We start from the raw sequence: 72089 nt of genomic DNA on the forward strand, positions 1-72089 counted from the left end.
GGACCACCACCCTGGTGTGCCACTTCAGGGGCTCTATTCTTGATAAATACACAACACTAGAAAGGCATGTCAGCCATGACAGTCTAACAATGTTGAGAGCCTTCAGCATTTCTGAGTAGAACTCCTGCGCCCCCAGGGCCTTACCACTGCAGAGTCACTTAACTTACCTCAGTGACCTCCCTCAGGGAATTGGGTATTGATCTCCCATCGGCTTCTGGCTCTGCCCCTCCACAGAAGGCATGTCCATCAGGTTCTGGAGCTCCTCAACAACAACATTTATTTCTATAGCATATTTTCATACAAATGATGTCGCTCAAAGTGCTTTACATAATGAAGAAAAGACAAAAAAAGACAAAGTAAGAATTAAAATAAGAGAACACTAATTAACATAGAATAAGAGTAAGGTCTGATGGCCAGGGAGGACAGAAAAAAACAAAAAAAAAACCTCCAAAAGGCTGTAGAAAAAAATAAAATCTGCAGGGGTTCCAAGGCCACGAGACCACCCAGTCCCCTCTGGGCATTCTACCTAACATAAATGACCTCAATCAGTCCTCATTATATTCAGGGTTCACATGGAAGAACTCGATGATGATGATGGTCATGTGGACATTTGGCCTTTCATCCATCAATGTAGGGACATCACTGTGCTGTGCTCAGGTGATGGTGGGGGCGCAGATCACCGCCACAGAAAACCGGAAAAAGAATGGAAGAGAAAGTAAGGGTGAGTACAGATTACAGAGCCACCAGGAATGATATTAATAATTAAATGCATATACCAAATATCAGGATTAACTAAGATGAAGCTCTGAGTAATGCGTTTTCAGCAGTGTTTTAAAGTGCTCCACTGTATCAGCCTGGCAAATTTCTATTGGCAGGCTATTCCAGATTTTAGGTGCATAACAGCAGAGGGCCGCCTCACCACCAAGTTTAGCTCTTTGAATTCTAAGCAGACACTCATTTGAAGATTAAAGGTTACGATTTCTGTCCACCCTGGCCATCGGACCTTACTCCTTTCTATGTTAATTAATGTTGTCTTATTTTAATTTCTTATTTTGTCTTTTATTTTTCTTCTCTTCATTATGTAAAGCACTTTGAGCTACTTTTTGTATGAAAATGTGCTATATAAATAAATGTTGTTGTTGTTGTTGTTGTTGATTTGGAATGTAAGGTAAAATGACATTCTGAAATATAAGATGGAGCGAGATTATTTAAGGCTTTGTAAACCATAAGCAGTATTTTAAAGTCCATTCTAAATGGCACAGGTAACCAGTGTTAACCAGAAAATTACTACTCAACCATTCAGAAGCAGAAGAAAGACATTGTGTCAGTGAATCAAGAGAGTCGGGGTCATCAGGAGCTATTGATAAGTACAGTTGTGTGTCATCAGCATAGCTGTGGTAGCTCGCATTATGCCCCGAGATAATCTGACCTGACGGAAGCATGTAAATCGAAAAGACCAGCGGACTCATGCTAGAGCCTCAAAGTGTTCCTAATGCCATCAGACTACATTCTCAGTTCAGGTCAGCACTTCTCCACTCTTGCTGAGAACAGCCTCAATGAAGCTCTGCCTTCACCTTCTTTGTCACTTGATTTGTTTGTCAGAAGCTCTTTCAGCCTATTCAATCATAGTTTTCCAAACTCCTCCAGTACCCAGTTTTGTGTTTCGCTGATGGCCAAAGCTGTAAACTTTATGGCTTTTCGGTTCCCTTCTGCTACTTCATGAGACTCCCATGCTAACCATAACCATCAACCTGATAGCATCCCTTACCTCTGGTGTCCACCATTGGGTTCCTTGGGTTGCCATCTCAATAGGCTCCTCTTGACAGCCGTATGGAGGCTTTGAACAAAACCCATTCAGACTTGTCGTCCTAGGCCTGCCCCTGGATGCGGAAAAAGCTCTTTCAGAGGAGGAAGATGAAAGTCTTCTAGACAGGGGCCTCCCCTAGATGTTCCCAGTCCACCCTCACTACTTGTTTGGGCTTTCCAGGTCTGTCCACCTGAGCCAACTTACCACCAGATGGTTATCAGTTGACAGCTCTTTCTCGACACTCGGGTGTCCAGAACATATGGTTGAAAATCTGATGATACGATTATGAAATCAACCTTACAACTTTCCCCTAAGGAGCTCTGGTACCAAGTACACTTATGAACCACCTTATGTTTGAACATGGTGCTCAGAATGAACAAACCTTACCTAGCACGGTAGTCCAATAACAAATCACCACTCAGATTTAGATAAGGTAGTCCATTGCTCCCAGTCACACCTTTCCACGTCTTCCTATCATTAGCCACATGGGCATTGAAGTCACCCAGCAGAACTACGGAGTCCCCATCTAAAGGCCAGGTAGTCCACGTCGCCATTTGGTGCATAAGCACAAACAGCAGTCAGAGTCCTCCCCTCCACAAACTTCATCTGCACAAACACGGCCCTATATTTCTTTAAAACAAACTCCAAGATGATATTAACTGGGCAGGGGGTCAATAAGAAGACCACTCTTACCTGATGCCTTTCACCCTTGCCAGCTCCAGAGTAAAGGAGAGTCCAGCCTCTTTCAAAAGGTTTGGTTTCAGAATCAAATGAGTCGGGTCGGTCTGCGGACATGAGTATATCTTGTTGATAGCTCTTCTCCTCTCCACCAACTTCAGCTTCTTCCCTCCAAGAGTGGTGCCATTCCACTTGCCAGGGTTCCATTCTGACAAGACCTCTACCTTTGACCATTACTCAGATCACATCACACCTGGACTCTATTCCTTATTCAGGTAGTGGACACAAAGGAAGGCAGTCCTATTTTGTGATTTTGGGCTATGCTTCACTCAGCTCCATGGCACGCTTGGCTGCTAGGTGCTCATCTGCGGGCACTCCCCCATGGTGTATCTCCAGGAGGAGGACCCAGTAATCCTATACTAGGTGAGATCCTTGTTGAAAAGCGAGGTCCGAACAGAAGGTTAGTAATGGACTGGCATGGGAAGCTGGATAGGTGGACAAAACAAAGGATCAATGAGGGAAAGCTCCTACTCTGGAATGTATATATCCCCAATAAGCTAGTTGGCAGCATCCCAGGCACCTCGGTAACCAAATTGTCACCTGCAGAGCATGATGGGAATTGTAGTGCTGTCAATCTTTCCTAGTGGGTCCCATGGGTGCCACCAGAGGGAGCAATAGGGATTCATGATCCCAGTTCTTTGACACTTCCACTTGATCTGGAAATTATTCAATTGGGTTATGTCCTGGCAGAAGAAATTCACCCAGGTCCAAAATAAAAGGAAGCCATCCAGCCTCCTCCAGCTGAGTCAGAGTCTGGAGGAAGGAAGGCAACACTTACTGGAGGTGCTGCACCAGGATGTGAAAAGGACAATGAGGATGTGGGCCTGTAGAACAGAAGAACAAAGAAAAAATGAAATGTGATGGAGCAGCAAGAGACTGACTATGTGGAAATGAGGAGGATCGGAAAATGAATGAATGACTTTTAACATACAGTGGTGTGAAAAACTATTTGCCCCCTTCCTGATTTCTTATTCTTTTGCATGTTTGTCACACAAAATGTTTCTGATCATCAAACACATTTAACCATTAGTCAAATATAACACAAGTAAACACAAAATGCAGTTTGTAAATGGTGGTTTTTATTATTTAGGGAGAAAAAAAAATCCAAACCTACATGGCCCTGTGTGAAAAAGTAATTGCCCCCTGAACCTAATAACTGGTTGGGCCACCCTTAGCAGCAATAACTGCAATCAAGCGTTTGCGATAACTTGCAATGAGTCTTTTACAGCGCTCTGGAGGAATTTTGGCCCACTCATCTTTGCAAAATTGTTGTAATTCAGCTTTATTTGAGGGTTTTCTAGCATGAACCGCCTTTTTAAGGTCATGCCATAGCATCTCAATTGGATTCAGGTCAGGACTTTGACTAGGCCACTCCAAAGTCTTCATTTTGTTTTTCTTCAGCCATTCAGAGGTGGATTTGCTGGTGTGTTTTGGGTCATTGTCCTGTTGCAGCACCCAAGATCGCTTCAGCTTGAGTTGACGAACAGATGGCCGGACATTCTCCTTCAGGATTTTTTGGCAGACAGTAGAATTCATGGTTCCATCTATCACAGCAAGCCTTCCAGGTCCTGAAGCAGCAAAACAACCCCAGAGCATCACACTACCACCACCATATTTTACTGTTGGTATGATGTTCTTTTTCTGAAATGCTGTGTTCCTTTTACGCCAGATGTAACAGGACATTTGCCTTCCAAAAAGTTCAACTTTTGTCTCATCAGTCCACAAGGTATTTTCCCAAAAGTCTTGGCAATCATTTAGATGTTTCTTAGCAAAATTGAGACGAGCCCTAATGTTCTTTTTGCTTAACAGTGGTTTGCGTCTTGGAAATCTGCCATGCAGGCCGTTTTTGCCCAGTCTCTTTCTTATGGTGGAGTCGTGAACACTGACCTTAATTGAGGCAAGTGAGGCCTGCAGTTCTTTAGACGTTGTCCTGGGGTCTTTTGTGACCTCTCGGATGAGTCGTCTCTGCGCTCTTGGGGTAATTTTGGTCGGCCGGCCACTCCTGGGAAGGTTCACCACTGTTCCATGTTTTTGCCATTTGTGGATAATGGCTCTCACTGTGGTTCGCTGGAGTCCCAAAGCTTTAGAAATGGCTTTATAACCTTTACCAGACTGATCGATCTCAATTACTTCTGTTCTCATTTGTTCCTGAATTTCTTTGGATCTTGGCATGATGTCTAGCTTGTGAGGTGCTTTTGGTCTACTTCTCTGTGTCAGGCAGCTCCCATTTAAGTGATTTCTTGATTGAAACAGGTGTGGCAGTAATCAGGCCTGGGGGTGGCTACGGAAATTGAACTCAGGTGTGATACACCACAGTTAGGTTATTTTTTAACAAGGGGGCAATTACTTTTTCACACAGGGCCATGTAGGTTTGGATTTTTTTTCTCCCTAAATAATAAAAACCACCATTTACAAACTGCATTTTGTGTTTACTTGTGTTATATTTGACTAATGGTTAAATGTGTTTGATGATCAGAAACATTTTGTGTGACAAACATGCAAAAGAATAAGAAATCAGGAAGGGGGCAAATAGTTTTTCACACCACTGTATCTGAAAGGTCTTTTTTTCACTTTTGAGTCTGTGAGTTTCATCAGAACACTGCAGGGACACAAAGCAAGTCAGTCTGATTCTACGTAGGTCCTTCAGGGCTGAAAGATGCTAAGAGGCAGTGAACACAAGAAGCTCTGAGACTATGCTCGGACCACTGCCCACCTTCTTCTTTTCTCTGTGAACAGTAAATGTGTGAGAGAGTTGAGGTCATCAAAAGAAGCAAACTACATGAAAAATATTAGAGAACACATTCAGCCCATCAAGCTCGTCCATCCTATTCGCCTTGATTGTCCAAAAAAAAATAATCAGGTGGAGGTCTGAAGATCCCTAACGCACTACTGTCCACCACAATTCTTGGTCACTTACTCGGTTCTTTGTGTATAAGAAAACTTTCAAACATTTGTGTGATAGAAGGGGAGGAGTAGGACAAAGCTCACCTGGGAGAAGTGGGGGGAGAAAATTGTGTTATTGTGAAAGAAACCTGTGTGTGAGAAGGTAGCAAAGTGCTACGCGCATAGATCTCCACACACTGCAGCCAGGCACGTCAGTAGAGCCGCCATATTGGAGAGGTCGACTTCTCATGTGAAAGGTGCATCGCTTTGACTGTATGGAGGAATATTTGAGACCAAATAAATAAAAGTGAGGTGAAATGTGACAATAAATAAAGAAAACGAGCCTTAAGCGTAAATAAATAAACGTGTCACTGAATATGTTGTTGTTGCTTATTTATTAAGTTAATTTTGTTCATAATATTCCTGCAAACGCATGCGGCTGGAATTTAAAACTGTCACTTTGACTCGTCAAAGCTGAGAGGGCGGGCTCTAGCGGGTGCTGTGTTTTGATTGGAGAATCATCCTCAGAAATGCTTTGCTTGACTTGGGCGGCCCGTAGCTCGCGCGCGTGCCCAAAGTTTACAGGGCGCATGTCTGCAAAGAGTGGAAGAACATGTTAAGCCAGAATGACTGTGCAAAGCGACGATTGCTGAATTCTATAAACTCCAAATCAATTATTGGGAGCAGGCATCTGAAGCGTCTGCTGTCAATGTGGCGTTTCAATTACCGAAGGTTTAAGTCCGGTGTACTGACGACGCGTGAGGCTGGAAGGGGCGGAGTTATGTTCCTTGCCGAAAAGGAGCCGAAATAAAGACAAGGCTGTTAGTGACAGCGCGCCCCCTCACAACTAATGGCGATCCCGGAAAAATGAAAGAGTCTATTTTTTTTACATTTTTAATACTTTTTTATTCACAATTATACAAGTACAAAATTACAAATTGTGATATTATACGACGCATATTACTAGCCAGATTTGCTGTGCGCTTTTTTTTCTTTTGTCTTTTTATGGCAGTTAGCAGACCCATTTATGGTGCATTACTCCCACTTACCTGGCCTGGAGTGTGGTGCAGAATATGAGGGGGGAAAAAACTTCGTTTAGAGCACAATCTAAATTAGCCATAAAGCTCTATAGATGTTAAGTACTGAAAAATCGCGCTATGACACGAGATACGGTTAACTTTCATAATTGATCAAACCTTTCAGGATAAAACTATTAACCCCCATTTCTTCAATTGCTGCCTGAAGTTGTTTCCTTTCCTTTTTGCATGCTTTCCAGTGAAATATGACTATAAATATGTTTAATTATTAATTGAGGATTAATTATAAGTATGTTCTAAAGTTTCTTGTTGATCACAATACCTTCAAAATCAGGAAGGTGTTCTCCTATTCGATATCATGAAATATTTAGCCTTGTTTCGAGCCTCAGTTCTTTATCTCGACAGAATTATTTCTTCCCTTCTTGTTTTTTCCACTTTCTCCCACAAATCTAAGATTTTTATGTATTTTCTACAAATGCCTCCCCTTACTCTCATTGTTCCATAGGCTTTGCCATAATCCTATAATTCTTGATCTTATCGATCCTGTAGCTTCGGCTTTACTGAGTTATGTAAATCGTGGTCCGCACTCCGGCCCGCCTCCCTCGATTGCAGCCTCTCCTTTCATGCCCTGCCCAGTGACAGGCGGCAGCGTGGATTCACAATCCGTCAAGTAGATATTGCTGCAGACCGGAGTATAATGGGCTTGAATATTACTTTCGACTTCAGCCAGTCATATATTAAATTTACCAGTGTCAGGCACTGATCAGCCAATCGCAAATTTAAACGTCGCGGTCAATCACCTTTTTATTTAACAAATCGCCAATCGGTGTTATTTTTCATTTATGTTCCACTTTAGCCAATTGCCTTATGGATACGTAGAAAGAAAGCTGGGAGTAATTTCTAAAGGTGGACGGTCAAGATAAAGTGACAGTAAGAGACGGAGTGTATATTCGTAAAATACATCAGCGACGATAGTCGAGAAGGGTATTGCTGGAGTTTTTTTGTTTTTTCTGTCCTCCCTGGATATCGGACCTTACTCTTATTCTATGTTAATTAGTGTTGTCTTATTTTAATTCTTACTTTGTCGTTTTTTTTCTTTTCTTCATCATGTAAAGCACTTTGAGCTACATTATTTGTATGAAAATGTGCTATATAAATACATTTTGCTGTTGTTGCTGCTACTATAGACATATTTAGATAGACGCCACATTCACTGTGTTGCCCAGTCGACACGATACGTCAGCGCGTACGCCATATTGCGAGTGGCAAAAGTGCCACTGTTTAGATTATATATGATTTCAATACTGTTTCTCTTATTTTCTGTCAGTCTGCTTTTATCTGACTATGGAGGGACCCTTTGATTTCACTGTCAGTCTTTTAAAGATACTGATAATATATATTTATTTTTTCTTCACGTGTGGCATACCTTTAATTGTGGCATTCATTTAACGTGCCCTCCACTATTAATGACACCCCTTATAAAAATCCATCCATCCATCCATCCATTGTCCAACCCGCTGAATCCGAACACAGGGTCACGGGGGTCTGCTGGAGCCAATCCCAGCCAACACAGGGCACAAGGCAGGAACCAATCCTGGGCAGGGTGCCAACCCACCGCAGGACACACACAAACACACCCACACACCAAGCACACACTAGGGCCAATTTAGAATCGCCAATCCACCTAACCTGCATGTCTTTGGACTGTGGGAGGAAACCCACGCAGACACGGGGAGAACATGCAAACTCCACACAGGGAGGACCCGGGAAACGAACCCAGGTCCCCAGATCTCCCAACTGCGAGGCAGCAGCGCTACCCACTGCGCCACTGTGCCGCCCCCTTATAAAAATGTTAATTTTAAATATATTTATTTCTTGATGAGGGCTTTGTTTTTCTTTGAATGAAATTGTTTCAATTAAAAGTCAGATGTTTCTAATTTTTTCAGTGCAAGATGACATTTCTTCAGCAAACAGGGCTTTTATTTCTAACCCTTTTTACTAATTTTTACAAGGGGTGCCAGTAATAATGGAGAGCACTGTATTTATTCTTTTTATCTTAGGATGACACGCCTGTGACTTGCATATCATTTAGGTAGTGTCCAGATTGGGGTATTCATAATACTCTGAAATAATGGATGTATTCTAAAAAAACTTTTGAGATGACCACAAACAAGAGTTTTTGTAGTGAACCACAGAGGAATTCTCACAGTTTGAACTTTATTCCAAAGTGTCCACTTTTATGACAAAACAGGAGTTTTCAGACCAAAACCAGAGAGCCAGCACAAGACAAACACTTGATGTGACAGTTTGATGTTTTATTTGTGTGTCCACGCTGGCTGTGTGGCTGCAGTGGGGCAGCGGACTTGAGAACAAGGGGCTGCAGAGATCAGCAGGGCCTCCAGGAGGACTCAACATGAAAAACTGTTGGAGTTCATCATAAAGGGCCATGGAGCAGATGATCACTTGCTGGTAACTTAGTTCAGATAATAACATCTAGTAGCAGAGAGCTATGATGACTTTATAGCTCCAAACTCTTGTATTTTCTTGTCCAACAGGCTGTTGTATCTCAAAGGTGTCATCCAAATGGTTTAAAAATGATGAAGATCCTAAAGGTCACCGTGTAATGACCTCGATACAGTAGAAGATGAGGAGCTGACAGATGGCCTCTACAACTACCTGATGAAGTGCTGTGAAGAGCTGTTGGCACTTTTGTGAAGATCCACAGAGTTCACGTCATTCTGGATGTGCTGATGGCGGAGGCTCATTTGGCTTCAGTGAGTCTCTGAGTACAGAAAGTGTCTCTGTGAGTGAGAAGCAGAAGGTCTGCTCATTGATGGACCAGCAGACAGTGAGTGGGATGTCATGTGGTGTTGGGGGGAGAGAGACGGTCCTTTCTTTTTATTTTCAGCACCATTCTTCTGTTAATCAGAATACCATTTTACTTGTAGTGAATTTAGACATAAATATAAACTAAATATATATAAATGTAAATATATGTTTAAAGTGAAATTAAAAATACACATTAATACAGTTTTAATATTGGCAAAAGTCCTTTTTTTTATTTTTAAAGTGAGCGAAGAGTTGGACAAACTTGTGTTTCAACTGTTGGAGTACCAAAGACAGTCAGCATCACTGAGGCTTTTCAACTTGGGATTCCATCTCAGCGCCTCCTCTGAGAAACGTGTCACTGGCTTTACTGGTCTTTGGCCTTTTGGATTTCTGAGTGCTAAACTGACTGTGAGTAATAGAATTGTTTATATTTGATTTAATTATTGATATAAATAATAAAGGACACTTAAGTTCTGTATATTTGAAATCGTCTGTGTATCTGTTTTAGCCAATTCATGCCATCTGCATTTTTTCTTTAATTTTTGTAACTGCATTGTACAGTTTTATTCCTTTTTTGTACATTACAAGTAAACATGTCTATCCCCATTACATTGTTCTTTTATTTATATATAATCTATAGAAGTGGGTGTCCTGCAGTTTTAACACTTCAGCATATTCCCAGTCTGTTTATTAAATTTAATCTTCTTTGTTTGTTCTTTCTTTCAGTTCAACTGACCCATCATTATTGTTAATTGTAAATATTTCTTGAAATGGTTGTAAAATTTATACTGAATAATTATTAATAAAATTTTGTTTTTGGTAATGACAATGCTGAGTGTTTTAATTTGTGCAGAGCCAGTCAACTCGCTTATTAATACAACTAGAACTGATAGATTTGAGCAGAGCCTCCTTTCGTATCAACACCGTCTACAAATGGCACTTTGCTGGACTCGCCGGTAATCCTACAACTTGGAAACTGAGCATCCTGATCAAGACTTTACTGTTCACTTACAAACATAATCTACAACAATAAGGGTCTTACTTATCTTTATTTAGGAGTCACATTTTCAATAAAACTTGCATTGTCTTTAACTGAAAATGCAGCTTGTATATATAGGAACAAAATTAAAGGAAAAGGATTGAATACTCCTGATAAATGGAGAGTCAAAACCTTTGAAGCTCAGTATTCTAAAACCAAAACTCACAGCTAGAACCTCGTAATTGTAAGGTCTTGACATTAAGTGTTTGTCTGTGTTTTTATATATATATTTATATATATATATATATTGTAACAAAGGCACTATATAGGCGCCTACCCGACACAGACTGACACTGGAGGCACGTATAAAAACCAATAGACTTTCATTTTCTTCACCCGTGAGGCATGTCTTCCCTGTGTCCTACAGGCACAACAGTCTCACAAGCACCAAAAACAAAGCACTAAACACCCTTCTCTTTACCGCCACTCCTCCTCCCGACTCAGGCTCCTGGAGTGGTGGCTGCCGGCTCCTTTTATAGCTCACCCGGAAGTGCTTCAGGTTTTTGACCACCTGCCTTCCGATTGCACCTCCGGGTGTGGCTGAACTATGGCCCAGAAGGGCCCAGAAACCCTTACAGCGCCCTCTGGTGGCCATCCTGGATCCCAACAGGTCTGTTGAGAGCTCCATCTCCCATGGAGCCCTGCGGATATCTGAGGCACCACAGTCACCCAGGGGGGCTTCCACCAAGTGGTCCAGGAGAGGTACTGTGCAGCTCATGCCTGCTCCCTGGAACATATACAGAAGGGGCGTCCCTGCTGGGCATGGGCCCCGTCTGTCCACCACAATATATATATATATATATATATACTGCTCAAAAAATGAAAGGAACACTTTGAAAATACATCAGATCTCAATGGAAAAAAAAATCCTGCTGGCTATTTCTACTGCCATGGACTGATATGGTGATGTGTTAGGAACAAAATGATGGAAATGAAAATATCAACCTACAGAGAAAGGGCTGAATTCAAAGACACCCCAGAAATCAAAGGGAAAAAATGATGTGGTGGGCAGGCGAGTCCATTTGGCTGAAATTTCATTGCAGCAACTCCAAATCGTACTCAGTAGTTTCTATGGCCCCCCCATGCCTGACAACATCCTAATTAGACAAGGGATGGTGTCCTGGGAGATCTCCTCCCAGATCTGGACCAGGGCATCACTGAGCTCCTGGACAGGCTGAGGCGTTGGATGGACCAAAACATAATGTCCCACCCATAGGTGGTCTATTGGATTAAGTTTAAGCGAGTGAGTGTGTGGGCCAGTCAATTCCTTCATTGTCTCGCCACATGAGCACCAGGAGGAACCAGCATAGGGTCTGACAATGGGTCCAAGGATTTCATCCCAATACCTAATGGCAGTCAAGGTGCTGTTGTCTAGCCTGCAGAGGTTTGTGTGTCCCTCCATGGATATGCCTCTCTTGGTCAGAGACATTCACACCAGTGGCCGGCCTGCCTGCTGGAGGTCATTTTGTAGGCTTTGCCAGAGCTCATCCTGTTCCTCTTTGCCCAAAGGAGCAGATACAGGTGAGTCCTGCTGATGGGTTAAGGATGTTCTATGAGGGGCCCTGTCCTGCTCTCCTAGAGGAACTGCCTGTCTGTCGCCTGGAATCTCCTCCATGCCCTTGAGACTGTGCTGGGAGACACAGCAAACCTTCTGGCAATGCCAGAATATATATATCCTATAGAAAACTACATTGATGTAAACCAGTTTTTCAGTATAAACCTATGACAAATGAGAATAAAAAATGCTTTACCAGTAATATCATTGCCAAAATAAATTCCCAGCTGTTCAGATTGAATGATTTAATGGTTCAGACTTGACAGCCTTGGTGTAGTGTGTGCTAAAATGACCAGTAAAGTGGAGTCATTTACAGGTTGTTATGTCAGGGCCATACTGGAGTATACAGACTCTGTGTGCTCTTAATATGCTGTTTGCTTGGGTAGTCATATAGGATGATGTCCAGCTGAACTATCTGCCATCTCCATCTTGTTACCAGTTGTGATGCTGATGCCCATCAGTGTCTGCTGTACAGTTGGACTCCTGACCTCCTCCAGTTTCAGAGACCCTAAAGACAGGCTGACATGTTCAGCACACCACTAGGACCTGATGGAGTCAAATGGAGGCTCAATGAAATATGAACTACAAACAAACATCTGTCATGTTTTAATCTCTAAATGTAACTTTTGCATAAGTAATATGTATTATAACAAACACATATTTGATGATCTTAAAGAGGTATTTAAAATCCCAAAAGTAATAAAGGTCCAATTAAGTCAAATAATTGAATACCCTGATTAACAGGTGCACAGTCACAAAAACTGCAATATTATTACTCTTTTTAAGGCATAATATTTGCTCTTCACAGATCGTTTAACATAGTAAACTTCATTATAAAAATAATAACTAAAAGGTGACTATTAGCACTATGATAACTGTGTTTCTTACATTTAACATTGATAACATGTAGAGACAGCCAATAGATTCTTTAAAGTCACAATTTTATTGTCAGCTTTCTTAACGTTTCTATTCCCTGATACCTGAACGTGAGAGTGTCAAGTTTGTGATTTGTAATATTCTGTAATCATAATACAGCTAAAAAACAAACTTGAATACGAGATCCACAGGCAAGAAACTCACTGGAGCTGCTGATGTGATGAGAACAGAAATGAAGACCGCAGAATATTTAACAGACATCAGCAAACAAAGAACAGAGGCTGACCTGCAGGACAAAGGAGGAACAATGGAATATTAGGAATACTTAAATAAATAAACGTTGATAATAGTAATGAAGGAAATAAAACACATTTTAGGGTTGTGTATTATAGAAGTAAAGATTTAACTCTGACGGCTTATTCAACATTTAAAATTGTAATACGTTTATAGACCGTCTTTAAGGTGACTTGTTAAATGTAGGCGACTATTTCATTTGGACATTTGAGTAAACAACAACAGTCAAACATTTGTTTTAATCTGACTGACTCAATCAAGTAGAGCCCACACTTAAGTCCTCGTCAGTGTTTCCCAACCTCAGTCCTTGGGGACCCCCTGTGGCTGCAGGTTTTTGTTCCAACCAGTATTCCTAATCAGTGACAACACCTGATCACACTCATCTCATTTAATTAGCTGGTATTATTTTTTTCTTATTCTACAGTCAGAAAAGCACAGCAGCGTGATATTAGACATTTAGAAATATTTCTGCTTTTGCTAGAGATTGAAATGCTTAATTCTCTTTTGTTGACTTCATTATATTTTGCCCTTTCTCTGTGCAGTTTTTCCCCTTCGTTGTATCTTATTAATAATTAAAAATTAGCAGAGCAGACACACAAGCAAACAACACGGAATAATTAAAGGCTGCAACTATACTTTAGTGTTAGACCCACCAATTAGTAAATAATGGAATAATTAAACAATTAGAACACCTGGAAAAGTGGAATGAAAATCAAGATGAAAATATTGTTAAAAAGAAAAAAATACATTATTCCCATATAACTGTTTGGTACATTTTTATATGTATATATTTCTAATTTCTATATTGTTCTCAAAACACAGAACTTGGATAATAACACATCACTTAATTAGCCCAAGAGTCCAATTAAAAACAGAAGCTGGTTGGAACAAAAACCTGCAGCCACAGAGGGGCCACAAGACTGAGGTTGGGAAACACTGGTCCGCGTCAATCCAGTACAATTAGGCAGACACAAATTTGTATTCATATGTTCATTGAAATTTTCTTCAGATGTTTTAGTAATAATAAATATCTCATATCCAAACGTTTATGATCATTATTTTTCAAAACTGCTAATCGTAAATGATAGTGGTAAAAATACACTGCAGTCTTAGTAAAGCATTCAATAGAGTGCTATAGTGTAAGATATTGGCCTAGTAAACTGCCGTCACTTTATCTTGACCGTTCACCTTTAGAAATTATCTGCCACATTCCTCTTTACATATCCATAAGGCAATTGGCTAAAGTGGAACGTGAATGACAAATAACACAGATTGATGATTTGCTGAATAAAAAGGTGATTGACCGCGACGTTTTAAATTTGCGATTGTCTGATCAGTGCTGCGTTGCGCCTGGCGAACTGCAGAATGGCGTTGGAAAAAAGATGGACTGATTGTTTCTAAACAGATTTTTAGGACTTCTCTATTCAACTTCCAGGTTGCACTTACGAAATTTAATTATGACTTCTTTGCTGATTTAGTATCCCGTCATTCTAAGAATCCTAGGGTCTTATTTAATTCAATTAATGCAACCATTCACCCTCATTCTGTGACGGGATTAAATAGCACTGTTCATTCATGTGAGCAGTTTCTTTCAGTCTTTGTCAGTAAAACTGACACAATCCACTGTGGCATTGTTCAAACTGGCTATGAACTTCCTACTGTTAATCATGGTATTGTCTTGGAATCTTTTGATCTAGTCTCACTTTCACAGCTAAAAAGAACTATTGACACCCTTAAACCAGCCCCCAGCCCCCTCAATATTGTACCACCACGTCTCTTAGTGGAAGCCTTTGATGTGCTGGGCCCACCCTTATTAGCCATTATCAATGATTCTATTAGTGAGGGGGTTGTGCCCTCATTTTTTAAACATGCTGTGGTGCGTCCCTGACTAAAAAAGGCAGAATTAGATCCTGGAGTTTTAGCCAATTTTCATCCAATTTCCCAAATGCTATTTCCGGCTAAAATATTAGAAAGAATTATTTATAATCAATTGGTCGATCACCTTAACTCCAATAATTTATTTGAGATCTACCAATCTGGCTTTAGGCGTTATCATAGTGTTGAAACGGCACTCCTGAAAGTATTCAATGACATCTCTCTTATTACTGGCTCAGGTGATGCGGCAGTCCTTCTCCTCCTTGACTTGTCCGCTGCCTTTGACACCATTGACCATGAAATATTGCTGATGCGGCTTGAACATCTTGTTGGGCTTAAAGGGGCTGCTCTTAACTGGTTCAGGTCATATTTAACTGGTAGACACTTTTCAGTGACTTTTAATTCCTCTTTTTCATCTCCTGCTCCTCTCATTTGAGAAACAGATTCATTATGTAGTTAAGAGTTGCTTTTTTCAGCTTCGTCTATTAGGTAAGATCAAGCCTTTTCTATATTCTAGGGATCTTGAGAAAGCTACTCATGTGTTTATCTTTTCTTACCTCAATTACTGCAACTCGCTGTATTCTGGGATTAGCAAATCCCTGATACACAGGTTACAGTTGGTCCAGAATGCTGCCATTCGCTTCCTGGTTGGGGCAAGAAAGTCTGAATCTGTTTTTCCTATTTTAGCTTCTTTACACTGGCTGCCTGTCAGTTTTCGAATTGATTTTAAAATCTTATTGCTAGTTTCTAAATCTTTACATGGGCTTGCTCCTGCCTATTTATCTGAATTGTGTGCTTTACACCAGCCATCTGGAGTGCTTAGATCTTCTGGTCAGTTGTCTCTTGTTGTCCCTCGTACCAAGTGTAAAACTAAGGGGTTCAGACGGCTTTGGTAGCCTCGCCTGTGGAACTCTTTATCTCATCACATAATGGGCTCGTCTACAATTGAACTGTTTAAAACAAGATTAAAGACTCATTTCTATTCACTTGCATTCCGTGACCTTCAGTAATACTGATGGTTTCCTCTTTGTGATTATGTAATCTTACTTCTATTTATTATTTATTTTGTTTATGTTCATTTATTTTATTTGTATTTATGTTATTTATCCTGCGGTGGGTTGGCACCCTGCCCAGGATTGGTTCCTGCCTTGTGCCCTGTGTTGGCTGGGATTGGCTCCAGCAGACCCCCGTGACCCTGTGTTCGGATTCAGCGGGTTGGAAAATGGATGGATGGATGGATGTTATTTATGTAGTACTAGGGTGTTGTACCGTGTTAGCCATTATGAATGTAGAGAAAAGTCAAGCAAAATGACACCTTTTATTGGCTAACTAAAAAGATTACAATATGCAAGCTTTCGAGGCAACTCAGGCCCCTTCTTCGCCTCGAAAGCTTGCATATTGTAATCTTTTTAGTTAGCCAATAAAAGGTGTCATTTATGTTAATGGTATTTTTTTTTCTTCTTTTATTGTAAAGTACTTTGGCCACAGCCTTCCTATGTTGTTTTAAATGTGCTATATAAATAAATTGACATTGACATAAGTGCCTGACGTACACAAATTTAATATATGATTGGCTGAAGTCGAAACTGATTTGTAATACGCCCCTTTTTACTCCTTGTATGCAGCAATATCTGCTTGCAACTCGGGGATTCTAACTCATTCCGTCACAGCTTCCAGCGGTTCTTAAAAACAAAAATGTTACTAATAACGCACCACGTGAATTACAGAAGTGGCTGTACATATGGTGATCTGTCTAACAATTATAAGACAAATTTTGTGAAAATCGGTTAATAAAGTTACAACTGATTTTAACAGCAGAGCTCCGCACGACTCCATATCTGTTCTGTGAGTTTATAAGCTGATCTGACCGCTCCATTATGGCTGCCGCGCAGACGCATCACTTCAAATAGGTTCAGCGGCATATGTGAGTAGCTATCGGTAGTCACGTGTTTCTGGTCGCGTGCGTGCCGCGTGACGTCACGAAGAGAGGTGAACAACATTGAAAGCACGCTGTCTGCCGCCCATGGCCAGTGCAGGAGAGGAGAGGCTGTGGATGAGTTTACAAGGAGTCACCAAGAGGTAGAGAGAGGGTAAGTGCTCGGCGATTACAGACAATATATTACGTTGGTGTGAATTTTCATTCAATTTTTGCGCACGACTTGAATGAGAGGCGAGCAGCGTGTTCGTGTCCATGTGCACACCGACCGACTTTGCTCGGCTGAATCCCCTGTGTGGCCCCCGTCGTGTCTTTGCTGTTCATTTGTGTTCTCCTGTCTCATTTCTACTTTACATCGAGTAGACACACTGACGTCTTTATTCCTTCTCGTTTATTCCTTCAATCGTGCCCCAAATCAACGAACTCGAAGAGTCGCCTTTTTCCGCACACACACACACACACACACACACACACACACACACACACACACACACTGCTTTGATTTCTGCCTTCTTTCCCAATTCAACCTGCAGTTTCCAGTTTAAAGACCAGAGCGGAGTTGGTGACTGGCTAGCCGTAAAAAGCAGTGAGGAGTCAAGGTTTCAATTGCAGTTATGCGCTAAATAGAAGCGACGCTAAGTATGTGTGTTTTGTCGACTTTTCAGAGGTGTTTGTTTCCTTTGAGTGACTATATGTGCATAAGGTTTGTTGTATCCCCTGAAATAAAAATGGTGACCGATATAATGGCCAAGGGGTCGCTCACGTAACACCTGGCTGCGGCAGTTAGAGGGACATTTCCGGAGGGTGGGACCGCGTGTCTGCCGGGTTTGCCAACCGGGATCCCGAGTTGTTTTGTCGTGTAGTGGGTGCGGCACCGCACTGTAACACTGCATTCTCCAAGTTGACTTGACTTTATATTAAATGGGTGTTGGTTCTATTATTTCAATTACGTCTACAATCGCCGTATGTGTTTTTAATGAGAAGCGACAAGAGCGAGTATTCGGCCGCGTATTGGGGATTTCTTTGAAAGTGATTTTACTGGGGTGCTGTGGGTACAAAATGTTTGGATGAGACCTTCATCGCGCACGAAATTATGCAGCGCAATAGGCCCCCTTGTGTCCTCTGCCGTAGCATAGAAGAGGGAGCCAGTCCCGACTGAGAAGCGCATTGCCATCGCGCTTTATAAACTGGCTGCCTGTGTGGAGTACGGGGTTGCTGCCAAGACTTTTCGTGTGAGCAAATCCTCCGTTCACAGGAGTGAATATGGGGTGTTTCAGGGCATATGCTCTAAACTAATTAGGCAATACATTATCTGATGTGGATGAGGCACGGCAGATTTCTCAACGTAATGACAAGTCAAACAAAATACTTGGTGTATGGGTGCAATTTTCGGCTCAGATACCCTTCACTGGTGCACTAATGGGGGATATCGGGGTTATGTTAACAAAAAAGGCTGGACATCTATTGATCATGTCATGTGATCTAAGTACTGCCACTGCAGTTACTGCTTTATCGAATCACCTGAAAATCCACGAGCTACACGAATATAAATAAATAGGAGAAGTTGCAGGAAGGTGGGATTTAGTAGGAGTTTAGCACTGTGTTAGATATGAAATCATGTATGACTTTGTTTGCGATTTTTACTTCTTCAAGATGAACCAGTTAAATGTAAAACTTTTTAGAATACAGTGCTGATGTTCTAAAGTATTTTACATTCTAATGTCTCCTAAAGTTTATGAAGACCTGTACCATGTAGTTACTGTCATCCATCACTGAGCACTTTTATACATATCTTTATTTCTAAACCCCCTGCTGTCATCTAATGTCTGTTATTAGATTAAATTGTTTTAATCCCAAGGAGAAATTCATATAGCAAATATGCATATAACAGCAGCAGCAGAAACATAAAACAAGGGCAAATACTAGCCAATCCAAATGATATGTGAGTAGAAACGAATACATAATTAAATATTATAACAAAAAATAGATACGTTAAAAGAGCATGTCAAAATAAGCTTAATGACAGGCAGTGGCACAGTGGTTAAGGCTAAGGACTTCAGACCCTGAGGTTGTGGATTTAAATCCCACCACTGACACTGTGTGACCCTGAGCAAGTCATTTCACCTGCCTGGGCTGCAATTGGTGGGAAGAAAAAAAACCTCAAAGAGAAATGTAACCAATTGTATCTCAAACGCTGTAAGTGGCTTTTGATAAAAGCGTCGGCCAAATAAGTAAATGTTAACAAATTCACAGAGAGGAAGCATTGAAATGCCTGATAGTAGTTGGCAGAAAAAGGCCCCCAGAGGCCCTTCTTGGCACACCGTGGTGGAATGAGTCTGTGGCTAAAAGTGCTTGAAGAGAGAGCACCTTCTGGAGGGGATGGAGGGCGTTTGTTTCATGATGGCATCCAATTTTGGTATCATCCTTTCTACAACAGCTTCCAGTGTGTCTGGTGTTTCCCCTGTGATGGAGTAGGCTTTCCTGATACGTTTTGTCCAGGTATTGTGCATCCTTTGAGCTCAAGTTGCTTTTCCAGGGGCCCCATGTATAAACAGTGCATCTGCACAAAAATGTTGCGTACGAACATTTCCATGCTCAAATTGTGATGTATAAAACCTAAACTTGGTGTAAAGCTACGCACATTTTCACGGTAGCTCAAACCCTGGCGTATGCAGGTTCTGCGCTCAGTTTTGCAAACTGGCAGCACCCAGCGTCAAAGCAGTGCTACTGTTCCAGTGTGGTTTCCCTCTTTTTTAGATACACATCCCTGATGTGGCTTTATAAATACACTGAAATTAACCGCATATTGTTTGTTGTATCTGATTGGCCATTCTGTGGACGATTATATTGTTACAGGTTAATTACAAACTATCCTAAATACCATAGCTGCTTTAGCGTTGTTACTCTCACTGCACCTTCTTCTTGTTCTTTCAGCTGCTCCCGTTAAGGGTTGCCATATCAGATCATCTTTTTCCATATTACTCTCACTGCACCACTCAGAGTATTTATATCACTGTATCTGAGTGTGAATCACAGATCTACAGCAACTGATCAGAAAAAGAATTATCGGTATACAGCATCAACACTCTGCCTCAGCCATGCTGTCTATTTGAACTGCTCTCGTACGGCAAACACTTTAGAGCCTTTCCTGTACGGACCTCACGGTTCAGAAACAGTTTCATCCCAAGAACTCTAAACGCACTCAATCAGTCCATCAAGTGCTCCTTTTAGAACTGTTTGTACTTATAAGGACAATCACCTCACTGTAAACTTGCGATGCAGTTATAATATTGCACAACCTGAGCCACTTTATAAAGTGCATATTTACATATGACGATATCGTTTTGAAGATGAAATGCAGCAAAATGTTTGTTATTTATACAGAAAAAACTTTATTTAAATGAAGTTAACCTATATTGTTAATTATTAAATATGCGAGGACACGGTGTCGCTGCGGTAGCAAGAAGCTGGTGCTCCGTTCATGGATTGGTGCTGACGTGACACTGGAAGGATAGATGGATGGAATAATTAAACATGTACTATGAAGATAATTCAATGTTCCTTAAAAGTTTTGAAGAATCGGCGTTCTAAGCTTACAGATGGCTAAACGTCTATTACAGTGCTGACTGTGTGGTGATTGGTTATTTGGCGAAAGAAAAGTAAGGACAGGAATCGGGGGTTAGTACGTTTGAAAGAGACAGTACTGCTGCAATAAATTATTTCATCGAAGGTCATGCAACAAGCATCTTGTGTGAGACGTGAACAATCACTGCGCCACTGTGTTCCCATGTTTAATAACATGCTTTAACTCCTATCATCATGAAAACGATATCAAGTATACATCTCAGTATTTTAGTTATTCAGAGAGCTGTAATATCACGAATGTAATGGATTCTGTGTCCTGTCGGAGGAAGAGAAAACCCGGAAGCACGTAGTGATTCACACACATGGAGCACATAGAAGATCAAATACAAAACGATGCATTTAATGTGCTACTTTAGTTACGATGGGATTTGAGAAATTAGTAAATTAAGCGATTTTAAGATGTTTATGATATTCTACTTTAATCATGTAGTTTATTTTGTCATTAAAGTTGACATTTCGAGCTTTTTTCCCCACTGTGTGCCTATTTTTTTTTTCTTTCTCTGTACTCTAATAAGCTTTCATATGACACTCAGACCTTGGGCTACAACTCGCCTTTTCACAGCGACTTTGATATCTGACAACTTTTCTTTTATTTCGTGCACTGTGTGACTTTGTGAACTTGAGCTTTGGAGTTTCTCCGACATGCTGTGTCACTCGATCAACTTCCTTTTGTTGTTTATACCACTGTTTAAACCAAACAAATAGTATGTTTTTCTTTGCCTTCACTTGGTATTCGCTGAAATTCTTCTATTTCCTCCCGTGCTTTTGCCATTGCCTTTTCACAGAATACTGAGTTTGAGGGCTATTTATACTGATTTGCATATTCAAAGAGGCGTAATTCTGGGAAGATTTTGGGGAATGGCAGCAGGCATATGCACGTGCATTACTTTTCACGCTGACTGGGATTTATGTAGTGGAAGAATGTGGAAATTGAAGCACGCACAGGTTTATACATCTGGATTTTTTTGTTTTTGCATACGCACATTTCCGCTTTTGTCCGTACACCAAGTTTTAGTGTGAATTCTACGCACGTCGTTATGCATGAGACCCCAGGAGTCTATGGAGTAGAACGCCACACTGGCTACTATGGGCTGGTAGAATATTTCCAGCAGTTTACTGCACACCTCCGGAGACCCGAGTCTCCTTAACAAGACCATTCTGCTCTGGCCCTTCTTGTCCAGTGCCACTGTGTGGTCAGACCAGACATGTGTTGTTTATGTAGACCGCCAGGTACTTGTAGCTCTGCACCACTTCCACGTCCTCCCCCTGGAGGCTCCGTGGCACACCTAAAGTCCACCACCAGCACTTGTGTCTTGTTGATGTTGAGTTGCAAGTTGTTGAACCTTAGACATGGCCAGGCATGAGTCTTCAAACTGTGAGGTCCAAATGGCTGTTATTGCTGTGGAGAGAAGCCGTTCATATGAGAAAAGAATTGGATTAAGGAGGTCAGAGAAAATTAAGACAATTTAAAGAACACATTAGCACTAGTCTACTGGGTATTTTGCTAAATGTGTTCACTGAAGTTGCATATTTTAGTTCTTCTTCATATGAAATAAGAAGTTGTTTGTATTATCATGAAGTCCTTTCCTTGCATGTTTTCTGTTCAGTGCCCCCCACCCCCATGCCTTGATGTTTGTGTTGAACAGCTCAGGTCACCAGAGTGCATGTCTGACTATTCATGGGAGACATCAGGCTCAATTACAGTGGCAGCAAACCCCCACGTTCATTGCACATCTGATATGAAAAGTATGGAGTTAGTCAGTGTGCAGAAAACTGGGTGACTTGATGTAAACCATCACTGATTTGTGAATTTCCCATTGGGATTAATAAAGTATCTATCTATCTGATAGAGGGTTGTAAAACGAAATTCAAAGGTCTTTGTGTAATAATAATAATAAATACATTTTATTTATATTGCACTTTATATTTTAGCAATCCCAAAGTGCTACAGAGTAAAAATATTGATGGTATCATCCTGTTCTTTCCACAGAGAGAAAAGCTGCAATTTACTGTAACATCAAGATGGACATGAAAGTGGAGGTATGCAAGGAGCAAAGGGCTGCAAATGTTAAAGAGGAGGACAGTGAATGGCAGGAGAATCTCTGCATTAAAGATGAGGACTGTGAACTGGGGTCAGTGGGCCTTAAAGAAGAGGCTAAAGAGAAATGTTTCAGCATTGAGACACACACACACAAACGTGTGGAGAGCGTTAAAGAAGAAGACCTTCAGTATGGGTGTTCTGATGAAGTTGTGACCGGGTTAATCTTTTCTCAAAGCAGACACTGTTTGTCTCTGGAGCATCCAATCAATGTAAAGTCAGAGTCTGACACAAAGAGGAGTGAGGGAATTTCACCTGTTAGAAATCTGATAGATCAGCCTGGAGAAAGTAAGTATAAAGTTAAAATGCATGTAAGTTTTGGGGTTTGGGGTTATGGGCCTGAAATGGGCTATCTTGTGTTTTATTGTGTGCTTAGTGCAGTTTGCACATTCATTTATATTGCTGTTGTAAGATGCGGCAGTTTGGTGTTGTGGTCTGATCTTCAACGAAGTCCCAATGACAGACAAACGCTATTGTCTTAAACTAACGCACAAACAATTGGGCGAGTTCTCGTTATTCCTTTGGAGGAGTTGCCTGAAACACAAGGCAACCCAAACAAACAAATTCCCGATACAGAATCTAGAAACAAGGTCAAAAATTGAACATGGAGTCAATCAATCCAATAATCACAAAGCACAATAAGGCACAAGAGACTTGCCACTCCCTAGTGCATTCAGGTGAACTGCCAAAAACTGTGGGAGATTTCTAGGGTGGATAGCTGTTCCTGATGCTGATTGGATTGTTGCCCCACCTCTTGAGGGACCATCCACAAAAGACATGGAATGGAACCGAAGGAAATAGCGCACATAGCACAAGTAATATTCACAAAAATAAGAGCCAAGAATGAACAATACAGGCATAAAACTGGCTGAAATATAACACGGGCATAGTGGACCTTGATGCTCAAAATGGGTCTCAGGGAATGACTGTTACCTAGTGGGGTAGAAGCAGGAGGCTTGCTAATAATAATAATAATAATAGCGGCTAGGTATAGTGTGACTTGTCTGGACACAGCTCATGGGCCAGCGTATTGTGTTCAGCGAGACTTTCAGTTGCATTACTTGTAAGAGTATTTTGTAGTTTAGAGACTTTGGATTCCGTGATTTAAAGAGTAACATCTACTGACTGTGTAGACTTACTGGGCCACTTTAACAGGTGTGGCAGTGACCTTCCCCAACCATGATGCCCCTGTGACAGAAGGATCGGGGGGAAAGGACATATTTACAATAATACCTCTCCTGGGACATGAGAGGGGGCGATTTCCCCCTTGGTTATGTTGAGGCCATGGGTTTGCAGTTTGGAAGCTCAATTCTACAGGGACCCGTGGTCACCTGGACACTTGCGGAGCCCTGGACTGCAGCACTTCCACTGCACTCGGAAGTGTTGCCAGAAGAATATCCAGGGGCACCTGGAGTACTTCCGGGTGCCCATTCAAAACTTCCACCACTACTGGGAGTACTGCCGGAAGCTAACCCAAGAGCACCTGGAGTATTTCTGGGTGTGGCTTAGAGGCCACCTCACTCCATTTGGGGAGCCAGAGTCGGGAGTAGGAGGACAAAGCTTGCGAGGAGTGGAGGTGGCAGAAGAAAGGAAAGGCCAAAGAAGAGAGAAAAGGAAGGGACTGAGCAATATTTGTGGGTGAGCTGTGTGCTGTAAACGGAAGAAAGAAAAGAAATAAAAGCGTGTGTGCTTGGACTTTGGGTCCCTGTGCCTGTCTGTGTCGGGGTTGAATTCCACACAGGCTTGTTTAAGAAGTCGAAGATGCTTGGAGGTGTGCGATTTGGGAGGTTTGACCTGTCTAATCTGAGAAAGAGTTATGGATTTTTATTTGAATTTCTGTGCTTATCATTGACAGTCTGTAACAAGCACCATATTACACCTCAATGGTTCTGAGTACCAAAGTACTTTGAGCTGGTGGTTAACTGTAATTGTGCCATCTCCTCTGAAGCCACATGTTCTTAACATTTGGGTAAAGTGAGGCACTGAGCTGAGCAAGGCTAATAACCCAAATGGGTGGTAAAGGCTTCTGTGCACAGTTAAGAGGCCACTGCAAAAACCTCTGGTCAGAAGCCTGGTTCTCATGATGATAGCTATAGGACCCTATAGGAAGAGCTATAGGATGTGAGCTGTAGAGTCTCCTGATGTGGCTGAAATGAACCAAAAAGGTTTTAGAGACCTGTCTTCTTGTTGTGTGTGTGTGTGTGTGTGTTTTAATTAGGGACTTCCATTCAACACAGGTTTGGAACAAATAGAACTTTAATGCTATAAGAGAGATCATTAAACAGGCATTATTTGTATACTTTAGATTATAATACAATGGAGCAAATTCAACTTTGACTACCATAAAAAAATCATGACCGTACACATCCAGTACCATTCTGTTGGAATGTAAAAATTTCACCCATGTTTTACAAAGCTAACATATCCTGGAGTTGCCTGCCATTCCCCTTCCGGGCAGATAAAAGTAACTGCACTGATTTTGGGGTTTCCTCATCTGCTTTTTCTGTCCGACCACTGCAGCTCTTATAGGTCTGTATGTTTAATGTGTCACTTTGTCTGTTCCTCTGTTTTGCTTTGGTGATTAAATAAGTAATTTTGATATTTGTATGCAAAATTCCACCAATAATCTTTTCAGTTGGGTCTGTCACATATAATTTGTTTAGTTCTAGGCTCCAATGACTGTGCTCATGTGGTGAGTAGTTGTAATAAGTTGAGTGTCCTTCCATGTGAAACCTTTGTGATTATTTATACTTTTTAAAGTGTTCATTATTTTAACCAGCATTTATTTGATGTTGTGACTTAATGTCAATAGTGTGAGAGCAAATTGAAAATAATCCCTCTTCTTTTTTTCCCCTTGTAAACCTGATACAGGAGACAGACCTCACTGCTGTTCTGAATGTGGGAAACGATTCCTTTACAGGGGTAATCTTCAAAATCACATAAGGTCTCACAGGGAGAAGCTGTATCGTTGTTCTGAATGTGGCAAGCAATTCACGACAAGCTCCAATCTTCATACACATAAAAAAGTTCACACGGGAGAGAAGCCATATTGGTGTTCTGAATGCGGGAGACAGTTTTCACGAAAAGACACTCTTTCCAAGCACCAAAAAATTCATATGAAAGAGAAGCCTTACTGCTGTTTTGAATGTGGCAAACAATTTTGCTCAAAGAGTAGTCTTCAGCGGCACACTAGAATCCACACTGGAGAGAAGCCGTATTGCTGCTTGGAATGTGGGAAACAATTTTTTCACAAGGCCAGTCTTCAGAAACACACTGGAAAGAAGCCCTATTCCTGTTTGGAATGTGGCAAACAATTTTGTAAAAAGAGTACTCTTCGACAACATACTAGAATCCACACTGGAGAGAAGCCATATCGGTGCATAGAATGTGGCAAAGGATTTTCACGAACCAACAGTCTTAAGTGTCACATAAGAATCCACACTGGAGAAAAGCCATATTGTTGTTCAGAATGTGGCAAACATTTCACAAACAGGAGCACCATTTTCAGACATGCAAAAATTCATATAGGAGAGAAGCTGCATTGCTGTTCTGAATGTGGCAAAAAGTTTTTAGGAAAATGCCAGCTTAAGCGGCACAAAGAAATTCATGTGAGAGAGAAGCCGTACTGCTGTTCTTTGTGTGGCAAACATTTTTCACGTACTGATAGTGTTAAGAGACACAGTAGACTTCATACATGAGAAAGGAGAGATGAAATAATGAAGATCATGCCCAGAGGTGTGGCATTGGAAGGTGTGAGATCCCATAAAGTCCTAGCCAAAATACAACAGTTGGAATAGCAGTCTTGTCTATTAACATATGAACTTTATGGTAGTAAAGAATACATTTTTAAGATACAAAGAAAGGGTACGGAACAGCCTACTGTAGGATAATTGAACGAGATCCTTTAGAATGTTAAGTGGGGTTATACCGAGTGTAACTCTTCCACCAGAATGTTATGAGTGCATTCAGGGGGTTCAGAGTCCTTGCGAGAGCATAAGGGACCCTCTGAGAGTTAAAAAACATAACCAGAAATTCAAAAATCTACTGGCCAACGAGTTAAGTGCAGAGCCAAAAAGGGACAATCTTGAAAACAAAATGAAAGCCAAAACCCCCAAACCAAATCCCGTGAAAGAATTTTCAAACAACATTTGGATGACTTTCAGTCTCAACAACTGTGTCGGGGGAAATTATATACTGAAAATATCAACCTTGAGTAGGAGTGTAGCTTTAGAAATTTGCACTCAGAAGAAAGTGTTCAGTACTTTTTGAATTAAGGAAGGTGCAGCCATAAATCATAAGGCACTAAGGCGGACATTCGGCAAAGAGTACACCAGCAGAACAAAAAGGACCCTCAGGAGGTCCTTCACTGCACACGACACAATTCAATCAATTGATTCATCGGTAGGAAAAAAAAAAAAAAACCTTCTAGGTAGGGGTCTCTAGTGAATGAATTGTGTTACAAATGTATAATCCAATAATAAAACAATACACAGTGTACATGATAAAATACAGTATAAAGTTATATTCTAAACATCTTGAAAGTTCATATTGTAAAACTGTCCTCCTTGCAAGCACAAAGCATAGTAAAAATGCATAATTGCAATAAGGTGATACAAAAAGAATTGCATTCTTTGTTCTTGAGTCATGAGTCAGTTTGAAAATCAAGCGAACAAGTATTATAAACCTCGTTCTTGTGTTAAGAAAAATTTATAGTTTGAGAATCAAGTGAATGAGAATTGTTTCCTGTTTGCAGATAATGATTAAGTTTGAAAATGAAATTAATGAGAATTATGCATCTCGTTCTCCGGTAATGAATTAGTTCAATAATCAACTCCTGTCGATCTCCACTGCCTCAAATCATTCCTGCTCATGAATCGATTCATGTGACCCACTAACTACGAATGAATCATTTGTGAATTGCCTGCCACTCATTGTGAGTTCAAAGTGAGAAGGCAACCCTGATTAAAAAAAAAAAAAAATGCCGATGGATAGACCTTGAACTGGAGTTCCATAAATACAGACAGAATTTTAAGGTCTGTGATTAGAAGGAGAGACGGGGTGAAGAGGTTTGTATGAAATTAAAAATGTTTCTTTAATGGACCAGCAGTTGGAACAACGTGGTGTCCTGCACAGCACTTGGGAAAACAAGAAGAGAATGAGACATGGCATGTCATTGTTTGGCTTACTCAACCATACCATCTGCTGCTCTTCTGGAGCTGTGGAATATGAGTCACATTTGTATGCATTTGTAAGGCGGGCTTTCAGTTCTGTAGGTTTAGCAAACGAGCCACAGGTGGCGGTGGACAGATGGGTTGTTTAGTAAGCCTTGCACTTGACAGCTTACTGCTCCTCATTCTTGACTATTTCCTTCTCTTCATCGATGAAGGCTTTCTTCTGACAGGGGGACCATGGAGGATTTCTGTTATTAGAGTTGCTATACTGTAGTTTTTAGCTTATTTTTAGATGAGGTGCTGTAAGTGTTCTTTATATAAACATCTGGACAAAGAAAAAAAATACAAAACCCTTGAGACATCGATTAAGTGAATATTAAGCAGCGATAGCCTGAAAGTAAGTCTACCACCTGTGTCCAGCAGGGGGTGCACGCCCTGGGAAGAAGTTTGTTAGAAACTGCAGCCTTTGCTAAAAGCAGCTATAATTATTAAAACTCTCTCTCTTTAATATATAAATATATATACAGTGCATCACTTTTTCCACATCTTGTTATGTTACATGTTATAGCCTTATTCCAAAATGGATTAAATTCATTTTTTTTCCTCAGAATTCTACACACAACACCCCATAATGACAACGTGAAAAAAGTTTACTTGAGGTTTTTGCAAATTTATTAAAAATAAAAAACTTGAGAAAGCACATGTACATAAGTATTCACAGCCTTTGCCATGAAGCTCAAAATTGAGCTCAGGTGCATCCTGTTTCCCCTGATCATCCATGAGATGTTTCTGCAGCTTCATTGGAGTCCACCTGTGGTAAATTCAGTTGTCTGGACCTGATTTGGAAAGGCACACGCCTGTCTATATAAGGTCCCAGAGTTGACAGTTCATGTCAGAGCACAAACCAAGCATGAAGTCAAAGGAATTGTCTGTAGACCTCCGAGACACGATTGTCTCAAGGCACAAATCTGGGGAAGGTTACAGAAACATTTCTGCTGCTTTGAAGGTCCCAATGAGCACAGTGGCCTCCATCATCCGCAAGTGGAAGAAGTTCGAAACCACCAGGACTCTTCCTAGAGCTGGCCGGCCATCTAAACTGAGCGACTGGGGGAGAAGGGCCTTAGTCAGGGAGGTGACCAAGAACCCGATGGTCACTCTGTCAGGGCTCCAGAGGTCCTCTGTGGAGAGATGAGAACCTGCCAGAAGAACAACCATCTCTGCAGCAATCCACCAATCAGGCCTGTATGGTAGAGTGGCCAGACGGAAGCCACTCCTTAATAAAAGGCACATGGCAGCCCGCCTGGAGTTTGCCAAAAGGCACCTGAAGGACTCTCAGACCATGAGAAAGAAAATTCTCTGGTCTGATGAGACAAAGATTGAACTGTCTGGTGTGAATGCCAGGCGTCACATTTGGAGGAAACCAGGCACTGCTCATCACCAGGCCAATACCATCCCTACAGTGAAGCATGGTGGTGGCAGCATCATGCTGTGGGGATGTTTTTCAGCTGCAGGAACTGGGAGACTAGTCAGGATAAAGGGAAAGATGACTGCAGCAATGTACAGACACATCCTGGATGAAAACCTGCTCCAGAGCGCTCTTGACCTCAGACTGGGGCGACGGTTCATCTTTCAGCAGGACAACAACCCTAAGCACACAGCCAAGATATCAAAGGAGTGGCTTCAGGACAACTCTGTGAATGTCCTTGAGTGGCCCAGCCAGAGCCCAGACTTGAATCCGATTGAACATCTCAGGAGAGATCTTAAAATGGCTGTGCACCGACGCTTCCCATCCAACCTGATGGAGCTTGAGAGGTGCTGCAAAGAGGAATGGGCGAAACTGGCCAAGGATAGGTGTGCCAAGCTTGTGGCATCATATTCAAAAAGACTTGAGGCTGGAATTGCTGCCAAAGGTGCATCGACAAAGTATTGAGAAAAGGCTGTGAATACTTATGTACATGGGATTTCTCATTTTTTTTTATTTTTAATAAATTTGCAAAAACTTCATTATGGTATGTTGTGTGTACAATTCTGAGGAAAAAAATGAATTTAATCCATTTTGGAATAAGGCTGTAACATAACAAAAGGTGGAAAAAGAAACTTAACAGAATGTCAGGTTATACAGCGCCTTGATGTGTGGAGTACAAGTCACAGGAGGTTCTGCTCAAGCTTTATAACACACTGGTGAGGCCTCTTCTGGAGTCCTGTGTGCAGTTTTGGTCTCCAGGCTACATAAAGGACATAGCAGCACTAGAAAAGGTCCAGAGAAGATGACTAGGCTGATTCAGGGCTACAGGGGATGAGTTAAGAGGAAAGATTAAAAGAGCTGAGCCTTTACAGTTTAAGCAAAAGAAGATTAAGAGGTGACATGATTGAAGTGTTTTAAAATTATGAAGGAAATTAGTCCAGTGGATCAAGACTGTTATTTTAAAATGAGTTCATCAAGAATACGGGGACACAGCTGGAAACTTGTTAAGGGGAAATTTCACACAAACAATAGGAAGTTATTCTTTACTCAAAGAACGATAGACACTTGGAATAAGCGACCAAGTAGTGTGGTAGACAGTAAGACGTTGGGAACTTTCAAAACTGTTTTTTTGGAAGAAATAAGTGGATAGGACTGGTGAGATTTGTTGGGCTGAATGGCCTGTTCTCGTCTAGAATGTTCTAATGTTATTTAGTGAGTAGCAGTACGGTTTCATGCCAAGAAAGAGCACCACAGATGCGATGTTTGCTCTGAGGATGTTGATGTAGTTTAGAGAAGGCCAGAAGGAGTTGCATTGTGTCTTTGTGCACCTGGAGAAAGCATATGACAGGGTGCCTCGAGAGGAGCTGTGGTATTGTATGAGGAAGTCGGGAGTGGCAGAGAAGTACGTAAGAGTTGTACAGGATATGTACGAGGGAAGTGTGACAGTGGTGAGGTCAGCGGTAGGAGTGACGGAGGTGGGATTACATCAGGGATCGGCTCTGAGTTCTTTCTTATTTGCAATGGTGATGGACAGGTTGACAGACGAGATTAGACAGGAGTCCCCGTGGACTATGATGTTTGCTGATGACATTGTGATCTATAGCGATAGTAGGGAGCAGATTGAGGAGACCCTGGAGAGGTGGAGATCTGCTCTAGAGAGGAGAGGAATGAAGGTCAGTAGGAACAAGACGGAATACATGTGTGTAATGGGAGGGTGGTCAGTGGAGTGATGAGGATGAGGGGAGTAGAGTTGGTGGAGTTTAAATACTTGGGATCAACAGTACAGAGTAATGGGGATTGTGGAAGAGAGGTGAAAAAGAGAGTGCAGGCAGGGTGGAGTGGGTGGAGAAGAGTGTCAGGAGTGATTTGTGACAGACGGGTATCAGCAAGAGTGAAAGGGAAGGTCTACAGGACAGTAATGAGACCATCTATGTTATATGGGTTGGAGACGGTAGCACTGACCAGAAAGAGGAGACAGAGCTGGAGGTGGCAGAGGTAAAGATGTTAAGATTTGCATTGGGTGTGACGAGGATGGATAGGAATAGAAATGAGGACATTAGAGGGTCAGCTCAATTTGCTCAAGGATGCTAAGGATAGAGCTGCCAAGGAAGAGGAAAAGAGGAAGGCCTAAGAGAAGGTTTATGGGTGTGGTGATAGAGGACATGCGGGTACAGAAAGATAAGGAAGATGATGATCTGCTGTGGCAACCCCTAATGGGAACAGCCAAAAGAAGAAGAAGAATTGGGTGGTCTATAACACATTCCTAACATAAGACCTCCTTATGCTTTCCAGATACTTCTAGTTATCCTCACTAAGATGAGACTCATCATCCAACTGAACTTAAATTCTGTTTGACATAAATAGCAACCCCCATCCTTCCTAGTCAATGTGTATCCCTCTATGTTACACTCATCCCCATCTTTGTTATTTAGCCAGGTTTCCTTATTGCTATAATATCATAATTATGTTCAGCTACATACAACTCCAGCTCACTTGTTTTGTTTTTGATCATTTTAGCATTAACCAAGCTGTTTTTTTAATGTGCTACTTAATCTAGCCAGCCACCAAGACAGCAAACCAGGCCAACTTGGAGGCAGTCTGAAGCCCAGTTAAATAGAGAAGGTTAGTGTCAGGCATGGCAATCAGCTGTAAAGTTTTAGCCAAAACCTTAATGTTGGAATCAATCTAATCAGTTATATAAAATGCTGGGGTGTACCCTGTAGGTGACGCTCAGGGGCCTCATCTGACCTCTGTGGGAAATGAGTGAGAGCTACTGGGCCAAGGGTGGGCCCAGCTAAAGAAGTTCAGTCCAGGAAAAGGGGAAATTGGAAGGTAAGATTGGGGGACACTGACTGTTGGGACTCTGAATGGGAAACGAAGAGAGTCAGCAGATTTGATGGAAAGAAGGAAAGTGGGAATGTTGTGTTTGCAGGAAATGAACTGGAAGGCGAATAGGTCAAGAAAATTGGGAGGCATCTGTGGGTTGTGGTAAACTGGAGTGAATGAGCAATGGAGAAATGGTGTAGGTCTAGTCGTACCCGAAGAAATAAAAGATAGTCTTATCAGTGGGATAAGGAGGAGTGATAGAGTGATGAGTGTCAAGCTGGGCCTTGGTGAGACTGTAGTTAATGACATTTGTGCATATGCTCTTCAAGTGGGCTGTGACAGAGGGGATGGACATTTTCTGGGCACAGGTGGATGAAGAACTTAGGGCAGCACATTCGGGGTGATTCTCAGTGGTGATCTAAATGGACACACGGAAGTAGTGAGATGATAGAGAGGTGACATGGAGGGTGGAGAATAGGAACGAGAAATGCAGAAGGGGGTAGAGGATAGTAGATTTTGCCATGGCATCTGATTTGGTAATGTCATTTGAAAGAGATCAAGAATTGTAAGGTCACAAATGGGGAGAGTGGTGATGATGGACTGGGAGATCAGAATCAACAGGAGAATAAAACCAGGAGACTGGTGGAGATTAAATAATAGATAGAATAATTAAACACGTACTATGAAGATATTTCAATGTTCCTTAAACATTTTGAAGAATCGTCATTCTAAGCTTACAGATGGCTTCACGTCTATTACAGAGCTGATTGTGTGGCGATTGGGTATTTGGAGAAAGAAAAGTAAGGACAGGAATTGGAGGTTAGTACATTTGAAAGAGACAGTACTTCTGTAATAAATTATTTCATCGAAGGTCACACATGGCGCAGCAAGCATCTTACGTGATTTATGAACAATCACTGCGCCACCGTGTTAACATGTTTAGTAACATGCTTTAACTCCTATCATCATGAAAATGATATCACGTATACATCTCAGTATTTTAATTATTCAGAGAGCTGTAATATCACGAATGTAATGGATTCTGTGTCCTGTCGGAGGAAGAGAAAGCCCGGAAGTACGTAGTGTGTGCCCTGCAGTGGGCTGGGATTGGCTCCATCAGACCCCATGACCCTGTGTGTTAGGATAGGTTGGTGACTGACTGACTGACTAAATCATGAAACACACCTATATTCCCTCTCTCTCATACACAGTCATATGAAAAAGTTTGGGAACCCCTCTCAGCCTGCATAATAATTGACTCTCCTTTCAACAATAAAGATAACAGTGGTACAATATGTCTTTCATTTCCTAGGAACATCTGAGTACTGCGGTATTTTCCGAACAAAGATTTTAAGTGACGCAGTATTTAGTTGTATGAAATTAAATCAAATGTGAAAAACTGGCTGTGTACAAATGTGGGTCCCCTTGTCATTGTGCTGATTTGAATGCCTGTCACTGCTCAATGCTGATTACTTACAACACCAAATTGGTTGATGAGCTCGTTACGCCTTGAACTTCATAGACAGGGGTGTCCAGTCATGAGATATAAAGGTATTTAAGGTGGTCAATTGCAAGTTGTGCTTCCTTCCCTTTGACTCTCCTCTGAAGAGTGACAGCATGGGATCCTCAAAGCAACTCTCCAAAGATCTGAAAACAAAGATTGTTGAGTCTCCTGGTTTAGGGGAAGGCTACAAAAAGCCATCTGAGAGGTTTAAACTGTCAGTTTCTGTAACTGTAAGGAATGGAATCAGGAAATGGAAGGCCACAGGCACAGTTGCTGTTAAACCCAGCAGGTCTGGCAGGCCAAGAAAAATACAGGAGCGGCATATGAGCAGGATTGTGAGAATGGTTACAGACAACCCACAGATCACCTCCAAAGACCTGCAAGAACATCTTGCTGCAGATGGTGTAGCTGTACATCGTTCTACAATTCAGCGCAATTTGCACAAAGAACATCTATATGGCAGGGTGATGAGAAAGAAGCCCTTTCTGCACTCACGCCACAAACATAGTCGCTTGTTGTATGCCAATGCTCATTTAGACAAGCCAGATTCATTTTGGAACAAAGTGCTTTGGACTGATGAGACAAAAATTGAGTTATTTGGTCAGAACAAAAAGTGCTTTGCATGGCGGAAGAAGAACACCGCATTCCAAGAAAAACACCTGCTACCTCCTGTCACATTTGGTGGAGGTTCCATCATGCTGTGGGGCTGTGTGGCTAGTTCAGGGACTTGGGACCCTTGTTAAAGTTGAGGGTCGGATGAATTCAACCCAAATTCTTCAGGATAATGTTCAAGCATCAGTCACAAAGTTGAAGTTACGTAAACAAGACAATGACCCAAAACACAGTTCGAAATCTACAAAGGCATTCATACAGAGAGAGAAGTACAATGTTCTGGAATGGCCGTCACAGTCCCCTGACTTGAATATCATCGAAAATCTATGGGATGATTTGAAGCAGGCTGTCCATGCTCGGCAGCCATCAAATTGAACTGAACTGGAGAGATTTTGTATGAAGAATGGTCAACAAGACCTCCATCCAGAATCCAGACACTCATCACAGGCTATAGGAGGACAGCGTCTTGAGGCTGTTAGATTTGAAAAAGGAGGCTCAACTGAATATTGATGTCATATCTCTGTTGGGGTGCCCACATTTATGCACCTGTCTAATTTTGTTATGATGCATATTGCATATTTTCTGTTAATCCAATAAACTTAATGTCACTGCTGAAATACTACTGTTTCCATAAGGTATGTCATATCTTAAAAGGGAGTTCAGCCAATGAGAAACAAAAATCCAAAGAATTAAGAGGGGTTCCCAAACTTTTTCATATGACTGTTTAGATAGTGGGGAGCCATTTCAACCACCACTAATGTGCAGGATCCACCAGCACGATGGGCCCGTGCATTTTAGCCAGCACAACGGGATACAGCTTACCCTTTACGAAAGATGCCCAATGATCTTTTTTGACCTCGGAGAGTCATTTTAGTTTTATGTCTCATATGAAGGACATTTTTACAGCACACTGTCCCTGTCACTGCACTGTGACATTAGGATCCACATTAAGATTGCAGGGTAAGTGTCCCCTGCTGGCTTCACCAACATCTCTTCCAGCAGCAACCCAAACGTTTCCTAGATGGTCTTCTATATTTATATACTGTATATAGTGCCCTGTTTGGGACAAACACATATTTTTTTTTTCTTGAGTTCCCCCCTCTGCGCCACGGTTTCAAATTATGAATCAAATAATTCAGATGTGATTAAAGCGCACATTGCAGACTTTGATTTAAGAGGATTTGCATTTGTGGATGTTGTTCCATCTGCTTCTTTTGTTGTTTAAGACACAGCAGCACAGTGTTTAGTGGATTGTCCAGTACAGAGAAAACCAAAGCACTGAAGGCATTTCATCCGCTCCAGAGCTTTTGTTATGGAGGATTCGGAACTTTCCAAACGTAGCCGCTGCTTTCAAGGCTTACCTGACATTGCCAGTCATACAGGCACATGCACTTGCAGTGCACGTTTTAATCCTCCGTGAAACAGGGAAGACAGAATCATTTGACTCTGATGTCAACTGGGAGTGATATGGTTCAGAAACGAGATTTTAATGATCTCATCAATGCCTTTGTCGCAAAGAAATGCAGAAAAGTCCATTTCTGAGAAACAAGCATGTGTCTGTGTTGATACACAAAATGGCCTCTGCAGCACGTGATGTTCCTACTTTTGTCTGCATTTGTAGGAAGGCTTGGTAGCTGATTTTTCAAGCCTTGGTTTGGGGTGGTTACTTGTCATCTATGCAGGAATTGAAGCTCAGCAGACTTTGTCCCCCATCATTTCAGAGTCCCTATTTTTATTTATTTATTTATTTTGGTCCTTCAGATTTTTGCCATTTATTTTCAAGCTAAGACTCTGTACTTGTCCTTTACTTTACTTTGTGTGTGACTCTGAGACCTTAAAGTAGATGTGTATTCAAAGCATTTTTATGTTGATGGGGCCCCAAACCTTGCTTTAGCCGGGAGATCCCCACCCTCCTTACTCCAGCTCCTTTTATATGTTCCTTCTTAAGCACAGTATTATATGCACATTTATATATCCACACACAAAACATGCAATATACTATGAACCCCCTTCGTACACTCGGAATTACTGATGGGAATCAAAAGCACACTGCACACATGTAGTAGACAAAGACTGCGGATGTGGAAAAGAAATAATGACGTGGAGGTGTAGGTGAGTTCAGCGATGTTGGCCAGAAATATTTCATGTCAAGTTAGTAAATATCAGGCTTAACAGGTGAACAAATCATTTTATTGATGGAGTCTCTGGTATTTAGTCTGTTTTTCATGGTAATAATAATGATAATAATAATAATAATAAGGCATTTTATTTACAGGGGCACTTTACATTAGCAGTAAATCTCAAAGTGCAACATAAAAAGTTTAAACAAAGACACAACAAGATAAAAACAGAGATAAAACAACAATAATTATAGCATTCTTGTTAATAAGCTTTCCTAAATAGAAAAGTCTTTAGCTGTTTTTTAAAATGGCCCACAATCTGCTGTGTTCTCAGGCTCTCTGGTAGAACATTCCAGAGCCGTGGAGCAGCAACTGCAAAGGCTCAGTCACCCATTGTATGAAGTTTGGTGACAGGGGGGCGAAGGCGGTGGGTATTTGTAAAACGGAGGTTTCTTGTAGTGGATTGTAGTATAAGGAGTTCTTTAAGGTATTGTGGAGCATTTCCATGAATACACTGGTGAGTGAGCAAACAGTTTGTATTCAATACAGAGATGGATAGGGAGCCAGTGAAGTGACAGAAGGATTGGTGAGATGTGTTTATATTTCCGCACCCTCATCAGGATCCTTGCAGATTATTTTGAATTTGTTGGAGCTTTTGAAGGCTCTTGTTGGGTATCCCGATGAGGAGTGCATTACAATAGTCCAGCCTGGAGGAGACAAAGGCATGAACCAGCTTTTCAGCATCACAGAAGGAGAGGTAGGGACGGAGTTTGGCTATGTTTTGAAGATGAAGGAATGCAGTTTTACAAAGGTGATGGACATGTGTATCAAATGACAGATGGGAGTCTAACCTGACAACCAGATTTGTAACAGAAAGGGAGAAAGTAATGGTACAGTCAGAAAAAGAAATACAATTTACAGAGGAACGAAGTTAATGGGGGTGCCTATTAAAAGAGCTTCAGTTTTGGTGCTGTTCAGCTTGAGGAAGTTCTTGGACATCCAGGCCTCAATCTCATCCAAGCAAGAGGAAAAAGTTGATGGAGGTGTAAGAGAAGTTGAATCCAGTCTCACATTGAGCTGCGTATCATCGGCATAGCAATGGAATGAAACTCCATGCTTGCGGATGATGAGACCCAGGGGTAGCATATAGATATTAAAAAGGGTCGGCCCAAGGACTGATCCTTGTGGGACCCCACAGGTGACAGTGTGAGTATGAGATTTAGCATCACCTCAAGGCCACATACTCAGCCCTGTCTGTAAGATTGGACTCGAACCACTCCAAAGTAATGCCAGAAAGTCCAATTGTATAGTGAAGATGATGGAGAATATTATGATCTACTGTATCAAATGCAGCTGAGAGGTCCAGGAGGATAAGAAGTGATGGAGAGCCCTGGTCAGCAGCCATCAGGAGGTCATTGGTGACTCTGACCAGGGCTGTCTCTATACTGTGAGAAGTTCGGAAACCAGACTGAAATTTTTCAAACAGATTGAATTTTTGAGGTGATCCTGAAACTGGACCAAAACAACCTTTTCCAAAACCTTAGACAAAAATGGAAGGTTGGAGATCGGACGATAGTTTGCTAACACTTCAGGATCCAAAGAGGATTTTTTAAAATGAGGTCTAATTTTTGTGATTTTTCAAGGCCAGTGGGACTAAGCCGCTCTGGAGAGAGTGATTAAAGATATCAGCAATAAGAGGGCTTATATCTGATACATTAGCTTTTACCTGAGGAGTAGGAAAAGGGTCCAATGAACACGTTGAAGGCCTCATCCTCTGCATGATGCCCTCAACTTCTTTAACTGTGGTACAGAGGAACTGGGAAAGGCAGCCCATTGGCTTTAATGTAGAAACATCCAGCGATGGAGGGCTGGAGGCAGACAATGAGGAGCGGATGATGTCTACCTTAGAGGTGAAATATTCAATAAAATTATTGAAATAATTAAAATTATTTAAAATCTAGCGTCGTTTCCCCCCATGGAGTGCGAAAGTTGGTTGTTGGGGTTTGCTTGGGAAGGCACTGCCCTTTTAAACATATGCAATTGTCGACCCACCTGCGGCAACCCGAGACCCACCCTGCGGTTGTGGAGCATTGCACCTAACGAACGCCGTGCTCTTCCTGTACTTTTGTGCTTTGAGTTTATTTGATTAGATCTCGTCTGTGTGCCAGATTAATGTTTAGTTACATCTGGCCACTAAATGTTACTGTAATGCGATAGTCAAACATTTCCAGTGATGGACACTTTGTTCGAATCACTCGTTCCATTCGTTCCGATCTCTCGAAGCTCCATTTCCTGCTCTCATTTCTTTCACTGCGCGTGCCCGGCTTTTCAAACTCACGTGTGCCTGTGGAGAGTCCTGCGTGACGTCACCAAAAGCGACAGACGCTGAAGCCACGCTGCCGCCCAACACGGGGCAATACAGGAGATGAGGGGCTGCTGTCTAGTGAGGTGGGTTTAGAAGGAATTCCCGAGAGAGCTCGTCAAATAGATAGACAGACAGACAGACGAGGTAAGTGACACTTTATGGTTGTTGTATGCTCATTCGCTTCAAGTGCAGTTACTGCATGTAACTTGAATGAGAGGCGAGCAGCGCGTTCTTGGCCGTCAGCCCGCCGCCGGACTTTGCTCGAGTGAATCTCTTGGTGGCCCCCCGCGTGTTTTTGCTGCTCTTTGGTGCCTGAGTTTTACTTCATGTTATCGAGACTCGTTTCTACTTCACATTGCTCAGGCACACCATCGTGTTCTCTTATTATTTCCTTTCCGTTTAATCCTTCTGACTTATCCTTCTCGAACTTCGAGTCGCCTCCCTTTCCGCACACCCAGCGCTTTGATTTCTGCCTTCTTTCTCCTTTCAGTCCGCGGTGTTCGGTTTAAAGACCAGAGAGGAGGAGTTGGTGACCGGCCGGCCGTTTTCTTCTAGACAATACGCTCTCTGAGCATTTTCAGTCTGCACTGAGACAGTCGATGATCTTATTCGGTCAGCAGACTATGGTTCGACTTAAGTGCAGCATTTGACACAGTTAATCATGAAATCCTTCTGTCACGTCTCTCTGCTGTAGGCATCTCTGGCTTAGCCCTTCAATGGCTCACATCACATCTCTCCAACAGGCAACAGTTTGTCACACTGGGCAGATATAAATCCTCCACCTCACCTAAGTCGTGTGGTATCCTTCAGAGTTCAGTCCTCGGGCCATTACTCTTTCTACTTTATATCCCTACTTTGGGTCAGATTATTCGCAGACATGATCTTAACTTCCACTGTTATGCAGGCGATAGACAGTTATATCTTAGTACAGACTCGCCTCCCAGCACACTCACTGACTGCATCACTGATCTTAAGCTATGGATGGAAAATCACTTTCTCAAACGTAATGCCAATAAAACTGAAGTGTTACTGGTAGGTCCAAAATCCCAGCTTTCTAAGGCATCCAATTTCTCTGTTTCTGTTGATGGTCCACTTGTCAAACCTGCTCCTGTTGTCAGAAATCTTGGTGTTTTGTTTGTTTCCTCACTTAACTTTGAGCTACACATTAGGTCTCTTTCCAAAATTTAATTCTGTCGTCTCCGTAAGATTGCCCGCCTCCATCCATTTCTGTCCTTCTCTGATGCTCATAATGTCTCCTATTGATTACTGTAATTCCCTCTTCATTGGCCTCCCTGCAAAAGCTATACAGAAGCTACGGGACATTCACCCACACAAAGCGTTTTGCTCACATCTCCCCTGTTCTCTCCCAGCTCCACTGGTTACCAGTTCCATCAAGGATTAAATTCAAGATTCTGCTTCTCACCTTCAGAGCCCCCTCTCTACCTCACTTAGCTCCTTACACTCCTTGTCGCTCTCTCAGGTCCTCGAGCAGTCATCTCCTTACTGTCCCACACACCAGACTCTCCACCCTGGCAGGCAGCTCCTTCAATGCTATGGCCCCTCAACTCTGGAACTCTCTTCCTCAGTCTCTTTGAGTTTGCTCCTCTTTCTGCAGTTTTAAATCTCAACTGAAAACTTTCCTGTTCTATGAACTTTTGTTATCTGTGTAATTTTTTTTTACTCTGTATGTAAAGTGACCATGGGTTTGTGAAAGGCGCTCAATAAATGTAACTTCTTCTTCTTCTTCTTGAGCAGTGAGTAATCAATCGGGCTTTACACGTCTGATTAATAAAAGAGTAAAACAAACTGGAGATGAGTCAGAGTGGAGACGAGCGGCAAACAAATACACAGAGGGAGAGGAAAGTGTTGTGCCTGTCACCATGTGAGTCCTCTGTTAACTTGACTGTGCGGCAATAACGTGAATTCCATAATTAAAATCCGTGAGTGTGGATTTGTTAAAGTAGTAGGACCTAACATTCCCAGACCTTTCTTAATACAATGTAGACAGCAGACATGTACATACAGTGCTTGAATGGAGAATTATATTTATTTATTCCAAAAAAGTGAATTTAGAGACTTATGTTGCAACGTAATTCCATAAACTTTCTTCATACATTTTTAATAATTTCTGTACAATTTGGACGTTTATGGTTACCTACAAACAGAAATGACTTATTTGAGTGATAACCAAGCCTCTCATCCCAGTTCATTCATCAGATTATGCATTAGAACAAATTTTTCTAATTTCAGGGCCCACTTTCAATTTAGCTGCAACCAAACCAGGAAACTTTATGCACAAATCCATAAAACATGCAGGCTAATTTTTTTTGGGTAGGACTTTGACGTGCTGCTTCATTAAACCAAGCTTAACATGAAGTGGTGGAGGCTGCACTTTAACTGGATCCTCCAAGGTACGTCTGATGATGTTGTTGGTACCAACCTACAGCTTTTTTTGTTTTGTTTTCTTTTCTCTAGTTGGCCATTCCTTCTTAATCCAATGCCAGTTCTTGGCTCTGCTGGCCCCACTCACGTGGCAATGCCACCCCAACTTACAGTAAAGTCCTCACTTCATATCAGTTTAACAAGGAGAACAGGAGAAATCGAGAAGTGTTTACCTTTCTCAGACTGTATGTCCATCTGATCTTTGTTACCACAGGGTACTAAATAAAGTTAGTTTTGCACATTCCAAAGAAATTGCATGAAAGATAAATAAAAAGTACAAAGTTTAGGTCAATATCTAGCCGTCTACACTAATATGAGTTCAAAAATAGACAATTTTAAATAAAGATTTCAACTGGAGTAGTTATTATGGCTTCTTTAAGTATGTGTTGAGATTTAAGAGTTTATGTAAGTGCCTGGCGGTGTTGAGTTTTATGATTTGTCTGAGGAGGTTAAAGCTGAGCTGGTCCTGAGCGCTGGCTTGTTTAATCAGTCTCGGCGCTCACAGCTCAAGTTCCTGTTTTTTGTGTAACTGACATGTCTGCTTCATGAGATTTATTTCTGTGCCCCTGCACCAGCCTACTTAAGAAAGCTTCATGTTTCTCACACAACAAGGTGAAGTGATCCTCAGAGCAGACATTTCAATTTTCAAAATCCTTTACCTACAGAAATTGATTTTGTGGACATTTTTTTTTAAATGATATTCTACTGAAGACAAATCATTATTTGTGTGACACAAAGTGTCTCCCAGTCCATTGCTTTCTAACTTTAAAGATCGACAGCATGTCAACATGCATGGATCACAAGATGTTAAAATAATGTTAACTGCTGCCTACGTATAACTTTAAAAAGTGAGAGAAAACCTCAGATATAAGTAAAGACTTGGTGCTGCCCTGAGCATGTGCTGCTTATAATCATCGACTGTGGGAAGTACCTGCAAACATGCGCTAAATCACATCACGGTTTATTTTCTGTTGGTAGCACTCTGTCCTCACAACCTCTTAAATACTGTCATTAGTTTGCAGTTCTTTATGTTCCTAATATTTTGTATCTCTGCATCTCTTCTATAACTCCTTTATACCAACAGCAGTACATCTGTATACTGCTTCACTGGGACTCCTTTCTTTTTAGTCATTCTGGTGTGCGTGTGCTGATTTATTTATTTAAAGAGTTTCTGTCTGTCTGTCTAATCCTGCCAACAAATGCTATCTCTCTATCTATCTAATCCTGCCAACCATGCCAAATACTATCTCTCTCTCTCTGTATCTATCTATTCCTGCCAACTATGCCAAATACCATCTCTCTCTCTCTCTATCCTGCCAACTACACCAAATACTATCTCTCTCTCTCTCTCTCTCTATCTATCTAATCCTGCCAACTACACCAAATAATATCTCTCTCTCTATCTCTCTCTATTCCTGCCAACTATGCCAAATAAATTTATAAATTTTATGTCCGTTTGAGGTTAAAAAGAAAAAAAAAAAAAAAAAGCAACACTTTATCCCCAGCGGGGAATCGAACTCAGGTCTGTGAGGCACAGCAAAGCTGCTGCACTCTGAGAGGCAAATCGTATCGCACTACGCCACGGAAACTGTCGTATCATCCTTGAAGCTTTTGTGAAAGTGTTAATTTTATCTTTGGAACTCAGGCTTTACACATTCTATAGTTTATGCCTACTACATTTTATAACATTTATTACTAAAATATGAAAAAGTTTCTGTTTTAACAATGTGTTTACACAGATTACTGTAGAAACGGAACACACATGAAATGCGTGTGTTCCAAATAACAATCTATTATTTCCACTCCAGAACTCCACTTCACTCCCAGATAATCAATGAAGGCATGAGCTGGGAGAAGTTCACGCACGTTCTAAGTCAGTGGGGGGATGTAATAGCCGGCTCCCGGCAGCTTGTCTTTATCAGCACATTTAGAGGACAAAGGATGCTGGCGGAGAGGTGAGAACGGATTTAAGAAGCGATTTAAGGTGGGCCAGATCTACGAGTTTTTTCGTAGGCTCTGGTAATTCTAGTGTTAAAGGCTGATGCTGTTGTTTTATTTTTCAATATGATAAATGCATTCTAGTTATTTTATAGCAAAAAGAATGTGTTATTTTAAGGTCTAATCATTGTTCTATTGTTATGCGCTAAAGTTTCCTGTTGATGGGAAGCCTAGGAGACATCTGGTCCAGAACATAAAGTGAACGCGTTTCCTTTTGCACTAACTGTACTTTTTATCTCTTGGGAAGTCACACACTCCCAATCCACTTAGTTGTCGTGGTTAATTGTAGTTATTTAAAGTATCAATGCTTGTCACGTCCCGTTAGCAACTGGATGTAGCCAATCATGTAAAGTTTTCTGATTATGTAATGAATTCCTTTTTTGTGTTGTGATCTAATCAATGAATTGTATAAATAGAGCACAGAGGACGCTCTTTACTTTGCAACACTTGCTAATACGATATGCTGTTACCTCTTGCAAGATTTAGAGAAAGAATAATGACTGACGTTTTCTCCTGCCTGTGTTTTATTGCTTAAACCGGGCCATTCCAGTGGGGGGTGTCCATTAAAAATTTTCTTCCACCTTCTCAATTGCTCAGTCATTTATTGTTTGTAAAACGCATCCAGGAGTATTCTACAGAAAGTGTGTCAATTGATAGGGCAGTAACCACGCCTGAGTTTGAACTGGACCCCCCTTTCAAAAAATTGACAATTTCACGTTTTAACAAAAAAAATTGTAATGTATCATCACGTCATACTCCATACAAAATATAACAATGCAAAATACAGATTTTAAAATTAATTAAACACAAGGAGCCGGAGCCCTGCTGCCATTTGACTGTCTTGTCCACAGTTGTTGTGTGTGTTGCAGAAAATGAATGCTATAACAAGAAGTTTATGTAAATTCAATTGTTGAATCAAACGCACTGTCAGTTGTCCCCAAAGACACCATATGGGTGGGATCTTTCACAGCTGGGGCGCCTTTATAAATGGAAGGTCATAGAAGATTGGGCTGCCTAGTCTGGTTGGAAGGACAGAAGAGAATTGTTCTCTGTGGACAGATAACCTCCCCGATACACTAAGTGGCAGCATTCAGCACACGGAGCTCCCCTTGGTGCACCTGCAGGGCATCCTGGGAGCTGTAGTCCTGTTGAGCAGCCCTACTTGGGGACCATATTGCATAGCTGTAGAGGCGGAGGACCTAGAAGTGCTTCCCAGTTTATAAGCTGTTGTTTGCCTTCTAGATGAGAGGCAGCCTTGGCTGCTCCATCTTCACCTTCAGTTTCCATCTTCACAGTTGTATTATTGGGCATATGCCAGAGTGTGATCTAGCAGAATGCCCACCCCGCCCACCCTAACGTGTGTCACTTTTAAGAGAAGTAACAAACGCAGCTCCCCGTGGCACTAAATTGTGGTAAGATGATATCTGACAACAAAAGTGAATCAAAATTAGTGTCAGGGCTACACACAGTTAATCAGAATAAATGGTGAGAGTGTTAATTACAGAGTGTCACACACGTGCGCATGGGGGGGGGGCAGCTAGAAGGATCAGAGGAAGGTAACTCCATGCCTGGGGGGGCGGTGCGGTGCAGTAAACCTTTCTCCTTAATCTGGCCTGATTCCCATGACGTCACTTCTGGGCTCCATGATGTCATTTCCGGTTCTGGTCACGATGACGTCACTTCCGCCAAACTGCCATACAACCCGGACCATGTTCTGCGTGAACTCTGTTCTGTATATAACTCTGCTTATAATGTGCCTTTCTGCTGCCAGGATATTCAAGTATGCAGGTGGCTGGCTGCCCCAAACCGTTCAAGGCCATTCATTTCACAATAGTAAAAAATCAAGAGTGAGAAAAACCCTGCAGACCAAAAGCTCACGTAACAAACGTTAACAAGACGTTTCCGACTTGTCCGGCTGACCGGCATCCCTAAAAGCCAATAAATACATGAAACTTGAGGAATCAGCAGCCGACATCCGTCCATCCATTATCCAACCCGCTATATCCTAACTACAGGGTCACGGGGGTCTGCTGGAGCCAATCCCAGCCAACACAGGGCGCAAGGCAGGAAACAAACCACGGGCAGCCCACTACAGGGCACACACACCCACACACCAAGCACACACTTGGGACAATTTAGGATCGCCAATGCACCTAACCTGCATGTCTTTGGGCTGTGGGAGGAAACCCACGCAGACATGGGGAGAACATGCAAACTCGCCGACATCCAGTGCTGCTATAAGTAAAAAGAAAATGCATCCCTCTCTGTGTCATGAGGTTGTGAATGAATTTGGACTTGGGACTAAAAGTCCCCACTCCAACAACAGTTTATTTCTTGTAAGTCACACAAAGGAACATCTCCATGGGCTTTAACTGACTCTGTGTTTGGACAGCCCCCAGTTTTGACTCCCTAAGAAAACAAGAAAAAAAAACTTGTAGGGAAAGTTCATTGAGAGAGAGACCCCCTTCCAGGTAGGTTGGGTGTGGGGAGGATACAACACACCATACAGAAGACAAGTAGTCCTCTTCCAGGAGCTCGATGGTCAGTCTGTCATGGCCACCTCAGAAATACAAGCCTGATGCCAAAAAAAAATTTTGGACGTGTGTGTGGATGAAAGCAGAATGCAATGATCTGCAGATCTCGTAAACCCAAATTTTATTCACATTAAAACACAAAAAATGCATCAAACATTGAAAGTGAGACATTTTACTATTGTATGAAAACTATGAGCTCATTTTGAATTTGATGGCAGCAAAATTTGGGATGGGGGCAACAAAAGGCTGGACAAGTAAGCGGTGCTAAAAAGAATCATCTGGAGGAATGTACTGCAACTAATGAGGTGAATTGGCAGCAGGTCATGATTGGGTATAAAAAGAGCATCTTGGAGAGGCAGAGTCTCTCACAAGTAAAGGTGGATGGAGATCACCAATCGGCAAAAAGCTGTGCCTACAAGTTTCACAATAATGTTCAACGTAAAATATCAAAGACTTTGAATATCTCATCATCTACAGTACATGATATCATCAAAAGAGTCGGAGCATGTGGAGCGATTATGCACAAAGGACAAGGCCACAAATCAGTACTGGATGCCCGTGATCTTCAAGCGGCACTGCATCACAGACAGGCCTGATTCTGTCATGGAAGGCACTGCCTGGGCTCAGCAACATTTCCAGAAATCATGGACCTGGCCCAAGTTTTTTGAGACGTGTTTCTGCCATCAAATTTAAAATGACTTTATTCTTTTCTTAAAATGGTACATTTTCTCAGTTTAAGAGGACATAATGGACAATCTTCCTCCTGCCTGGTTCCTGACTCAGAGAGGTCCAAGTTTGAGGACGAGATTTCTTCTTTGAAATTTCTCCAATTTAACTTCACTGGGCTCTTGAGTCAGGCCCTTAACCTTCAATTGCTCTGTCCTGGCTATGACGTTAATCAGATTATGCTCCTAACCTCTCTGTTATGTAAATTCTATACTCTATAAATATGAGTCTGTAACTTTCTTACTGACCATTCCATCACAGGCTGCTGTAGTGGAGTGTATCCTCCTTGAAGCATTTGCTGGAAAGAAAATAAAAGACGCAATGGACAAGCTTCCTCCTGCCTGGTTCCCGACTCAAAGAGGTCCAAGTTTGAGGATGAGATTTCTTCTTTAATATATCTCCACTTTAACTTCATTGGACCCTTGAGCGAGGCCCTTAACCTGCAATTGCTCCGTCCTGCATATGACATTAATCTGTTCCTTCAACTTACAAGGAGAACTTGGGGGTTGGTGGCAGGATTGGCACTCCAGCCACTGTTTAAAAAAAAAAAAAAAAAACAACAACTTGCACTGTTCCAATGTGGTGCTAAGGTGTCACCTGTTGCACGGCTGCACTTGGGTCCCAATCCGGGTGGTACATCGTGTGGTGGGTGCGGCAACACGCTGTGAAATCAGCATGTGCTCCCAACCTCTCATTCTGTAGATGACTCGGAGTGTTTTAGTCACATTTGGGAAAACTGGTTGGCGGATTTGTCACACGACTGTTCTTAATAGATTATCTTCGATTGGCATTACCCACACTCCACTAGATTGGTTCAGATCCTACCTCTCAGGCCGCACTCAGTTTGTTCAGCTTAAAACTTTCACATTCCAACCCACCGCTGTTACTTCAGGTGGGCTCTGTCCTGGGGTCCCTCCTTTTCATTATTTACCTCCTTCCCCTCTGCAATATCTTTTGTAAATATAACATTAGCTTCCACTGTTATGCTGATGACCCCCAGCTCTATCTCACTAGCAAACCTACTGCTTCCTTTCCACCCTTCTCACTTACTGATTGCATAGCAGAAATCAAATCCTGGTTTTCTTCAAATTTTCTTAAATTAAATAACAAGAAGTGACAAAACTGAGGTTCTCCTCATTGGTACAAAATCAACATTCTCCAAAACTGATCACTTTTCATTTGTTATTGATAATTCCTCTGTCTCCCCTTCCCCACAGGTGTCACCCTTGACAGCACTTTATCCTTTCAGTCCCACATCAGTAACATCTCCCGGTCTTCATATTTCTACTTGCATAACTTTAATCGTATTCACCCCCCCCTCCCTCACTCCCCACACCACTGCTGTCCTTGTTCATAGTCTTGTCACTTCTCGTCTGGATTATTGCAATTCCCTTTTCTTTGGTCTTTTTCGCAGATCTCTTTATAAGCTTCAACTTGTCAAGAATTCAGCTGCCCACCCTCATCATTACTAGAACCCTCTCTATTCACCATATCACTCCTTTCTTGCAGCAGCTTCATTAGCTTCCAGTTCAGTTCCTGATTCAATCCAAAATTCTCCTACTAACTTTTAAGGCTCTCCACACCCTCGCTCCTCCATATCTGTCTGACTTCCTCCATGTTGCCATTCCCTCCCATACCCTCAGATCCTCTTCATCCATCCACTTGACTGCCCCCTTTGTCCATCTTACCACTATGGGGAGCACAGCATTCAGTTGCTCTGGAACTCACTACCATCTGAGCTTAGAAATATTGAATCATTTTCACTTTCCAAATCTAAACTTAAAACTCATTTGTTTAAGACTGCCTTTTCTTTTTGATCACAATTGCTCTGTCTGATTTTAACTTCTGTATTTTAGTTTTGTTTATAATGTGTGTTTATTCTTGAGTGTTTAGAAAGGCACCTACAAATAAATAAAATGTATTATTATTATTATTATTATTATAATTTTAGATGTGCTGGGTGTGACGATGCAGGTCCAGCTCCACACTCCCATCGTCCTTACAGGAGCCCTGAACCCAACACCATCGGTAATGTCACCGAGATCAGGTGACACATGAGGACACTTCTCAAATGAAGCCAGGTGCATCAGGTTCAATAAATCCATAAAAACAAGTGTCCAGTGGGGATAAAAACCATCAATAAATAAGTCCATTAAAATCTGAGGTTAAAATGCAGTCTCTCTCATCCCGGTCTCAGCACACCTCCATCTCTCATTCTTCCTGGCTCATCCATTGCTCCCGCAGCCGGCGGAGACCCAACAGCCACGAGCTCCTTTCGGCCGACCTCCTCCTTGGCTTCCATAAGGATATCACTGCCAGACCGTCCGAGGTCAACTCTCCTCCCTTCATTCTTTGTGCTCACGCAGTCGCTCCTCAGATCCCACGGGAGGACACCTGCCTTGCTCACCCTACTCCAATAGAACATTCAGTGGGGCGAACTAGCCCCTAGAGCAGCAGTTCTCAAACTGTGGGGGCGCGAATGTTGCCATATGTGGCATAATTTCAATATTTGTAAGGGAAATTTTAAACTTGTAGCGGTGTATCGGCAGCAAAAAATATAGGAATAAATTTTATTAGGGTTTCAAAAAAACATTAGGGGGGCGTGATTAAAATTGTTATGAAAACTCGGGTCACAAATACTTAAAGGTTGAGAAACGCTGCCCTAGAGCGCCACAGCCTAACGCTCATGCTGTCTCCTCCTTACCCGCGGCCAGATCATAGCTGCTAAGACGGCTCTTTCACATCCTTTAGCCTCCTTTTTCTTCCTCTATACATCTATTCATCTATCTTCTCCCCTTTCCTGATGTTGACCCGTATATATAGCCGCACCTCTGTGGCCGCAGCGCCTTAATCACACGCCACAGGAAGCCAGTGAAGCAATTGAGAACGAACGCACCCACACATGCAGGTGCGACTCGCTCCAACTACCTCATTAACTCCCGGTGGTTGTGCAATCGCGCCCACAGAGAACGACACGGCTATACGGATTTAAAACCCGGCCCTTTTTTTAAAGCCGTGGACCCGCTATACCACACTGGGATCGTGTTCTTATTGATACCCAATTCGAAGGAATGGAGGGCTCTTCAATCTGAAAACTCACCATCCATTGTTATTTCGGGGTAACAGGAAGAGCTGTGCTTCCGTTTCCCCAAAACTATTTACAGAAATTCAATTAGCGTATTTTAAGTTGAATTAAAAAAATTTAAAAGTTAAACTAATCCATGCAGCAAATGCACTCACCTTCTTTACATATTATAGCAATGGCGGGGCATTGGAGGATGTCTCCAGGTCAGGTCCATTAGCGGTTTACTCCTTCAGAAGAGATGTTTGTTGTTGCTTTAAAACTTTTACTGGCTAATGGGAATTATGTGAAATGTTCCTAAAATAAATGCATGCGGTGTGATTGGCTCAGCAGGTAATTGGATGATTGGCAGCTCTTCTCTGATTGGTGTTTGCCAGCCACCAAACACCCTGCTTGCAACAATAGAAGGTAAGTGTCAGCAATTCCACTTGTCCGCCTAAACTACTCAAGCTTGTATTTCACCCGCTGTGTCAAGCCATGCAGTTCCAGCAAAGCTCACTTCCGCTCTCATTTCCTTCTTCCTCGTTTGTGTCCGTGCTGAGGCCCTGCTTGTTGAAACAGCCCTAAACATCCCCCTGTGACCCCAGCAGCACTTTATGGTTAATCCAAGTACTTAATAGTGCTGGCCCACAACTGTATGAGGTGGTCTTCTCTCAGCCCGTTAGACCTTCACTCCCCTGCCAAGTTTGTTTTATACCTGATAATCCTACGTGAAGAATTCTAACTTTCAGTCAATATGTCCTGCACTGTCTGTCTTGGTAAAAAGAAATTCTAAACTGGGACGGTGTTGTAAAATGAAACTCAAATGTCTGTCGATCTTAACAGTGCAGTTTTGATAAGAGGGTGTCAAACTCGGGTCTTGGAGGGCTGCAGTGGCTGCAGGTTTTCATTGCTAACCATCTTCTTTTGCCTTAGTTTTAATTAGCTTGACTCAGACTAATTAGCAGCCAAACAATAATGAGACACAAAACAAGTTGCCACATGACCAGCTAACCTGTGTCCATCACACAATAGCTGAAAATGAAGAAAGGTTAGGGTCTCGGTAAGGCTGATCTCTCAGGTCACCAAAATGTTTTGTAGATGTCTACTGTGGTAGAATGAGAGCAGCAACAAAGCATCAAATTAAGTAACGGGTTTAATAAACAGCAAGAATTGACTTCTCATTAAGAAACTGGTTAGACTAAAATTGGTTGGGGTTTGAAGCCCCAGTTTAGATGATCAGCTGTCAGCTCGTTTCACGTCTCATTTCTTTTTGGCTGTCATTAAATGAAGACGAGAATCAATTCAAAGGACTGAATCCTTAAAAACAGAGCTATTAAAATGAAGGGTAAAGGAGTTAATTAGCAGTGAAAACTGGTCATTGATTAGGAAAAGGGTGAGAATGAAAGTCACTGCGGCCCTCCAGGCCTGGAGTTCGACACCTCTGGTTTTGATGATATTCTACCCTCTTCTTTCCACAGAGAGAAAAGCCGCCGTTTACCGTGATGTCTAGATGGATGTGAAAGAGGAGACGTGCGAGGCTCACGTGAATATCGTGGAGAACAGGGCCGTAAATGTCAAAGAGGAGGACTGTGAGTGGGAGCCTGTCCACCCTAAATGGGAGAATCTCCTCGTTAAGAGTGAGGATTGTGAACAGGGGGCAGTGGGCTTTAAAGACGAGCCTGAAGAGGAGTCCGTCAGCATCGAGACAAACAAACATACAAGTGTGGAGAGCATCGGGAAGGAAGAAGACGGCCTTCATTTGGGGTGTCGAGATGGAGTGGTGACCAGGTTAGTCTCTTCTCAGAGCAGACGGTGTACGTTGCAGGAGCCTTCGTTACAGTCTGACACAAACAACACAGTGGAGATGTTATCTGTGAGAACTCGGGAAGATCAGCCACCATCTACAAATCAGTCAGGAGAAAGTAAGTGTAACATAATGAAATGTGTGTAAGTTTTAGAATTTGGGCCTGAAAGCGGCAATCTTCTGCTTTTTATGAGAAACGTAGCGGAATGTAGCTTGAGAGATCACCTGTGTTAATGTTGTAAGGTCTAGCAATTTGTTGTTCTTACATTTTAGTCATAAGTTTATACAAACACTCAAAACCTGTCCTTGGTAAAGAGTGCAGTACGGTTGTAAGAAAATAAGCTGGTGAACCCTTTGGAATTTCCAGGATTTCTGCATCAACTCTTTAAAGGGCTGAATATTTTTTTACAAAAAACATAAACCATTGATTGTCAGAAAATTAACATAGAAATCGACATAAAACATCTGTTGCTGCATGCTGTGGCTGCCAGTTTTCCAAGAATGTGTGACAGGCATACTGCCAGGCTGTCTTTGTGTGGCCGGGGCAGCAGCAGCGGTGCATTGCATTCTGGTTTCTACCTCTTATCATTGTTAAGTGGCAGTCCTCCCAGGCGAACAGTGCTGTAGGTGTGTCAGCTACCACGGATAGCTGGCGACCAGTCAGCTGAAGCTGGAACCTCACATTTGTTTTCAACCGCTTGTATCAAAATCGGAGTCGGACAAGTCCTAGTCCAATTCAGAGATAATTGGCAATACGTCGTCCATGGAGTATTTTGCTTCACACGTCTGCTTTGATTTCTCACCAGATGTCGGGACCATTTTTGCCGTCGTTTGTGCCTTGCTACTCATGCAAGTGCAGGAAATCTCGGTCAAAACCAATGAAGCTAACTTTCCTTCTTGCAACGAGAGTCCAACTAAAATGTAACAGTTGGTTTTGTCACCGGGCATTTCCTGTCAGATTTGTTGAGATCATGTTGGATTCCCTTGATGATAGTAAGCTGGACGAGCAAAGCATCCCCAAAACGTGTGATGCTCTATCAACCACCATGAGGTTTCTTTCTTTCTTTCTTTCTTTCTTTCTTTCTTTCTTTCTTTCTTTCTTTCTTTCTTTCTTTCTTTCTTTCTTTCTTTCTTTCAGCCAAAGCGGTTTTGTCTGATTCATCTGTAGAACATTGTCCTGCAGACTCAATTTGTAAATGATGTTCACCAGACGACTGCAAAGCTAACATGAAAGGAGTATCGGCATCAACAGCACTTTTTTTATGAGGGTCAAACTGCTGAAGTTGATGCTTGCTTTGTTTGAGTACCAGCACTGCAGTCACACTCAGAGTGCAGTCACATGGACCTTTTACAAGCCTGATATTTGCTGTGATGTTAATTTTATCGAGCAGTTCTTGACTCTTGTGTTGTGCTTCATGAATGCCATTCATGTCGTTTCCTTCCAGTGGACACTTGAGCGCAGACTTTATCACATTCTAATGATTTCTAGAGGTTGTGGAATATGGCCTGGACAGAGACAGGAAGACATGTTTAAATTACCACCACATGTTTATTTACACTACTAATATATACAACCCCAAAACTCCCCCAAAGTCCAGGCCTTCCATCCAATGCCTCCTTTCTCCTGACCGCCTCCACTCCTCTCCTCCTGAGCTCTGTCCTCTTCCACCCGACTCCAGCCCCCAAAATGAGGGAGGCGGCCCCTTTCATAACCACCCGGCTCCAGGTGCCTCCCGACAATCTTCCACTGGCACGCCCCAGTGTGGCGGAAGTGATGGCTGCGTACCCGCAAGCACTCTGGGTGTCCCTGGTCTTCTTCCCCCCCCAGCACTTTGGGGTGTGGCTGAAGTGCTGAGGGCCAGGGCTCCAAAGGCATCGGGGCGCCCCCTGGCGGTGACCACGGGTCCCCAAAGCCGCCAGGGCGGTCGCCCCCTTGTGGTCTGGAGGAGGCATAAGCCCTCCTCCGGTCCTCTTGGGCGTCCCGTTTGGGTACCACCCACAGCCACGTGCTCTTTCCTTCAGAATCCTTTCCCACCTTTATATTGTGATCCTCGCGGGACATCCACTCCAGTACTGAATTTCCTCCATTTGTCGACGTTTTGCTATCTGGTGAATTGATGAACGCCCTTTTGTCACGTTTCCCAGCCTTCCTACTTTCTATAGTCTGAGGTCCTCCAATATTTCATTGTCTCTATGAACGGGTCTTCCTTCAGAAGTGCTGGCTCTCTCGGGACCTTTTGGCTGCAGGGTAAGCCACGCCTCCAGTCTCCTCTCATTGGTTGCTCATCAGCTTACAGTGAGGCTTTAGACAAGTCCTGACTGTGAACATTTAAATGACGTGTTCTGCATTGAGAGCCCAAATGTTTCTGTCTTATTAGTTTAAGGCAGTTGTTTGTCTGTTATTGTAACTTAGTTGAAGACAAGGGCGCATTATTTAAAAATAATTGATTACATTTAAATAGCATTTTCTAGTACTCCAAGTGCTCTCCACACAAGGTGGAGTTACAAAATGAACCTGTGGTCTCATTACTGCGAGGCAGTAGCACCACCCGTATGGTAATCGTCATCCAGAGTTCTTGTGGAATTGTCCCAAACGTTTTTTACATCTGTAGTTTTCAAATCTGTGTTTCTGCCCGCCCACTGCTTAGTGTCCTCGAAACCAATTCCATGAGGACCACCGGCAGTCATTCGAGGGGAGAATCACCGCCGATAATCTCATTGGGGTGGGAAAGTCGTAGCAGAGCGATGTCGACAGCTTAAACCGCCCGCGGCGAGCCATGGGGAGACACTTCTGAAAAAGCGAGTCACCATTTGCCATGAAATAAAACGATGAGTCACAACCCTTGACCCATGTAGGATCACAGGCCATCATTTTGAGGAATGCTGTACCCAAAACTATTTTGTTTTAAATGTTACTACTTTGTCCATGTGGTTTGTAGTGAGGGCCACAGAAATGTTTATCTGTCTGGAGAGTGGATGTAATAAAGTTTCTAACAGAATGGAGAGCAATGCCGGAGAACAGCAAATATCAGAAATGTCCATGAAACAAATCTTGTGTTACTCGTTGTATGCTCACAAAATGCAGGCATTGTTTGCTATAACATTGTTAAACACTTTTGTACAATGGGAGCAGGGCACGAACAAGAAGTCTCGATGCATACTCAATAATCCAGGTAAGAAAATTCTAGAAAGTTGATTCAGTTCATCTGGACATAGTTCTTTTCCAGGGAGATGCGTTCCATCACTCATCCAAAAGACTGAGGAAGTCATTTGGATGAGTGATGTAACGTATCTCCCTGGAAAAGAACTACGTCCAGATGAACTGAATCAGTTTTCTAGAAAGAGAACACAAACAAGAAGCTCTTTCAAGCGATATTGAGCTTGACGGCCGCAGCCTTTGATCGGAGAGATGGGCTTCAGTGTCTGTGAAAACCATCTGATGGAAAGTGATGTTCACGCAGCCTTGCAGAATTGCTGGTAATGCGGTTGCATAGTCGTCGTTTGTTTTTCAAATGCTTCTTTCTGATTCAAGTGCTGTATGTGTGTTTCTGTTAGGTTGTGGCTCTTCAATCCGCTCTGTCGTACACTCTGCCTTCGTGTCTGAGGGTGTTTTTGTTTGACACGATGGGGCAAACGTGGCTCGGTTCTGCGGTCGAAATGTAACATCTTATTAAAGAAAGAAACATCCTCTAACAGGACAAATCAGTTATCAGGCGGGAGAAAAGGTTATGTTTATATCTTTTAATTACTCCTCGGTAAAATGTCTTAGAGGGAGCGTTCGTCAAAAGCAGTCTGTTACCGCCTGGTCAGAATGATCAGAGAAACAAAGACTAGAAGTTCATTTTATAAACTACTGAATTTACATGCCGTGTCAATCAATGCAGACATTTACTCTGGTTGGTTCATTGGTTTACATCCAAATGATTTATATAAAATAAAAGTCTGTTATATTAGATTCTGGTGGTTCTTATACCTTTTGAGTTGCGCCACCACCCTTGAGATTTCTGTGTATGTAACAATTGTCCATTCTTGTTGTTTACAGGACATCTCTTAATCCTCCTTCAGTACATTTTGTATATTACAACAACCTTTCTTCTGGTAAATTCTTTATTTAAGTGTTTTTCCTAAACTAATTCTTATATTTCATTGTACAGTTTGTTGTTCACTTGATCTTTATCTCATTTCCGACATCCATTAACCCTTTATGCTATTTCTTTAAGATGAATGGTGTGTTACCCTAAAAGTATTCTTTCACAAATTCTGTCAAAACTTTTAGGCTTTTATTAAGATTTCAATGTAGTGTAATCAGTTTGGTTTGATTACCCACAATCCCGCAGTGAGAGTGAAGAACCATCAGCTCAGTTGTGATCACATGACGCTCAGCAGACAAAGCGTATACGGACTACTCGTATTGCAAGACCTCGCTCGTTTATCATGTTAAAATGTATTAAAAAATGTAGCTCGTCTTGCAAACCAAGTTACTCGCAATCCAAGGTTTTACTGTACTTGACAAGAGGGTGAGACTGCTGAAAGGTGATGCTGGCTTGTTTTGTTTGAGTAATGGCTCGGCAGTTCACTCTCAGAGTATTATAAAGTGTTAACGCCTGCCATGTGCCAGCAGTATTGGAGGCGCATTTCCTTTAAAAGTATGCTGCTTAAAAAAAAAAAATGAAGGGAGCACTTAATCCTCCCAGTCTAACACCAAGTCAGTGAACCTTCAGGGATATCATTCTGTCCAGTTAGGTAGCACAAGAGATTGGGAATCAACAACATCTGCTTTGGTAGAAATGAAAATGACAGGAGGTGACCTGGAGTGGGAACAGCAAGACCTCCCCCCAAATAAGGGAATGGTGACCACAGACGGTTGCTCTCTCCTTATCCTTCCTGACAGATTCTTCTCTAGTTTTGTGTTTTGCTGGTGTTCTTGTCACTACCGGTGGCATGAGGTGGAACCTGTGGCCCATTCAGGTTGCACATGTAGTCCTCCAGGATGGCACATCCATACGTGCCGTTGCAGGAAGGTCTCAAGAGCATGGAGGAGATACCAGGAGAAGTTGATTGACAATCGCTTGTACTTCCTAACTGGACAGATTGATATCCCTGATCGGTGTTCCCTTCAGTTTTTAATTTGAGCAGTATAACTTAGTTACAGATGGCACGGTGGCGCAGTGGGTAGCACTGCTGCCTCTCAGTAAGGAGACCTGGGTTCACTTCCCGGGTCCTGTTTGCATGTTCTCCCCATGTCTTCGTGGATTTCCTCCCACAGTCCAAAGACATGCAGGTTAGGTGGATTGAGATTTGAATTTCATGTGTGAACAAAAAAAATCCAGGGAGATTCCCCAAGGTGGCTGAATCTGCCATTTCCAGGAGTTTCAGAGGTGGTGAGGAATGTGGTTGTGCACCATAACATTTCCTGGCTATGTCAGCAGGTAATGAAATTCTTACTCCCCATCGTCTCTTTTTCAACAAGTAACAATGGCATCTTCCTGATGTTCTCCACCATTGTAAAAATGATACATGAAAATTTCAACTAGTTGGCAAATTTCTACCGCTGTCACATTTCCATGTTCTGCACACCCCTGTATTGTGGTGAACAGACTTTATTAAATTTTCCTGTATGTGTTCCAGAGTGGAAATTGGCCACTTATAAATCATTTTTAGGGGTTTTGGTACTTGAAGATTCTGAATATGTCATTAGTAGCTGGTGTGTTCCAAAGCCACTTCACGGACCACTTCAGCTCCTATAGGTCTGTCCATTAATACACCACTTTGTCCATTTCTCTGTTTTGCTTTGGTGGTTGAATAAGCCATTTTGATATTTGTACAGAAAATGACACGAATCATTTTGTCAATTGGGTCTATCACATGTGATCTCTTTACTCTTTCAACTTTGACTCATGTGGTTGAGTAATTTATTATCATGTTAAGTGTTTTTCCATGTGTAACTTAATGATAGTTTATACTTTTAAAATTTTCGTAACATCAACTGTCACTTATTTAGTGCTGTTACTTAATGTGAATCGGAGGAAGTGAATTGAAAATAACTTTCTCCTTTTTTTTTTTTTTTTTTATACCTCATGCAGGAGACAAACTCCACTGCTGTTCTGAATGTGGCAAACGATTCTATCACAGGAGTCATCTTCAGAACCACATGACAGTTCACACTGGAGAGAAGCCGTATTGCTGTTCTGAGTGTGGAAAAGAATTCCCACGACTCGCCAGCCTTCACAGACACATGAAAATTCACACAGGAGAGAAGCCGTATTCCTGTTCTGAATGTGGGAGACAGTTTTCCCAGAAAGTCACTCTTTTGTGCCACCAAAAAGTTCATACAGGAGAGAAGCCATATTGCTGTTCCGAATGTGGGAAGCAATTTTCACAAAATGCCAGTCTTTTCAGCCACAAAAGAATTCATATGGAAGAGAGACCGTTTTGCTGTTCTGACTGTGGCAAACTATTTTATGACAAGGGTACTCTTCGGAAACACACTAGAATGCACACTGGAGAGAAGCCATATCACTGTTTGGAGTGTGGCAAAGGATTCTCACGCACCAATAGTCTTAAGTGCCACATCAGGATCCACACTGGAGAGAAGCCATATTGTTGTTCAGAATGTGGTAAACAATTCACGAAAAGGAGCAGCATTTGGAGACACACCAAAATTCACACACGAGAGAGGCTGCACTGCTGTTCTGAATGTGGCAAAGAGTTTTTAGAAAAAAGCCATCTTCAGAGGCACAAAGAAATTCACGTGGGGGAGAAGCCATTTTGCTGTTCTGAATGTGGCAGATCGTTTTTGAAAATGAGCTATCTTGAGACGCACAAGAGCATTCACACAGGAGAAAATCCTTATTGCTGTTCTGAGTGTGGCAAACGATTTTCACGTATGCATAGCCTTAAGAGGCACAGTATGATTCACACGGGAGAAAGAAGAAAGAGCGGAGAGAAGGAAAAATGAAGACCCACCCTGTGCAGGGAGTTGGTACTTATTAAAAGTCTACATGGAAAGAGGAAGAGCACCTAAAGTCCTAGCCAGAACATGAACGAATCTGCAGTTTTGCTTATTATTGACTTTACCTTCACAATGGCAAGCAATAAACTCAAAACTCTAACAGAAGCACAAGCTCTGTAAAATGAAACACAAACAATGGTGCAAAAGAGACAATTTAAGGATAATCCAAAAAGGTCCTATAAAATGTTAAGTGGGGACACCCTGAAAGTAACTCTTTACCAGCAGACTACTAGAAACACACACACAGGTACTCGAGAGTTATTGTGAGAACAGTGATGAAGAGAGCACAGGATCCTAATGTAGTTAAAGATTGTAATGGAAATCATCAAAGTACCAGAGCCATCATGGAGTGAGGGAACAGCAAAGCAAAAATTGGAAGGCACCTATTGCAGATGCCGTACCAAACATATTAGTAAAGCACCTATCATCTCTGCAGCAGGAAATGGCGGACTGTACAAATATTGTAATGTAGTAACCAGAGACAGCATCACAGTGGCTTAGTGCAGGAAGAACCTTCCTGTTCTCAAAATCGGGACAAACCAGCATTCTTTAAAAATACTGCCCAATAACTCTCCTCTCTACCGTACGTATGCAAGTTCTTCACAACAATTGATGAAGATGGAGCACAATAACTTAATGCCAATAAAACTGAAAGGACTAAAAACACATCATGTGGAACAAAACAAAGAAAACTTCTGGTAAGCAAAGTAATCAGAGTGCTGCACAAAAGGCAAAAACTTGAGCGTGGCCTACGTCATTTACGTAAAAACGAGCCTTTGACAGCAAATCTCACTCTTGGGTCCTCAAAGGTCCAGACTCTTGAGATGAATTTCATGTCAACCACCATGCACTACTGACAAACAACCGTGCAGCTTCAGTTTGACAAATGAGGGATCACAATCCCAAATATAAAAATTAAAAGAGGAAAACTTCAAGGGGACTCCTTCTCACCACTATATTGTCTTGTCTGGTGTTAAACCCAATAAGCTCCCCCATCATGGATTCTCATCTGTACTAGTGTTGGATTTGGACTACAATTTTGACTTTAGTATCAGTACCATCTTTTGGACCTCAGGACTGGTACTGAAGCAAATATAGTCAAGCCATCTGTCGGAAGAGACCTAAAACCGTGGTTCTGACTCTCTGTGGTCACTGTCCTCACAGGTGACGCAGTGGTAGTGCTGCTGCTTTGCAGTAAGGAGACTGTGGAAGATTGTGGGTTCACTTCCTGGTTCTTCCCTGTGTGGATAGTGCTTTGAGTACTGAGAAAAGCGCTATATAAATGTAATGAATTATTATTATTATTACTAGAGATACCGGGGAATCTTTCGAAAACAGTAGGGGTATATGTTGATGTTCTGGCTAAATTGCTCACCAAGGCCTGGCTAGTCATTCTGGCCCCCTTATCCTCCCCTGCCTCTAACTGGCTAACTGTCTCTCGATCTTCCACCACCTAACAGCTAATGTGTGGGGAATGTGTTGGTGCAGAATGGCTGCTGTCTCATCATCCAGCTGGATGCTGTACATTAGTGGTGGTTGAAGTAGCTCTTCACTCGGTATGTAAAAGCGATTTGAGCAGTGAGATGAGTGCTATATAAATGTAAAGAGTTCTTCTTATTATTAATTATTACACTCCTTCCACCGCACAAAGACACCTTTCAGCTGTTACACTGCAAATTCATGTGTCGCATTGCCTCGCTACAAGTCTGTAGCCTGTCAGAGTGGAGGGGGTAGGTTTAGGTGGATTGTCCAACTCCGACCCTAAAGTGTGCTTACCTGCCTCACTCCTCCTGGCTGATCCTAAGGAAATTCAATCCCGTGTCCGTCTGCACCCAACTGCTTTCTCTCACGCCTTTTAAAAGTCACTTGAGTCCGACTCCAGAGTGTGGTTTGGATGAGTGGTGGGATCACACAGACACGGACAAATCTCTTTACGACTTTTTGTTTTGTTTTTCACAAAACACTCAATATTGATCTATTGATATAATTTTCAGTTAATAATAAATAGCCTCATGTGGTGTTGTGTGTGCAGTTTTGGTTTCCAGGCTACAAAAAGGACGTAGCAGAGCTAGAGAAGGTCCAGAGAAGAGCGACTAGGCTGATTGAGGGCTACAAGGGATGAGTTATGAGGAAAGATTAAAAGAGCTGAGCCTTTACAGGAGATGAAGAGGAGACCTGACTGAAGTGTTTAAAATGATGAATGGAATTAGTGCAGTGGATCGAGACGGTGCAGTTCATCAAGAACATGAGGACACCCTCGGAAACTTGTGAAGGGTAAAGTACACACAATCATTAGAACACTCTAGACGAGGCCATTCAGCCTAACAAAGCTCGCCAGTCCTATCCACTTATTTCTTCCAAGAAAACATCAAGTCGAGTTTTGAAAGACCCTAACATCTTACTGTCTACCACAATACTTGGTAGCTTATTCCAAGTTTCTATCATTCTTTGTGTAAAGAAAAACTTCCTAATGTTTGTGCGAAATTTCCTCTTAACAAGTTTCCAACTGTGTCCCCGTGTTCTTGATGAACTCATTTTAAAATAACAGTCTCGATCCACTGCACTAATTCCCTTCATAATTTTAAACACTTCAATCATGTCACCTCTTAATCTTCTTTTGCTTAAACTGTAAAGGCTCAGCTCTTTTAATTTTTCCTCATAATTCATCCCCTGTAGCCCTGGAATCAGCCTTGTTGCTCTTCTCTGGACCTCTTCTAGAGCTGTTATGTCCTTTTTGTAGACTGGAGACCAAAACTGCACACAGTACTCAAGATGAGGTCTCACCAGTGTGTTATAAAGGTTGAGCAGAACCTCCTGTGACTTGTACTCCACACATCGTGCTATATATCCTAACATTCTGTTAGCCTTCTTAATGGCTTCTGAACACTGTCGGGAAGTCGATAGCTTAGAGTCCACTATGACTCCTAAATCCTTCTCTCGATTTTCCGACCGCCCATTGTGTATTCAAACCTAACATTTTTACTTCCAATGTGCAATACTTTACATTTACTGACATTAAATTTCATCTGCCACAAATCTACCCAAGCCTGAATGCTATCCAAGTCCTTCTGTGATGATATAACGGATTCCAAATTATCTGCTAATCCACCTATCTTGGTATCATCTGCAAACTTAACCAGCTTGTTACTTATATTACTATCTAAATCATTTATATATATATTAAAAATAGCAGCGGCCCTAGCACTGACCCCTGCTGGTCACCACTCTTAACATCAGCCAGTTCTGATGAGGTTCCTCACACCATCACCCTCTGCTTCCTGTGTCTGAGCCAATTCTGCACCCATCTACAAACATCACCCTGAACTCCCACCTCTTTTAATTTGATTTAATTAGGAAGCTTTTCTTCATAAGGAGAGCCACAAGCATAGTGTGGTAGACAGAATGACTTTAGGGACTTTCAAAACTCAATTTTATGTTGGTTTAGAAGAATTAATTGGATAGGACTGGTGAGCCTTGTTGGGCTGTATGGCCTGATTTAAATGAATAGATAAACGGTGACCAGAAGTTCTTTTTTTTTTCCCCTCTGATGATGTCCTCTTTTTTGAGACATCAAAAGAGCGGTCTGGCTGATATTTATAAAATGATCTGGGCTTTTGACATGATCGTTACTTAGACTGTGTAAAGAAACCGTGGACTTTCTGATTGTCTTCAGTCTATGTGCAGCACGTACGTGTTTTATGGTCTGTGTTACTCGTGTGAATCACAGGGGTTTGTTTGAAACATCAGCAGTAATGGCAGGGTGACTCAAGTGACAGCTTGAAGGATGGGGCCGAGCCGTGTTCCTATTCAACACCAATGTAAAAGAACAAAAGGTGCCCCATAAATATAAAATAAGAATATAAAATAAAAAAATAATATTGTAAGGATACAAAAAGAAGGCAGAAAATGGTTTGGGGAACCACCCCCTATATTGTACAAAGCAAAATATATCAAACGTTCAAGAAATGGCTCCAGAGCAAAGTCAGGTTCCATGTCCAAAACGGGGACAACTAAACACAAAAGGAGTTGGACTTTTATAATAGGCAGGGAGGAAGAGGTGGGGTCCACTAATTGAAGCCGGAAGTGACCTCAGAAGGAGGCGTGGCCATACAAGGGAAGCAGGAAGTACTTTATGTTGGTTTCCTTTGGGGATCTGTAGGAGAAGGAGAGGAGAGGTAAGCGCACTTCCCGCTCTCGGTTAAACCCCCAGCCTGCCCCCCCAAGTGCACGCACGTGTGTGACAAGTCCCCATGTAACCGATTGTGCGATCAGGAGAGCAGGCTGTGCGATGTAAACTTTGCATTTGCTCTGAAGGGCACAAAACTGCTTTAATAGAAGTGTGGTCTTCAGCAGAAGCGACTGTCCACATGGTGACACTTGCTTTATTATATTTCTAAAAGTACCATAAAAAAAGGATTAATTTCTAAAACCAATGAGGACTTCCTCACGTTAGACTGCAATGCATGTAGCGGTCCTCAATTCTACTTCAGATGATGTCAAAAAAAAAAAAAACAACCTTATAAGGACCCCCCAAGTCCTTTAGTGGTTTAACAAGTAATTAAATATAAACAATGACATTTAATGAGTTGTTTGATTAGAGGAATGAATAAAGCTCCATACTAGATGGATAGATACTTTATTAATCCCCAAGGAGAAATTCACATGATAGATAAAGGTGTGTGTCCACTTTGGATGACATCCCTGCCACCAAATCAGGCCGCCCTTCTAGGTTGATGTTGCTTTGGCTTGCGTACCGTTAAGACGCTCATTTTAATGTGGGCAATTCACGTAGACCTCTGCAAGACGTGAGCCGAGCTCCGCACAGTGACCACACAAAGGTAAGTTGGGATAAAACAATAACAGCACAGGTCTGCTGGAGCCAATCCCACCCAGCACAGGGCAGGGTGCCAGCCCACCGCAGGGCATACACACCCACACACACCAAGGGACGATTTAGGATCGCCAATGCACCTAACCTGCTTGTCTTTGGACTTGTAATGGAACCGTGAATTGTGTTGACATTTACAGTTGATTGTTTCCCTGGACGTTGACATCTGCCCTAAAAGAGTTAAACAACTTTTGAGTGAGGGGTATTTGATCGGATAATTTAGATATTGTGAAGGCAGCAATGAAGAGAGCACAGGATTCGAATGTAGTCAGACAGTGAAAGATTGTAATGGAACTCATCGAAGTTTCATACGTTAAATTATATCCTAAACACGCTGGCAATTCATTGCAGTAAAGCATTGACCTGTTGAAAGCACAAAGCGTGACAACTCAGTAAAAATGCATCATTAAAATAATAAGACAGCATGATTGAGCATCATTTAGTGAACAAGAATTGTGCACCTTATTCTCGGTTAATAATTTAGTAAGAGAATCGTGTGCCTCCTTCATGGGTGATGAATCAGTTTAAGAGTCAATGATAATCGTGTGTCTTGCTTGTGAGTAACTATGCAGTTTAATAATGGATTTATTTATATAACACCTTTCAATTTAAGAATCCATTGAATGATAATCATGTGTTTGGTTTGTGGATAATGAGTCCGTTCAATGATCAAATAAAAGAGATACGTGTGCCTCGTTCTTGGGTAATGATTCAGTTTGCAAATCAAATGAATGAGAACTGCACGCCTTATTCATGGGTAATGCATCAGCTCGACCTCGATCACATCAGACACTGAGCCACTAATAACTGGGTGTGTCACAAGAATGACAATTAGACATCATAAAGGTTTGGGGCAGCCACCCGTATAATATGCCTTAGCTGGAAAATGGTGTTTTTAACGGTAGATTTGTTCACAAGACAAACAGAACTATCGTAATTAAGATGGTGGCTTTAAAGGCCAGTGTAGGAAGTGATGTCATCCGGGCCGGAATTGGAAGTGACGTCATCAGCCACGGGGACCTGAAGTGACAAAGTCAAAGGTGTCGGAACTGGAAGTGACGTCATCAAAGGTGCCAGAATCCTGTGGGATTTCCCGAGATTGATCTACAAGGGATCGAGAAAGACGTTCAGTGCACCCCGCCACCCCCTGGTCGGACGTGCCATTATTCAGGCCCTTTAGTTGACTCCTACTCGCACATGTAGCTGGAAGCAAATAATTATTAGAAATTCGAATGTTTTTATAAAGTAAAATTTTGTGACTGCACAAAGGCACCTAAACGTATTAGCCTGATCGTATGTGTTTGTTTTTCCTCTTTCAAACATTCACAGTCGCAAGTTGTAGCAGACAAACAAATAATGCATTCTAACATAAATGTGTTATCACTTGTATGTTGAATGACAAGGTTCTCGTTTGCCAGGAATGATCCCATTCAAACTTGAAAAAGATCAGAATTGAAGTAAATGAGAGTCGCACATCAGACGGGTGGTCCTTGCACATGCGCGTCTAATATCTGCCTAAGAAACTGTCGTGGCGAAAAATCTTCACCAGAAGGCTTTTTACCCGAAATAAATGTTATTAGGAGTCACAGGATAGGCAAACAGAGTTTATAGTTTTATTGTAATAAAATAAGAATAATAATAATAAAAAAATAACGAGGACTCGACCCAATATGGCCAAATTGACCAGAGCCTCGAACGGTCCAAAATCCAAAACTTATATATCATTTTCTTATCACTTTGTCCTTGCTCAATTAGCTCATTCTGCCCCTGGCTTTACTGTCCATTGTTTTTGCTAGGTTTCTGTTCTGCTTATTTTGATTGGTCTAAGGCTGGGCAGATGACTTCCTCTTACCATCTTTGGGCTTTTCTGATGTCATTTCCTATCTTCTCCGACCTCGCTCAAATGAGCTCTTTTGCTCATCCCCTCGACTCCTGTCCGGCCGAACCTTGAGTTCCCATGGGAACCCTTATTATCTCTTTACTTCCCTATCGTTGGCCCCCTCCTGTTATTTTACTTTTCTATGCTTTTCCCCTTTTTCTCTAACTGGCCAAGGCTTCAATTCCATATATGGGTTTCCTTTAAGCTTTCCAAACTTTTTATATTGTGGCCTGAAGCTTAAGCTTTAATTAACATTGAACTATAGCATGTGCCTTTATCTAATCATTTGTGTGGCATGCTTGATTTATATTTAATTTCAGTACATAGGTTAAATGCTAGTATTACTCATTTTCTATATATATATATATATATATATATATATATATATATATATATATATATATATATATAGGTAGAACATATTTTGTCATTTTCCTTGCATTACTTTACCTGACCTTGGCATCAATGCCTTTTGCCATCTTTGCTGATTCAATATTTCACCTTCTTATCTCTGGACACAGGTGTTCTCAATCTTTTTTTTCTTTATCTGTTCTTTTCCCACACTAGCAATTCTGCTGTAAGCTTAAAAAATAATGCAAAATGACTGATGTTTAAGTTAACTATTCACTTGACCTATCTTATTTTCACAACATTCTAATTTATGCTTAATCTTATGTTCTAGAAGCTTTTAATTACTTTTTATGGCTCTTTATGTTAATTTGCTATTTCTATGTTAATATAAAAAAATTTCCTTCTACAAAACGAAAGATGCTGACGACGTCATGTGTGCACTGCGGCCCTCCTGTTTCGCTCAGCAGAATCGAATCCTTCCTTCTCGTGAATCGATTTATGTGACTCACTAAAAAAGAATGAATTGTTCACGAATTGCCTGCCACTAATTGTGGCTGCTTGTGGTCTACAGTATGGAAGTGGCCACCTGGATTAGGGAAGTCCTTAAGCCCGAGTTCTATGAATGCCAATGAAAGATTTAGGACCTGAAGGAAAAAGAAGGTTGAAGAAGTTTGTATGAAGTAAAAACGTTTCCCAAATGAGCCACCAGTTGGAACAACATACTGTCCTGCATATTTGGGGAAAAATGAGAAAAGGCCGATGAACAGCATGTCGTGATTTAGTTCACTCTTCAGAAGGTGTGGAAAGAGGGTCACGTTCTGTGTGGATTTAGACCGTGTCACGCTTGGTTGTACAGATACACTCGGGGATTTCCAGAGACAAAAACTTTTATTCAAACACTTCAAACCAACGTAAGTCTCTTTCAGGAGTGATCCGGGCTCCAAGTTAACCTGGAGGGCGCAGCTCCGTCTCTCAATCAAAGCAACAGAAAATCTTCCTCTTCAAAGGGGCGCACCTTGGGATCCCCAACAGGAGCAGAGGATGAGACAAAAGGACAGCTGCAGTGCAGACTTTTAAACGTTTGAAGCCCCACGTGAGATGCAGATCACGCAGCACGACAGCAGCAAGCCAGCAGCTGATTGAGCAAAGAGGAGGTAAGAAACTGTGTTTGTTTGCTTTTGAATCGCTGTTTAAGAGGGGGATTCGGAGGAGCGACAGCGTCTCCTTGGGTCTCTGTTCAGTGTGTTCACAACAGCAAATTGGACTTGCGGGGATGTAATGCTGTGCGGTGAAAAGTTCAGCATGTGAGGGGTGCAGCTGTCAGTGGGCTGAGTTTAGGATGCCTCAGACTTCTCACGTACCACTTGCTGCACCTTATCCTTGAAATCTCCTAATTTCCATTTGTTGCTTCTGAATGGAGGGCATTGCCATTTTCGGTTTGTTTCTGTGATTTGAATTACTGTTTAAAATGCTGTCTTTTGTTTTTAAATTTGCCAGCTTATGCTTAGTTGATGTGTGCTCTTTACAAGACTATCTGAAAGAGAAAAATGAATAAGAGCCCTGGTGAATCTATTGGCTAAAAAAAAATGAAATGCAAGGATTTCATTTCAGATGTCAGTGATTTAAACGTTTTAATCAAGAACAGTGGTATTTGGTCATTCTGTGCTCATTGCCAAGAACGGTTCAGAAGACCCGACTGAATTCTCCTCCAGGAATCCTCCACCTCCTTTCAATTTAGCAGGAGTTTAATGGTCATTATCTTTAAAACAGAATAATGCATAGTGTTTTAAAAAATCTTCTTAGCTAGGTTATTCAAATACAAATGTCTACATTTAAAATATATCCACAGAACAAAATACAAGATTTGACTTAATAAATGTTTCAAGTTTCCCGTTCTTCTACAGACCATCCTTGGCACGGGTCGGTGCAAACACCACTGCTCGGTTCTGTCGCTTCCCCATTGTGCCATTCTGAGTGCCAGCAGTTATCACAACACACGTGTCGCTACCAACCCACATGGAAGAAGAACATCTGTCATTTAAATGAACTTTCAAGCAGGAACCCCAATCCCTCCTTACCCCATCCATACACCAAAATAGTTTCTGTATATTGGTGCATACTCAGATCTTCAAGAGGGACTCCACCGCTCGCCCACCCTTGTCACAGAAGAAACAGTAATATCAGCATTGTGTCTTGAACATAATATATGTAGACAAAGGATTAAGAATCCGAAACAACAGTTTTTATTATTCACTTTGGCTACTAAAAGTAAAGAAATGTATTTTAAAATCTGAAATGCCAGATACCTTTCAAAGAAAGAGGCATGGTGGTTTTGATTCACCAAAGCGTTTTCCACAGCAGATCTGACATGTTCACCAGTGACATTGTGCACTGATAATTTTCTTTTAAATTCTTCATGTGGCCGGATTAAACAAACATTTTGATTTTCGAAGTGTCCTATGATTTTTTTTTTTGTAAGATTTTGATTATAATTAGTGTTGATTAGCAAAATTTGCCAGAGCATTTTTCATAGATAATATTCAGTGTTCACCCGTGACATTGCTTACTGAATATTTTCCATGTGGCCGGCTTATGCAAACATTTTTTTCCACGGTGTCCCCTGATTTTTTTTTTTTTTTTGTAAGTTTTGATTGGAATTATGATCAGCATAATTTAGTAAAGCGTTTTTCACAGTACTGTAGTGGGCTGGCGCCCTGCCCAGGGTTTGTTTTCTGCCTTGCGCCCTGTGTTGGCTGGGATTGGCTCTAGCAGACCCCCGTGACCCTGTAGTTAGGATATAGTGGGTTGGATAATGGATGGATTTTTCACAGCAAATATGCTGCAGTCACCGGTAACATTATTTTGCTAAATGTTCTCTTTTATGTTTGCATAAGCCGGCCACACAGAGAATTTAAAGGAAAATATTCTGCAAGCAAAGTTACCTCTGAACACAGCATGTGAAAAATGCTTTAGCATATTATGCTGATCAACAGTAATTATAATCAAAACCTCACTAAGCATCATGGGGTGCAGGGAAAAATATATGTTTGCATAAGCTGGCCACATGGACAATTTATTTTTTCCCTGCACCCCATGATGTTTTGTAGGGATTTGATTGTAAATAGTATTGATCAACATAATACGCTAAAGCGTTTACCACAGCGAATAAGCTGTGTTCACTGGTAATATTTCTTGCAGAATATTTTCCTTTACATACGGCTTATGCAAACAATTCCCAAAGTGTGCCATGATGTCTTGTGAGGCCAGCGTGACATCACAGACCTGTAGCAGCCATATGCAAGTTGCCCATCTTCTTCACATATGCATGATGTCATGAATCTTCAATCTTCAAAACTGGTTTTCCTTCCAACATGCATAAATAACAAATTACATTAGTTCAGTGTTTCGCCACCATGGCTGTAGGTGAGTTGTCCTTGGGTTTCAAGCACACTGCCTTAGGGGTGCTGTTTCACCTTCTGAGTTGTTGTGGCAAACTCTTCAGGGTTTGCTCATTAGTAATTGTAATAATTTGGATTTTGTCAGTGACACACACTTAGTTTTTTTTCTTCTTCTGATTTTTCTGGCTTTTTTGGTCTGAGATATGAAATATGTGTTGTTGTAGTTGTAATATGGAGCAGTTTGTCTAATAACGGTGTTAAAAAAGGTCTAACTTCTTATGCACTAAGGGTTTTTTTGGCATTATGGTGTCTAAGTTACATACCCCAAAACAAACAGCTATTACTCTTCTTATACAATACAGGAGCTGCAAAGGGCTGAAGCGTAGTGAGTAAATAAAACACACTTGTGTAACCAAGACAGGTTATGAGGCAGAACCCTGAGATCAAGTTTCATTTGTGACCCAGTCTGTCAGCTATCATTGTACAAACTTTAAATTACTCGTGATTGGGTCAATCAGAACACATACAGATGTGGTAAGTGTGATAAGTGGTCCGTGGCGCTGTGTTGATTTTAAATAAGTAATCTCACCCTGTAAGAGTGCAGGCTCTAATCGGGTGTGAGTGTGCTCCACTCGGAGGATGGCTGGGGGTGTCTGTCTGATCTGCTTTATAATTTGCTCCTTGGTTATGTCTCTAAATTTCCTTGAGATGTGTTTCATTCTTCATTGTGTCACAGGTGGCTGGGCGGGCGACCTGGCTGGGATGCCTGGGAGGATCAGAGGAGAGCTTACACCTCCCCCAGACCACGTGGGGACAACTGCCCGGGTGGCTATGGGGATCACGGGTACAAAGCTTTGAAGCTCAACCGTGTAGGGGCCCATGGTCACCGCCAGGGGGCGCCCCAATGCCTAGGGAGCCCTGCACCTCAGCACTTCCGCCACACTCGGAAGTGGGGGGGGGGAGGGAGAGGATCGGGGACACCTGCAGTGCTACCAGGTGCACAGCTGGCACTTCCACCACACTGGGGAGTGTTGGTGGAAGATTGTCGGCAGCCACCTGGAGCACATCCGGGTGGTTATAAAAGGGGCTGCCTCCCTCTGTTCGGGGGCTGGAGTCGGGAGGTCAAGAGACGAGGTCTTGGAGGGAAGAGAAGGAGGCATAGTGTGAGAAAGGCCTGGACATTTGGGGACTTTGGGGTTGTGTTGCTTTTACTGTAGATTTGAATATGGACAATAAACGTGTGTTGGGTGAACCATCGCTGTGCACCTGTCTGTGTCCGGGCTGCGTTCCATAATTGGTTGCCAATTTGTAAAAGTGTACAAAAAAACAAAAACAACAACAACAACCTACTTGCATGTTGTTTTACTGTTGTGAAGTCCAAAGTGTTTCCCATATCTTCCTCTTTTCTTAATGTCAAGCACGTGCAGGGAACATCTTGAAGGCTCCAAGGGGAGAGGGGATGCTCTCACTAATGCCATCTCCTTTTCCATATGAAGTTCCCCGCTGGACACTGACTGACCTAACATCTGTTAGAAATCCCCGCACCTTCTGTGTCTGCAGTAGAAAATCATTGATGCCTCTGGAAATGGCCGTTCATTTCACGATCATCTGATAAGGTGAAAGGAGTGATTCCTGTGAGGATTGCCTGCTACCGTAGATGAACTCCAGCAGCCATGCCACCTGCACTCCAGCTGTACCTGCTGTTTTCTCCAGGGGTCCCCACAGTATCAGCTAGATTCTTTGCATTTCTCCCTATATTGCATCCTTGGAGGTTTAATACCATGTCTAGCTCAACCTGGCAAAGATGGACCTTCATGCTATCCCAGCTCACCGGTCTATTCAGCCGCCCATCTCTGTTCAGCTTTGCTCCTCATCGCTAACACCTAACAAGTCGTTGTGGCGGTGACCGATGACCAGCTGTCCTTCAGGGCCCACGTTGCTGTGGTATCATAATCTTACGGATTCACTCTATTCAACACCTGCAAGATCAGACTGAAACTAACAGAGTATGCAGCACCAGCCCCTGGTCCAGGCTTTGGTCTTGTCACATCTGGACTACTGCAACTCTCTGCTGGCAGGATTACCGGCATGTGTCCGCATGCCAACACAGATGATACAAATTGCAGCAGCACATCTGGCATTCAACCAGCCAAGGTGGGTACATATCACTCCTCTCTTAGGATCACTACCCTGGCTTCCTGTAGCATCAAGTATTAGGGTGAAATCCTTAATTTTTCCCTACAGAGTCCTGTAAAGGCGGAGGAAAATGTGCAGTCCCTTGTGGTTCATTGAATGTACTTGTGGTTGGTGAGTTCTCTATTGTTTATTCTGTGCTTTCTTGATTTACTGCACTTCTGACTTTTGGCTGTGGTTTTTGACCATTTGGACATGTTTGCCTCTGGATTGTCTTCTCGGGCAACTCCTTCTGCCCATTGTGCTCCATGCAACTTTACTTTGTAACAAAGCATTTTTGTGACAATATTATAGCACATTTGATAGGTTTGAGACTAGTTGCTGTTTAATGGTTGTCCCACTCTAATAGCCATTTTGAGTACGTTTGGGACTCTCAAGTTCATAACAGAGTGATAAACAAAGCTGGAATGCTTTAACTCCATTGCTTTTATTGTTATAAATAGAGCTTGACAAATGAGCAGCAAACAGGAGTATGAATCAACCAAAAACTGACCAATTAACGCAACCTTTGATTCCCAAGTAACACTTTAACACCTGCCCATACCAACACTCCACCCTCATCCACTTGTTCAGAATGCTCTGGACGTGAAGTTCCTCGCAATTTTACTATTGTCATTCTAACAATTTGTAGAAGCATTGCTCGCCCTACCTGTGTGACAGGCCGCTTGTCCATCAGGCATCCATCCACACCAATCTTCAGTGTGGTCTTCCAACAGCTACACTATGTTAACGCCACAGCAGTTTTTATTCCCTGAATTACAACAAATTGATGCTTAAAAGCAGAGGTTTAATTTACTCATTTAACATACTTAAAGCCTGTTACCCCATCCAGGACTTGTTGAGAATTTCAATTAAGGGTCAAAATGCTTTATTATTAATTTTAGTGCTCTTAGCTATGAAAGGCTTAGGCCTGGAGAAGCTTTACAAGGACACCATTACTTTTGTTAGAGAGGCCTCTTGCCCGTCTCTCTTGCTTCAAGTTTCTGAGAGTCGAGCTGTGAGACGAGGTCTTCATGATCTCCGAGGAATAAGCAGGCAGGCAGATTTTGTTTTGAAGTTGCAAGTGCGGATAGAAGACTAAAAACAAACTGCGTGCAGGGTCCTTGTCTGTGTGAGTGAGGGGCA

At 42.0% G+C, this 72089-nt stretch overlaps 2 protein-coding genes across 4 annotated transcripts; both read left to right on the forward strand.

The window, feature by feature from the left end:
• The first annotated feature begins 16946 nt into the window (after positions 1 to 16946).
• Positions 16947 to 27590, forward strand: LOC114669056 (gastrula zinc finger protein XlCGF52.1-like). The gene is made up of 3 exons (XM_028825174.2): positions 16947 to 17023; positions 22505 to 22900; positions 25484 to 27590. The coding sequence occupies exons 2-3, from the start codon at positions 22537 to 22539 to the stop codon at positions 26308 to 26310; spliced, it is 1191 nt and encodes a 396-aa protein (XP_028681007.1). The 5' UTR covers positions 16947 to 17023; positions 22505 to 22536; the 3' UTR covers positions 26311 to 27590.
• Positions 27591 to 38685: 11095 nt separating this feature from the next.
• LOC114665476 (oocyte zinc finger protein XlCOF19-like) lies at positions 38686 to 59961 on the forward strand. 3 transcript variants are annotated; one of them, XM_028820091.2, is made up of 3 exons: positions 38686 to 38819; positions 50918 to 51361; positions 57327 to 59959. In XM_028820091.2, exons 2-3 carry the CDS (start codon positions 50950 to 50952, stop codon positions 58199 to 58201), a joined length of 1287 nt encoding a protein of 428 aa, XP_028675924.1. In that variant the 5' UTR covers positions 38686 to 38819; positions 50918 to 50949; the 3' UTR covers positions 58202 to 59959. The 3 variants fall into 3 exon arrangements, with proteins under 3 accessions (XP_028675924.1, XP_051782696.1, XP_051782706.1); XM_051926736.1 differs by having other exon boundaries at positions 50922 to 51361; positions 57327 to 59958; XM_051926746.1 differs by lacking the exons at positions 38686 to 38819; positions 50918 to 51361 and adding an exon at positions 56580 to 56672 and having other exon boundaries at positions 57327 to 59961.
• Positions 59962 to 72089: the final 12128 nt, after the last annotated feature.

The sequence above is a fragment of the Erpetoichthys calabaricus genome, chromosome 1, assembly GCF_900747795.2.
Source record: "Erpetoichthys calabaricus chromosome 1, fErpCal1.3, whole genome shotgun sequence".
NCBI classification, from domain to species: Eukaryota; Metazoa; Chordata; class Cladistia; order Polypteriformes; family Polypteridae; genus Erpetoichthys; species Erpetoichthys calabaricus.

What these genes read in the sequence shown, in the direction of transcription:
- LOC114669056 (XM_028825174.2), top strand. Translation starts at nt 22,537, where the DNA reads ATGGACATGAAAGTGGAGGTATGCAAGGAGCAAAGGGCTGCAAATGTT. An exon ending in GATAGATCAGCCTGGAGAAA is followed by an intron (nt 22,901 to 25,483) that starts GTAAGTATAAAG and finishes AACCTGATACAG; the next exon opens with GAGACAGACCTCACTGCTGT.
- LOC114665476 (XM_028820091.2), top strand. Translation starts at nt 50,950, where the DNA reads ATGGATGTGAAAGAGGAGACGTGCGAGGCTCACGTGAATATCGTGGAG. An exon ending in TACAAATCAGTCAGGAGAAA is followed by an intron (nt 51,362 to 57,326) that starts GTAAGTGTAACA and finishes TACCTCATGCAG; the next exon opens with GAGACAAACTCCACTGCTGT.